Source organism: Medicago truncatula, chromosome 4 (genome assembly GCF_003473485.1).
Source record: "Medicago truncatula cultivar Jemalong A17 chromosome 4, MtrunA17r5.0-ANR, whole genome shotgun sequence".
NCBI lineage: Eukaryota > Viridiplantae > Streptophyta > Magnoliopsida > Fabales > Fabaceae > Medicago > Medicago truncatula.
This window is the reverse complement of record NC_053045.1, coordinates 26521345-26593433: the sequence shown is the minus strand read 5'-3', so window position 1 is coordinate 26593433 and position 72089 is coordinate 26521345. Positions and strand designations below refer to the sequence as shown.

General features: G+C 35.0%; 3 protein-coding genes across 3 annotated transcripts; 2 read left to right on the top strand and 1 right to left on the bottom strand.

Moving 5' to 3' along the window:
• Positions 1-15806: 15806 nt before the first annotated feature.
• LOC25492214 (DEAD-box ATP-dependent RNA helicase 42) lies at positions 15807-21660 on the top strand. Its single transcript, XM_013600295.3, has 10 exons — positions 15807-15971; positions 16576-16701; positions 16776-16910; positions 17236-17370; positions 17511-17642; positions 17737-17829; positions 17913-18044; positions 18520-18617; positions 20241-20451; positions 21164-21660. The coding sequence occupies exons 2-10, from the start codon at positions 16590-16592 to the stop codon at positions 21247-21249; spliced, it is 1134 nt and encodes a 377-aa protein (XP_013455749.1). The 5' UTR covers positions 15807-15971; positions 16576-16589; the 3' UTR covers positions 21250-21660.
• Positions 21661-23007: 1347 nt separating this feature from the next.
• On the top strand, positions 23008-25738 carry LOC25492213 (apoptosis-inducing factor homolog A). The gene is made up of 4 exons (XM_013600294.3): positions 23008-23194; positions 23593-23849; positions 24294-24745; positions 25227-25738. Exons 1-4 carry the CDS (start codon positions 23097-23099, stop codon positions 25500-25502), a joined length of 1083 nt encoding a protein of 360 aa, XP_013455748.1. The 5' UTR covers positions 23008-23096; the 3' UTR covers positions 25503-25738.
• A 13156-nt stretch (positions 25739-38894) lies between these two features.
• Positions 38895-42762, bottom strand: LOC25492209 (receptor protein kinase TMK1). The gene is made up of 2 exons (XM_013600290.3): positions 40034-42762; positions 38895-39695 (listed from the first exon to the last, which is right to left on the bottom strand). Exons 1-2 carry the CDS (start codon positions 42456-42458, stop codon positions 39187-39189), a joined length of 2934 nt encoding a protein of 977 aa, XP_013455744.2. The 5' UTR covers positions 42459-42762; the 3' UTR covers positions 38895-39186.
• Between the last annotated feature and the right edge of the window lie 29327 nt (positions 42763-72089).

The window sequence follows — 72089 nt, the reverse complement described above, 5'->3', positions numbered from 1 at the left end:
CAATGGTTCCCTTCCCTGTAAATATGAGTGATAACAAAGGACATTGAAGATGTGAGATGCAAGCAGTTTTCCCATCTGTTTCTCAATTGCCAAGGAACAACGGTTTTGAATTTGAAGGCTAAAGTTACCAACATGGAATCCGTTTCTAGCCAATGGTGATGCCAACCTTTATGAATTCCTATTTCAATATGATCATATTATGAATTCCTATTTAAAAATAAAATTTCAATATGATCATATTACTTTGGTTCTCAAAGATATTAATTTTTCTTTTGACAAAATCTCAATGATTTAATTATTACTAATTTTTCTTATATAAATATAATACCACACTATTGATACTTTTTCATGTCCCTTTTTATAGAATCCTTTTAAATTTGTACTACATTAATTATTTTTTATCAATATATCTTTGAGTATACTTATTCTGTAACAAATGTTAAAAAGTATATGGTTGATATTGTGTTTAGATCCTATAAAATTTCAACATTTTTATTTTAGTCTCTTTAAAAAAATTCTTCAGTTTTTAGTTCCTACTAAAGTATCTTACAATTTGTTTTAATCTCTGCAAATGTTAAATTATTCTTTAAATTTTAAATTTTTGAAAAGATTTTTTACGACCATGTTTTGAACATTATAAAAAAATTCTTCCCAATCTTTTTATTTGTTTCATTATTTAATAAGTGACTTATTGACTAGTAACGGAATTTACATAGGCCAACCTTTATATCTCCTTTGTTAGAATATGTTCTACAAACTGACCTTTTTAAGGGTTATAAAATTACTAAGTTCACAACATTTGCTGATGCTAGTGAGTCCACCGTCGAACATATAACATGTTATTTAACGGAGGCTTGCAAACTATGAGAATTTGAGATTAACGTTTTTTTTCCAAATTCTCTAACAAAGAATTTGCTGGTGATACTAATGAAGATGGTCATATTGTGTTTTTAAAATCTAATTACGGTTATAAAGGTATATTTTGTCCCTTTTCTTCCCATGATTGAAACTTTGTGTCTATTTCTTTTTTTAAGATGTTGAAAGTGTTATCTAGAGTATCACAAAGGGCATAATATACATATCCCTAAAACTTTTGATATCTTAAACTTGACAAGATGTTTTAAGATCCGGTAGTTTGATGACAATACTAGTTAACTTATGACCAAGTTCTTGTAGATGAGAAGCTTCAAGAAAGAAGTTGTAGGCTTCTATATGCAATAATTGCTCCATTACTTAAAGAAAGAGGTTGAAAAATGACAAAGTCCCTACTAATAATATCAATTCTTCGTTTTCTCCTAGACATTACTCCATGGAAGAATTTTGAACTTGGATCTTCCTCTTTAATCCACAACAATCTCTCCTTTTCTCATTGCATACTACAATTAATCTTAAATAGAGAACACACTTTTAACGAAATAGAGCGCAATTCCTCCATTTCGCATTCATCTAGCCTATATTCATCACTTGTGATGAAACACCTGTCATTAAAAGAGTATTTTAGTAAAAGAGTATTTTTAGTATTTTTACAAAAAAGAAATTGGGGTTTTGAAATATGACAAGAGAAATTCTTTTCCCAGTCTTCATCATTCTTGTGCACCCTCCATGAAAGTCGTTCCATCTTTTGATTAAGTAGTAGTTTATGTTTTGAGTGATGTCATTATTTTTTGTAATAGCACCCTTTCAGTTTAGATCACATACTTCGCAGAAGTGTGTCATTAGAAAGGTTGTGAAGTTTTGAGTCAAGCTTTATGTTCGATTTCTTCAAAATCCATTTTTAGTGATTTCATTCGGTTCATATATTTCATTGCATATGTTGATTCGAATCAATCAAGCTCTCGGGTGTTTGACTCATGAAAACTTGTTAAAAATCTATCTGCTTCATATATATTTTGAATCGAAACATTCAAGCTCTCGGGTGTTTGGCTCATGAAAATTGCTTTTGAATAGATTCAAACTGGTTATGGAAAGTTTTGATTTGGACAAGAGTTTTTTTGATTCTATTCATTTGAATCGATTCAAATTATTTTAAATGGATAACAATCTGTTCGGGATTTCTTTGAACCGATTCAAGGATTCTTTGAATCTATTCAATCTTTATCTACAATTCTTTGGATTGATTCAAAGTTTCTCTGAATCTATTCAATCTTCAAGCAAGCCTGGATTTCGCATTTTACACTTTTGAATCGATTCAAGGTTTTCCTGATTCGATTCAAACTCAATTTTTTAGTGTTATTTTAGGCCAAACTTACTCCTATCTCACTTACCTATATATACTTTCATCCACTCATTTTCTCATTCATTTAATCAATTTGCAAATAGTCTATGAAATCACCAAACCTGTTATCTCTACATCTTCTTCAGATTAAACACTTTTTCTAAGAACTTTTGTAGAGTGTGAGGTCTAGATTGTTAGGGTGTTATATGATTTGTAAGATTGGTTTCTCTCAAGGGTCTTGGTGGTCGATCAATGACCTAAAGGAAAAGAAGGCTCTTTTCACCTCCAAAGGGAATTGTGGGGGTTGTTTCTCATCAATTCAAGGTTCAAGGGGATCGAAGCGAAGGCATAGCAAAGACGAATTCTCAGAGTAGAAGTTTAAGGGATTGCATGCAAGCTTGAGATTCAAAGACCTTGTGGCTGTCCAATTTCAAGAGGTCTTAAAGATTGGATTTATTCTGATTGCTTAGCATAGAAGATTAGGAATCAAAAGAATCTTTGCAATCATATATTTGTAAACATTTTCATCATAGTGAAAGCCCGTGATATAGGCATTTTCTATCACGAAGAGAACGTACCCGTAGCGAGGACGAAAAGGGGGAACCTGTATAAATCTCGATGTTTTTCTATCCTTTATCTTTTATACTTTATGAAATTCTAGCACACTTGTTTTAATATGTTCTGTGTAATGTTTTAAGCGTTATGTTCTGTTCAATGTTTCAACATTACGCGATAACCAGTAATATAAACAAGAAAAATAAACGACAAGAAAGTAAAGAACATAGTGAGTTTGTTGAGCCAAGTCGGTGACAAACATACCTACTCTGGGGGCTACCAAGCCAGGAAGGAAATCCACTAGTGTAGTCCTTATTCAATATCTCTCAACAAACTCCTCGTTTACACTATATGACCTAGGACATACCCGTCTAGACTTCAACCTAGGGACTACTAGATCTGAGATCCCATCTCACTATCCTAATGGTCAGTCACAACCCCTGTGAACTATCAGACCTAAACCAAAAAAAAAATTAAAAGTTACCTTCCAACACAAACAACTAATGTAACACCCCGTTTTCCCAATATGAAAATTTCTTAAACTATTATCAGAGTAAACAACTTAAACAACGGGATATCACATTTAACATAATCCAATAACAGTTAAATAACAATTTAACCAAATAACTTAAACGTTGCAGCGGAAAATTATTTCAAAAATCCATAAATCAGTTTGGCACGTAGGCCCCATCAAAGTACTTCAAAAGTTAATCAACATTATTCAGATAACATAACTGTTTCACGTAATAGAATGAAGCATGCATATCAAACACCCCATCCCGTTACGTATCAGAGCGACCTAGACGACACAGTGAGGCAAGGCCACTCACAAACAGCAACTGCACACTAAGCACGATCACCTGCAAGTTACTCATACGAAGAGCAACATTTTCAAGCAGAAGGGGTGAGATTTCATAATACAACAATATCAATCATTATAATTCAAAAATCATAACTAACATCATAATCAGTCTTAAATCAACATTGCATCTTTGATAAACAATTATCACTTAATCACAACTTCAATCATCATCAATGACATAAGATCCTTAAAACTCGACAATGCGACAATGCAACTTAGACACTTATATGCATGTGGTACTAAACGTCATCATAAGTATTAATATACTTTAATCGTGCGGAGGACAAAGCTCCTAAAACGTGTGGAGGACAAAGCTCTTATCATGGTAAGGACAAAGCTCAATGAATGCTAATGCATGGACTCTAACAACAAAACACCTTAATCGACTTATCACTTATACTTCCAATAATTTGGAGTTCATCGTCAACTTATTCATACTCATGAAACTTAGTTTAGTAACAATTGCAGCATAATCAAATCACATGAGGTTAAACAACAAATCATTTCTTAATCATTCAACAATAATTCAATCCATAATCACTTAACAATTCATAAAGCTTCACAGTTCTCAGTCAATATTCTTTAATAGGTCTTATTAGTACCTAAGGTTACTCTTCTAACCATTCCAAATCACTCAGGTCTCACAATCCTCAAAAACATCCAGTTATTGAAGTGCTCGCGAGGCGAGAGCACCAGCTCGCCATGGCGAGTACAAGCCAGAATTCCAACCAAGGTTGTTCTAAGTTCAATCTCGTTCTAAAACATTCTCTAATCAGTAGTAGGCACCTAAAGGTACTCAAAAGCATCTAAGGTTCAACTCAAAAGTCAAAAAAACTTGGAAAACAACTTGCTCTCTGGTCAAGCTCGCTATGGCGAGTAAGGTTGCTCGCTATGGCGAGGAAGGTTGCTCGCCGTGGCGAGTCACGACTTTTAACTCGCGAGGCGAAGGGAAATGGCTCGCGTGGCGAGCGATGAACATTCATCACTCACGAGACGAAGTTTATAGCTCGCTATGGCGAGCGATGAATTTTGGCTCGGACAGAATGCACTTTCTACACGAAAATCATCATCTAGCATAGTTCTAAGCCTAATTTCAATTCCAGAATTCATCCTAAACATATTCTAGGGTTATAGGACGGTTTCTACATCAATTTAACTCAGTTTTACCGTTTGATCATCAATTTTACGGTTTTAACCTAATTCCAAAACTTTTCTAAATCATTCATAACTTTATCAATTAATCATCAGAACTACAACAATTAACATTACTGAATTATTAGTCTCACCCTTACCTTGTATGAAGAAATCGCAGCCCTTCTCTTGGTTCACTCTTCTCTTGGCTTTTTCTCCCTTTTCTCCAAAAACGTACGTACAACAATGTTTTTCTAAAACTAAGTCTATCTCTTATATACCTTTTCCTAATATCTTATCTTATCTCACTTTCTCCCCCAAAACTATCTAAAATCTCAAAACAGCCCTCAACTAAATATTTTTATTTTCTTATCAAATCTTATTTTATTTAACAATAAAATAAGTCTCATAATCTTATCAAATCACCAAAACACATCAAATCATCCAAATCAACTTAAATCATCCTAATTCAACAAAACTCACACATATATTATATAAATATAATATAATCGCTTAAACTCGATTAAATAAATAATTAAACGAAAGTGGACGTTGCAACTCTCCCCACTTAAAAGATTTTCGTCCTCGAAAATTTACCTCAAGCAAATAACTCTGGATAAGAGTCCAACATCTTACTCTCAAGCTCCCACGTTAAGCTTTCACCAGTTGCTCCAGCCCAAACGACTCTAACAAGGGATATCTCCTTGCCCCTCAACGTCTTCACTTTACGATCATCAATCCTCACCGGTAGCGTCTCTATCGTAAGGTTGTCTCTGACTTGCACATCATCACTTTGGATCACATGAGATGGATCCGGAACATACTTCCGAAGTTGCGACACATGGAAAACATCGTGCAAATTCGAAAGATGCGGTGGTAATCCCACTCGATACGCCACCGTTCCAACTCTTTCCGATATCTGATACGGACCAATAAATCTCGGAGTCAACTTCTTTGACTTCAAGGCACGTCCAACACCAGTCACAGGAGTGACTCTCAAAAACACGTGGTCTCCTTCTTGAAACTCAAGATCTTTCCTACGCTTATCATGATAACTCTTTTGTCGACTCTGCGACGCTTTCATTTTCTCTTGAATCATCTTAACCTTCTCAGTAGTCTTCTGAACAATCTCTGGTCCTAAGACCACTCTTTCACCTGACTCAAACCAACACAACGGAGTTCTGCATCTCCGACCATACAAAGCCTCAAAAGGTGCCATTCCAATACTAGAATGATAACTGTTATTGTATGTGAACTCGATCAACGGAAGATGACTATCCCAAGTTCCTCCTTGCTCAAGAATACAAACTCTCAACAAATCCTCCAGCGACTGAATTGTCCTCTCCGACTGACCATCTGTCTGCGGATGATAAGCCGAACTCAATCTCAACTTCGAACCTAAAGCCTCTTGCAAACTTTTCGAAAACCTAGAAGTAAATCCCGGATCTCTATCTGATACAATGCTCGAAGGAACACCATGTAACCTCACAATCTCCTTGATATAAATCTCTGCCAACTAGGCAACAGGAAAACTAATATTAATCGGTAGAAAATGAGCCGACTTCGTCAATCTATCAACGATCACCCAAATTGCATCGTTCCCTCTAGGAGTATTCGGCAAACTCGTCACAAAATCCATGGATATACTATCCCATTTCCATTCTGGCACATCTAAAGATACCATCATACCATTAGGTTTCTGATGCTCAATCTTCGACTTCTGACAAACTAAACAGGAGTACACAAACTGTGCCACATCACGTTTCAAACCAGACCACCAGAAAATCTTCTTTAAATCGTGATACATCTTCGTAGCTCCCAGACTTCTGTGACTCTCTTCAAGAATCATTTTCTTCATCTCTGCATCGTCAAGAATGCAAATCCGACCTCAGAATCTCAACACACCGTGATCGTCGACTTTAAAATCACAGTCTTCAGTCTGATTACTAGCAACCAATAAATCTACAAACTTGACATCAAATTTCTGTGCCTCTTTAATACTCTTCAGAAATTCACTATCAATCTTCAGCATTCCCAGTTTCACTTTCTGAGGTGACCATTCACAAATTAAACTCAAATCTCTGAATTGTTCAAGTAACTCAAACTCTCTAACCATCAAAGCGGACATATGCAATGTCTTCATGCTCAAGGCATCAGCAACAACATTAGCTTTACCTGGATGATAATTCAAACCAAAGTCATAATCCTTCAACAGTTCTATCCATCTTCGCTGTCTCATATTCAATTCCTTCTGATCGAACAAATACTTCAAACTCTTATGATCGCTAAACACCTCAAACCTCGAACCATACAAGTAATGTCTCCATATCTTCAATACAAAGACCACAGCCGCCAACTCTAAATCATGCGTCGGGTAATTCTTCTCATGAATTCTCAACTGTCTTGAAGCATAAGCTACCACTTTACCATCTTGCATAAGCACACCGCCTAAACCCAACTTGGACGCATCACAATACACCACGAAAAGCTCATCGGACTTCGGCAAAATCAAAACTGGGGCAGTCGTCAAGCGTTTCTTCAATTCACTAAAACTGTTCTCACAATGAACATCCCACACAAAAGCTTTACCTTTACAAGTCAACTGTGTTAACGGGAGTGCTAACTTGGAAAATCCTTCGATAAATCTTCTATAGTATACAACCAATCCCAAGAAGCTTCTAATCTCTGTAACTGACTTAGGAGTCTCCCATTGCGATACCGCTTCAACTTTAGACGGATCCACTGCAATACCATCACCAGAAATAACATGGCCAAGAAAACTCACGTTTTTCAACCAGAATTCACACTTAGACAATTTAGCATAAAGTTTCTTCTCTTTCAACACTTGCAAGACAATCTTCAGATGCTCAGCATGTTCTTCTTCAGTCTTGGAGTAAATCAAAATGTCGTCAATAAACACAACTACGAACTGATCCAAAAATGCATGGAAGATGCGATTCATATACTCCATAAACACTCTAGGTGCATTGGTCACACCGAAAGGCATAACTTTATATTCATAGTGACCATAACGCGTTCTGAAAGCTATCTTCTACATATCTTCATCTTTCACTTTAATCTGGTGATACCCTGATCTCAAATTAATCTTGCTGAAAACTTTTGCACCCACTAACTGATCCATCAAATCATCAATTCTCGGTAGTGGATACCTATTCTTGATAGTTACCTTGTTCAACTGACGATAGTCAATACACAATCTCATGCAACCATCTTTCTTCTTTACTAGCAAAACTGGCTCTCCCCAAGGCGAAACACTTGGTCTAACAAATTTCTTTTCAAGCAAATCTTCTAACTGTTTCTTCAACTCAGCTAACTCGGAAGAAGACATACGATATGGTGCCATCGACACCGGCTTCGTTCCAGGAACAAGATCAATAGAAAACTCGACTTCCCTCTCTGGAGGCACATCAGGAATTTCATCTGGAAAAACTTCAGGAAAGTCGCAAACCACTTGAAGCTTATCAATCACTGCTTGATTCTCAATAGATAAAGAAGCCATCAACGAAAACATCAAAATACCATCGTGTTCCCTTTGCTTCAGCTGCTTAGTAGATAAGAATTATGCACCACTTTCCTCTTCAGCGGAAGAGAAATACACAGACTTGCTAAAACAATTGATATGAACATGGTTGTACTCTAACCAATTCATACCCAGAATCACATCCATACCACTCAAAGGTAGACAAACTAAATCCATTTCGAAATCACGACCAAACATAGACAAAGGACATCGCAAACATACGAGAGAAGTAGTCACCGAACCCTTAGCTGGAGTTTCGACAACCATCTCTCCATTCATATCAGACAAATCAAGACCCAAAGCAGAAACACAATGGAAAGCAATAAAGCAATGCGTAGCACCAGTATCAATAATAGCAACTAAAGGAGTATTATTAATATAGCAAGTACCTCTAATCAAATGATCCTCATTCTCTCTCTGAGTACCAGCCAGAGCAAAAACTCGACTTGTAGTAGGCTCCCTCTTCGGCCGCTTGCATTGGGAACCAATATGACCCTCCTCGTTACAATTGAAGCACACAATATCATTTCGCTTGCAATCAGCTACAATAAGACCCTTTTTGCCACACCGGACACATTTCTTGATCTCTTCAGGACAAACATTACTCTTGTGGCCTTTCTCGCCACAGTTAAAACAAATAATCTCCGAAGGAGCATCCTTCTTCTTAGGCCGCCTATCATCGACCATTCTCTGCTTGCCCTTATCAGCAGGGGCATTATAAGGCTTAGGGCGACTCTGCTGGCCCTTAGTCTTCCTCTCATTAACAACCTTGTAATGAGCTATGGTATCCTCTTCATAGATCCTACAGCTGTTCACCAAATCAGGGAAAACTCGGAGTTGTTGGTATCCGATCGCCCTCTTGATGTCGGGCCTCAAACCATTCTCGAACTTGATGCATTTCGAGAGCTCAACATTCTCAGCAGTATAGTGTGGGTAGAACTTTGCCAACTCCACGAACTTGGCAGCATACTCTGTCACAGACATGTTTCCTTGCTTCAGCTCAAGGAATTCGATCTCCTTCTTCCCGCGAACATCTTCCGGAAAGTATCTTCTCATGAACTCTCTCCTGAACACAGCCCAAGTCACCACAGCTCCTTCTTGCTCAAGGGTAGGTTGAAGACTAACCCACCAATCATCAGCTTCCTCAGCTAGCTGATGAGTACCAAATCGTACCTTCTGGACCTCAGTGCACTGCATCACACGGAATATCCTCTCAATCTCCTTAAGCCACGTCTGGGCTCCATCAGGGTCATATCTTCCTTTGAAAGTTGGAGGATGATTTCTCATGAAGGTCTCCAACATCCTAGTCTCAGCAGTCACTCCAGCATTAGGCTGATGTCCAATAACTTGTGCTATAGTCTCTAGTGCAGCAGCAATCGCAGCATCGTTTCTTCCAGCCATTCTGATATTCTACAACAAGTAGCAACAACAACATAAGATAGTAATACAAATATTACTAAGACTCGACAAGACTCTTCTAATTGACCGGACGGACCGACCTGCTCTGATACCAATTGTAACACCCCGTTTTCCCAATATGAAAATTTCTTAAACTATTATCAGAGTAAACAACTTAAACAACGGGATATCACATTTAACATAATCCAATAACAGTTAAATAACAATTTAACCAAATAACTTAAACGTTGCAGCGGAAAATTATTTCAAAAATCCATAAATCAGTTTGGCACGTAGGCCCCATCAAAGTACTTCAAAAGTTAATCAACATTATTCAGATAACATAAATGTTTCACGTAATAGAATGAAGCATGCATATCAAACACCCCATCCCGTTACGTATCAGAGCGACCTAGACGACACAGTGAGGCAAGGTCACTCACAAACAGCAACTGCACACTAAGCACGATCACCTGCAAGTTACTCATACGAAGAGCAACATTTTCAAGCAGAAGGGGGTGATATTTCATAATACAACAATATCAATCATTATAATTCAAAAATCATAACTAACATCATAATCAGTCTTAAATCAACATTGCATCTTTGATAAACAATTATCACTTAATCACAACTTCAATCATCATCAATGACATAACATCCTTAAAACTCGACAATGCGACAATGCAACTTAGACACTTATATGCATGTGGTACCAAACGTCATCATAAGTATTAATATACTTTAATCGTGCGGAGGACAAAGCTCCTAAAACGTGTGGAGGACAAATCTCCTATCATGGTGAGGACAAAGCTCAATGAATGCTAATGCATGGACTCTAACAACAAAACACCTTAATCGACTTATCACTTATACTTCCAATAATTTGGAGTTCATCGTCAACTTATTCATACTCATGAAACTTAGTTTAGTAACAATTGCAGCATAATCAAATCACATCAGGTTAAACAACAAATCATTCTCAATCATTTCTCAATCATTCAACAATAATTCAATCCATAATTCACTTCATAATCACTTAACAATTCATAAAGCTTCACAGTTCTCAGTCAATATTCTTTAATAGGTCTTATTAGTACCTAAGGTTACTCTCCTAACCATTCCAAATCACTCAGGTCTCACAATCCTCAAAAACATTCAGTTTTGGAAGTGCTCGCGAGGCGAGAGCATCAGCTCGCCATGGCGAGTACAAGCTAGAATTCCAACCAAGGTTGTTCTATGTTCAATCTCGTTCTAAAACATTCTCTAATCAGTAGTAGGCACCTAAAGGTACTCAAAAGCATCTAAGGTTCAACTCAAAAGTCAAAAAAACTCGGAAAATAACTTGCTCTCCGGTCAAGCTCGCTATGGCGAGTAAGGTTGCTCGCCGTGGCGAGTCACGACTTGTAACTCGCGAGGCGAAGGGAAATGGCTCGCGTGGCGAGCGATGAACATTCATCACTCGCTAGGCGAAGTTCATAGCTCGCTATGGCGAGCAATGAATTTTGGCTCGGACAGAATGCACTTTCTACACGAAAATCATCATCTAGCATAGTTCTAAGCCTAATTTCAATTCCAGAATTCATCCTAAACATATTCTAAGGTTATAGGACGGTTTCTACATCAATCTAACTCAGTTTTACCGTTTGATCATCAATTTTAGGGTTTTAACCTAATTCCAAAACTTTTCTAAATCATTCCTAACTTTGTCAATTAATCATCAGAACTACAACAATTAACATTACTGAATTATTAATCTCACCCTTACCTTGTATGAAGAAATCGCAGCCCTTCTCTTGGTTCACTCTTCTCTTGGCTTTTTCTCCCTTTTCTCCAAAAACGTACGTACAACAATGTTTTTCTAAAACTAAGTCTATCTCTTATATACCTCTTCCTAAGATCTTATCTTATCTCACTTTCTCCCCCAAAACTATCTAAAATCTCAAAACAGCCCTCAACTAAATATTTTTATTTTCTTATCAAATCTTATTTTATTTAACAATAAAATAAGTCTCATAATCTTATTAAATCACCAAAACACATCAAATCAGCCAAATCAACTTAAATCATCCTAATTCAACAAAACTCACACATATATTATATAAATATAATATAATCGCTTAAACTCGATTAAATAAATAATTAAACGAAAGTGGGCGTTACAACTAACACCTTGTTTTACAACTTCGGTGTAGTAAAAAGAGTAATCAATACTCACACACAGTCCTAACTAGTATCACAGACGATACAAGAAGAACACACAATAGATTCTAAACTTGCATCACAAACGATACAAGAGCAGAATACATGAAGACTCAAACCCTAAAAATCTAACTTTTAGAATGACGGCTTGAATGAATAATTAGTTCTTGAAGTCTTTCTTATATACTGAAGCAGCTTGGGCTACATAATTCGTTGGGCTTCAGCACAATGCAGATCGATTCAGCTTAATCTGCAAAACAAGAATCATAAACAAATATGGAAAGTCCTAAAATGTCGGAACATTTATAGGATCGTTTCAAACTATAATAAATATTTCCTAAAGTATAAAATACACTTTAGAAATATTTCACAGCTGATTCTTAGAAGATATGCGCGTTGCTTGATCAATAAGTTAAGTAAATATTGTTTCCTTAAACAATAAAGGGCGCACATACAACCAGGCGAGAACTCAGGCACACTGAACCGTGCCAGGATGTTGGAGCATCGTATCCAACATCTTCCACAGACGCCTAAACACATGTTGAAACATTGGTTCCAACTTACAGAACAAGGATATTTGTTTTAGCAACAATACAGCCAATACAAATACCCAACACTTTAAGCATATATTGTGATATATGAATTTATCCATTGAAGCAATAGCCATTTGATTATGATGTTTTGATTTCATATTAATCTAATCTCTATTTCCTTAATTGAGATCATCAAACTCTTAACTTGTTCACAATCAAACTTATAAATTAGCTTCAACTTAATTCATTCATATATCATTTGTTCAAGTTCATATTTAGTGTGATTTGTTATAAATTGTTTTGGTCTGAGATAGTTTAGTTCTATGATTTGGATTGTGTATTGATTTTTGAATTGTCAAGTAAGATTCGTTAGTGAATTTCTTATTCGTAGCGGAAGTCTTATTTCTTTACATTATTTTAATCTTATCATCTTATTCAAGATAATTCCAATAGTCATCATTGCAATTCAAAAGTTTTCAAACTAACGCTTTCGCAGCCGTTTTTAATCTTAAAAAGCTATTCACCCTACCTATAGCTTACTCTTGTAATCGTCATATAGACTAATACTCCATATTTCCAATTTCGCCCCCATTTGGATTTTACAATCTGAAAACATAGAAAAACAGTTCGCAAAATATAATATGAATCGTACAATTATATACGCATAGGTCAACAACTTAACCTCACCCATTTACAAAACTTAACCTAAAAACTTCCAGAAGCCCCTCAAAATCCGAATATTTTCTCATTGTGTCAACTTTCAACTAAATATCGTTGAATCCTTCAAATTAGAGACGTTTCGCACAACTACATTAGAGGTAAGATACATTTTCTCAAGTCTTTGTCGTTTAGCGGAATTTATTTTCTAGTTTAGTGATGTGTTTTGGAAAATATAATCTAAAACGTATTCATCATATTCAGTTTATATCATCCGTAATAGGATCAGAGTTACTAATTTTTGTAGGCTTTTCATTGTTTTAGTATGTCTTCCTTCAAGTTATATGATAAAACCAAGAATCACTCCCGTTTTTTCATCACCTAGTCCACATGAAGATGGTGATGCAGTGTTGTCGGAAGATATACCTTTGAGTGGGTTTAAGAATTAGGCATTTATTCCTCTTTTTACTTTAATTGAATTGGCTAGATAGCCGGTCTTGTGGATATCGTTTTTCTAAATCCTGACACGTTTGAATATTTTTGAACGCTACTGTATTACAATTTTATTACATTATACGTTAATGTTAATGTATTACGTTTTGGACGATACAAGACTTTTTATAGACAAATACAAGATTTTTTGTGGTCCACAATGCACTGATTGTTTTTGTGGTGCATAACGCATAAAAATATCTATAAATTGATGTGATACATTTGGACTCCACACATAAAACAATTAACACGTATCCAATAGAAATGAACACTAACCTATATGCAATTTACTAAAACAATGGAAACCGAATCTATTTAGTATTCGTGTTAATGTTACACTATGTCACTTGAAGGATTAACTAGATCAAATTAGTGGTTGTCTCAATCACTAAGACACAAGAAAGGTGAATAATGTTGACTTATATAAAATTGTTCGATTCATAAAGGTGAAACTCCATAATAACAACTGTGACGTGAGAGCCACATTCTTTATATTTAGTTAATATAGTTCAAAGAGATTACCTTGGTGAGATGTGTTCATGACTATTGGGAAAATTTGATTATGCCCAGGACAGACAAAGGAAATAGAATGTGCATGGCTAGACCCAAAGAAAAATTTAGTTTGGTTGATCCATCCTCTGTTTTTGGATGGAAAATGAGTTTTTCAGCTTTTCGGATTATACAAACACAATAAGTAGTTTGGATGTTAAAATCGAAAAACCCAATGTAACATGACACTTTTTTTTTTTTTTTTTCTTTCTCGGATTATAAAATTCCAATTCTCTATATACCCCATCTTTTGCCAAGAATTCAGCGAAAACTAGTTTAGGTTTTATATGACAAAGACTGAGTTAGTTTTTAGCAGGATAGCCAATTTAAGAACCATTTTAACCAGCCTAACCCGATCTTTATTTTTTTTTTATAAAATTTTTAGGCAAATTTCAGAGCGGCCCGATCAAATAGCCTAAAAACTGGATTTTTTTACTAGGTTGATAAGGATGAGGTTAGGATGGTTAAAGTGTTCTTAAACTGACTATCCGTTAAAAACATACTCATTTGTATTATAAAATCCGAACCAATTTTTCTAAATTCTTAACACAAGAAAAATGCACATGAGTATTTGAATTTTTAAGATCTATAAAATAAATAAATACAAAAGAACAAGAAACATGTCCTATTGAGTTTTTGTATTTAAAAAGGCCAAATACCTCCCCGGGTCCTTTAAGTTTCAAGTTTGTTTTAGATAGGTCCTCTAAGTTTCTAAGGTTTCAGATAGGTCCTTTAAGTTTCGAGTTTGTTTCGGATAGGTCCTTTAAGTTTCAAAGGTTTCAGATAAGTCCTTTAAGTTTTGATTTTGTTTCAGGTAGGTCCTTTCTATCAACCTTCGTTAAGCCAAAGTTGATATGTCAGTTAAGCCAAAGTTGATATTGTTGGGGAAAAAATTGATGCTAAGTGTCAGAGAGAACCACCTCACCCACTTAACGGACATATCAACTTTGGCTTAACGGACAAAACAATTTTGGCTTAACGAAGATTGACAGAAAGGACCTATCCGAAACAAACTCGAAATTTAAATGATCTATCTGAAACCTTAGAAACTTAAAGGACCTATCTGAAACAAACTTGAAACTCAAAGGACTCAGGGAGGCATTTGGCCAATTAAAAATCTAAACTATTTTTTTCTTTTCTTCAAGTAACATAGCGGCTTGGGAAATTCATTTTAAGATGCATAAGTGGGTTGTTCAAAGTTTGAAACCTGACTCAGGTATATTACCAAACAATAATATACGTTTCTTAAAAAAAAACACAATAATATTCATTATCTCTTACCAAACGAGTTAAGCTCACACGCGCGGATAAAATATGAATTATTTATTGTGTTCGGATTGTACTATTATCGGAATAAGCGTGAAAAACAAATTTTACAAAGGCTTAAATATGTAAATCGTCCCTGTAATTTGGCGTGTTTTTGGTTTTCGTCCCTGTATTTTTTTTTTATGAATGAGTTTGCCACGTCAGCATCGTCTGCCACGTCAGGCACTACCACGTCATCCTCCGTTTGCCACATGTGCGTTTTTGTAACGGAAGTTGACGGGAGGGACGAAAATCAAAAAGTTATTAACTTACGGAGGTTGTTTTAGAATAAAAAAAGATACAGGGACGAAAACCAAAAACACGGCAAATTACATGGACGATTTAAATATTTAAGCCTTTTACAAAACAAGGGAAAACTGGATTGTATATAATCCAAACAAACCAAAGCCACCATCTCTTTTTCCCTTGTCTCAAAAACAAGTTGCAGTTCCACTCAAACTCGCAATCTGATCGCTAATAGCACCTCCCTTCGAGATTCCGCGATTGACACCATTCAACTACACTCTGAGGGTATTTTTTTTCTTTTTCTTTTTAATTTTTAAGTTTTTTTTATATTTTTTTTATTTTGCTTTCTGTATTTCTTTACTCTTTGTTTGTTTTAATTAATTTTCATTATAATGTGATGCTTTGTAACATGAATTTATTTCATTCTGTGTAGTTGGTTCATAATTTATGGATTAAAAACAATAATTTGCGTGTATTACATAGCTTTGGCCGTTTAAGCTGGCTTATTTGAGCTTATTCGTGGATAGTTTGAGTGTGTGTTTGGTTCTGCAGTGACAAAAATTGATTCTTAATAACCGTGAGTTGAATTTAAAGTGGTTTATATTTGGATAAGTTCGAGTAAAAGTGAATTTAACAATAACTTTGAATGTTAAAATCAATTATAGAATCAAAAGGTTCAAATTATAGCTTCAAGTTAGAATCAATTCTGGAGGTAAAATCAATTTTACTTGAGAGAAATCAAACTTGTCTAAATTGATTCGACATCTCTAGAAATACCTTATGCATAAGTACTTATATGATAAATGTTCGTGCTGTAAGCGCTTAACTAAACTTTTTATCCAAACAAAGCTTATTTATATGTGTGTATTGTGTTTATGTTGATTCACAGGTTGAATTTTTGTCATGGCGAAAGTAAGTAAGGGAAAAAAAGTTATACGAATTGGGGAAAAGAAGAAAAAGAGTAACATGGAACAAAATGCTGATGTTGAGACACATGTTACAGTGAACAATGATGGTATATAAATATGTTATGCTTTTGTATGGCTCACACTTTGTTGAATTTTCATTGAAATAAATTTGTTGTATCAGTGGATAATGGAATGCAGCTTATAAAGGGGAAAAAGGCGAAAGTTATTACTATCCGAGAAAGGAAGAACAAGGACAAAAATCTAGTTGGAAGAGAAAAACCAGAAGTTGTTGACGTAGTTGTAGAAGAGAAAAATGGTGAGTTAATGATTGTGGTGTGCCTTCTATCAGTTTTTGCTATTTGTCATGAAATTATTATTCACAATATCACGAAGTCGGAAACTGCCAAGTAGTCGGCCCGCATAACCATTCACACGATGCGTGAGTTGAAACGCCAAACCAATTGCATTAAGGCATCCGACTTTTGTGAGTTCTGTGGTAACAATGTTTCGTGACATTTAGTATTTTTCGGCTTGTATATTGTGAACAAGATATTTTACTAACTATAAGTATATAAATGTGTTATGTTTCTGTACTGCTTGCACTATGTTTGAATTATCCTAAAATAAATTGGTTGTTTCAGTGGATCATGGAATGCAGGTTACAGAGGGAAAAAAGGTGAAAGTTTCAACTGGCCGAAAAAGGAAAAACAAGGACAAAAATCTAGTTGGAAGAGAAAAACCAGAAACGGTTGAAGTTGATTTAGAAGAGCAAAATGGTGAGTTGATGACAGTGGCGTGGATTCTCTACTGTGATTGTGAACAAGATATTTTACTGTCTATAAGTGTATAAATGTGTTATGTTTTTGTACTGGTCGCACTTTGTTGAACTTTCTCTGAAATAAATCGGTTGTTTCAGTGGATCCTGAAATGGAGATTATAAAGGGAAGAAAGGTGAAAGCTACTACTAGTCGAAAAAGGAAGAACAAGGACAAAAATCTAGTTGGAAGACAAACACCAGAAGATGAAGTTGATTTCGAAGAGAAAAATGGTGAGTTGATGGTTATGGCGTGACTTCTATTCTGTGAACAAAATATTTTGAACTACTCTTTGTTGATCTTACCTTTTTTCCTCAATGATTTCAGATGGAGTAGTGGAACATAGTGATTCTAAAGAAGAGGAAGTCAAAGACTCCAAGAAGCATAGAGATTCTAATGTTGAAGCAGCTATCAAACCCTGTAATAAACTGCACTTTCTGGTTGATTCCATTGTCGTATTGTGAAACATCATTTTCCTCATAGAGTTTTTCTTTGTTTTGTAGGTAAGTCAAAGCAAGCCAAGAAGAAAAGAAGAAAGGAAGTTATAAAATCACCAGAAAAGAGAGAACAAAATCATCAGGATGACATTCATATTATTTCCTCTGGAGATGATGACTGCTCACATGGAATTAAAAGTATGAATTCCTCTTTTTCTTCGCAGAATTACTTTATATTTGCTTAAAATTACAATTAACGTGCACAAATTTAATGATATGAACATATATTTTTGTAATGTCAGCATAGTTACATATTGTGAGGTTATTTTTACATGAACGATGGAACAAATTACAATAGTAGTTGCCATACATATACATAAAGTAATGGATAAACATTTTAACATTCTTTATGTTAACTATCATGTGCATATGTCTTTCATCCTTTGCCAACATTCCACCCTACCACCTAAGAGTGAGCATGTTGTTTACCATTATTCTTTCCACCTGTTGACTATTGGATTGTGGTGCACCCATGTACTTTGTGCATACTTGTATGCTATTGTATATTTAATATTTATTGTTATACATGGTATAGTTTCTGCAAATTTGTATGCTATTGTCTATTTATTATCATAATTATATAGTTTTTGACTTGGGAATACTCAAACTACAGAGTGGATCATGGAATACCATCAAAATAGACCAGGGTTGGAGGTGTTGCAAAATCAAATTGAAGACTTTTTAACTACTTACGAAGAAAAATTGGAAGAGGTAAACATTTTGAACAACTTTCTTAAAGCAAAACAGAAGCTGGATGTTCTTGTCAGATATTGTCTCAAAATTTTGCTACTTTATGCAGATTTCTTCCTAATTATAGTCAGATAACCCTCTTATCAGTGGGGATAATAATCATGCCATGAATTTTATTATACAGCGAAATTAAATTGATGTTGAAAATATTTTATTTAGAGTTATTTTTTGTAGACTGACTTGTTCTATGGCCTTGGAAAATAACTTGTAAAAGTCATTTTCATTCATCTGGGCTTTAACATATGAATACAAGTTATAGTTGTATAAGGTTTATTGCTGCTTTGTCTTGTGTGCTTAGCACTTGATGCTGTCTGCTTTTGACAGAGCTTTTCTGTTTATGGGGTATGGTAGTTGGTGCTAAATAAGGTGTTAGGATGTGGAGGATAGTTCAATTTGTATTCATAGAGTATCTTGATGAATTGATATATATATATATATATATATATATATATATATATATATATATATATATATATATATATATATATTATATCTCACAGCTGTAAAGCCATAGACACAGTATCCAGCGTGCATATCATTTGAATATTGTTTTTCCTTATGTGCTTTTTGAGTTGAGGTTGATTTCTTTGGCCTAGGCAGCATAGAAAGTGTATTTCTCTAGACATATCATGTATACTTGTCATGACTAGAATATAACTCATCAAGAAAGAGAGTAATTGATAGAAATACGGTTTTTATGAGTAAGAATAAGGAATCTATCCCTTGATTACAGAACAGTAATGCAGAATCATTGAGGGTCTGCAGCCTCCTTACCCAACATGCCTTGTTTCTTCTAACTTTCTGAGCTCAACTAATCTAGCTAAGAAATCCCGAGTCCTGACCAATAGTTCTGATGGATACCAATCAATAGTCCCCCGAAACGTTCTTCTATTTGCTGAAAACATTCCACAACGATAGATATGGTTCCAATCTTGATACATGATTACCAAGATACAGATGAGAGCCAATAATGGCCTCTGGTGGGTTCCACAGACCTTCAATGCTCACGAGTCAAAACGATAGATAGCTGAATAGTTTTAGAAGTGACATCTATTTTGCCATTATTGTCTCTAAAGAAATCTATATATTTGTCTGTATTTTTCTTTTGGTCATTGCTACAGCAACTATGGCACATGTTTCAGCAAGTGGAAGAGTGAATTCATAAGTAACTTGGAATGCAAATGTAAATTACTTCCCACGAGAACCTTGACCATGACAACTGAAATGACATATCCAAAATGGTTACCTAATGAGACACGGAACAAACATAAAGCTTAACCACCCAATAGAGACCTATTCCTCCTTCAAGCTTCACTTCTCATATTCCCTCAAAGTTCTAACACCTTTCTCTTCCTTAAGTTGGGTTTGTCCTTTCAAAATTAATTTTCTTCAGCATCCTAGCAGGACGAAAGGCCTAGTACTCTTCCACGGCAACGCCCATTATAATCTCTCATCTCACACCCCAAACTAACTCACTTTGCCATACTCAAGTGTGTAATGTTCAATATTCAATTTACAGCTATGAATGATCTCGTATTTGTTACTTATTTTGGTTTCCATGCAATTATTTTTTGGTCAATGCAGGAAAGAAAAGCAAAAGAAGCCCTTGCTGCAGAAGGGGGATGGACGGTGGTTCAACACCACAAGGGTAGGAAGAAAACTACTGACTCTGAAAGTGGGATTGCTGTGGGCTCGGTTGCTCAAGCTGCTCTAGAGAATAAATTGGCCAAAAAGAAAAATAAAGAAGTTGGTCAAGATTTCTACCGCTTTCAAAAAAGAGAAGCTCAGAGAAATGGTATGACTTGTTTTTCATAATATTCTGCCATATTTTATATCCTACATATAGTGAATGGTTAAATTTAAACCAACTGGTTTAAATAAAGGAAAATCATAAAGATGTTAATTGGGGGGGGGGGGGGGGGGCGTTCCATCTAAATTTGCACCAACATGGAGCAGATCTTATAGCTGATGTTATTTGTGTTTCTTTTAGTTTATGAAAATAGTAGGGTTATTAGTGTTGTTTTAGTCATATACTACAAGTGGTAGACCTAATAGTATAAAAGGTTCATTAGCCCTATTTGTGATATATCTCGCTTCCCTAATATATCTTTGTTTCTATGATTCAAAACGCTTCTGCCATTAAATTAAGATTCTATGCACAAAAAAACTAGCAGTAATGTTTATGGATGTTCATGAAATGATCGCTGTCTTGTTCGGTGGATCACCTTAAAAATTATATGATTTTATGCGAGGTTCATTCATACTTTTATGTGCTCTCTTAAACTAGTACTCCCTCCGTTTCTAAATCTAAGCAAAATTCACTTTTTAGGTTCATTCATTTAATGATGTATGTGGTTCATAATATGGATCACATACATCATTAAATGAATGAACCTAAAAAGTCAATTTTGCTTATATTTAAAAACGGAGGGAGTACATGGTAACATTCAAAGTTGTTTTTTCGATGATCAAACTGAGATAAACCACCATTAATGTTTTGCTTGCAGAGCTAATGGAATTGCAGAGCAAATTTGAGGAGGATAAAAAACGTCTGCAGCAGTTGAGAGCTGCTAGGAAATTCAGACCTTATTAAATGATCTTGATGTTATAGCAGCCAAGATTCATGGTTCTTGTCTTAGGGGAGCAGATTTTATTTATGGAAGTACTGAAGTTGAACTATCCCTTAGTCCTGACTCCTGACAAATTTTGTTCATTTACCATTCCAATTTTGTCAAAAATATTTGTAAATGTAAGGAAGTAGTTATTTTAGTTCGAGTTATATGATTTTTTCTAGGTTGGCGACAATGCGTGTTCCTTATGCCTGTCAAAATTATTTGTATGCTTCAAGAAATAGTATCATGAAAGGGTGGTTTCTATCATGGACCACCAATTTAGGTGTTCCATGAAACACCATGAATTTTGGTCCTTAAATTTATCTCATTTTCACTATCAAGGCATTCTTCTATGATCACATGACGAAATGAACAATGTTTTTCTTTATCAATTTCTTTTTTATCATTAGAAATAATCTCGTGTGTCCAAACACTATTCATTTCATCTTTACCTCTCTCAACTCTCTCAATATCATTTGCTTCTTTCTTTTCATGCCTTTTCTATGGAGTACTATTCAATCCCTTGGAACAGTCTTTTCCCAATGAAAAATCCCAAGCCATAAAACACACAAGCAATAAGAATTTCCAAGCCCCACATCTAGATTCAATCCCCTAAAAAAAATCTAGATTGAAGATAAAGGTAATTTTCCAACAAAATTAGTCAAAATCTGATAAGTAACGGATAAGGATCTTATCCTTTTTTGAACACAGGAAAATATCTTATCCTAAATCAAACAAATTTGGAATAAATCAAGCACATAGTTTATAGTTAGGTATTTGATGATTATTACAAGTAGGAAAAGTTCTATTTCTTAAGATTAAAGTGACAATGAAATTAAAACAAAAAAAAGAAAAAAAAAACTGTAATACTAAGAAGATACTAGAGACTTGACGCCAGCATGCAATCACAACTAGAAGAATCTTATTTCATGACGCCAACTTTCAGCTTATGATAGAGGAATTAATTATATAATAAAGAAACCAATAGAAAATTTCAATTATATTATTATTTTTTCCCCTGCCTTATTTGAACAATATAGTCTTGACATACAAGATTGAGCTTATGCAAGCTGGCCATTATACTTTTATTTTACAAAAGTATACATCATCATGAAGATTCATGAATATTATTATGTTTGAGTCTTTTTTTTTATATAAAAATACTATTGATGATTCACAGGACAACAATGAATTTAGCAGAAGATGTTAATCTCTAAAAAATATAGAATTTAAATTTGAATTTTTCAATTAAAGACGTGTCTCCATTAAGATAAATATCTTAAATAAGATTTTTTTTCCTCAAGTAATATAGTAGTTGGCTCACATATTTTTAAATATGAAGTAAGAAATCTGGAGTTCGAACTTTGACCCAATTTTACTTTCATATTTATTATGTACTTACTTTTACATGTATTTTTCTAAATAGAAACAACTTTATATTCAATGTATATTTAACTATAATCAATTTTGGTCAAAGCAGAACCAAACAAACCGGTATAGTAAGCCTATAAAAAACAAAAATAAAATATTATGATTCCTTATACCAAAAAAAAAGTAATACTAAAAGATTCCTTAAAAAGTTGAAAATGAGAAGTTGCATTACACCACCTCATTCAGGTTGTAAAGTTGACTATAGTTGCCATTTGGCTTTGGTCATGTTTATGTCTAAATTCAACTACTAAGTTTTCTTTTGATGATACATGCAATGACGTAACAACATCTATTTATATTGTTTCCTTATCTTATTGTGACAATAGAACAATCATTACAAACTTAATATTTCAACTTTGATCAAAGGAAGAAGCTTAATTACAAAGATAAAATAAAAATGGTGGAAAAGAAAGTTGTGATTATAGGAGGTGGTGTTGCTGGTGCTGTCCTTGCTAAAACTATACAACATCATGCTAATGTCACTCTTATTGATCTGTGAGCTTTCTCTATGTTTTTTTGTAGTTCAATTCAATCCATGCTCTCTTTTTTTTGTTTAATTCAATTGTGTATCATTGTTTTCTTATAGTGTGTCAAATTTAATTTGAATGGTAATTTCAATTAAATCGATTGGAAGTTTTCGAGTCCAAACCCTGACCAAAACAATCGAGCCGATCTTTACTTGAAGTTTTACTTATCTTCTGACCGAACTATGGATCATAGGGTTTTTCTCTAGGAATTTGAGGGTCAAAAGAAAAAAGTTAATGGTAATTTTAAAAGTCTTCAATACCGGAGACATTTATGTTTGATCGCAGTCGTAGACTTTTATTTAAAACCGTACCCGAAACTTGTAGTGTAAAGTGGTTATAGTGACTAATAAGAGTTGTTGAACACAGGAAGGAGTATTTTGAGATTCCATGGGCAAGTTTGAGGGCAATGGTGGAGCCATCCTTTGCAGAAAGGACAGTAATCAACCATAGAGAATATTTCACAAAAGGTGACCTTGTTATATCAAGTGCCATCAACATAACTGAATCTGAAGTCTTCACGGCTGATGGCCGTGAATTTGCCTATGATTATCTTGTTATCGCAACTGGTCACACAGAATCTATCCCTAAAACAAGGACTGAAAGACTTGACCAATACAAAGGAGGTAAGCAATGATACTTGATATAGTAGGAAGTCACAGTTAAATATTGTTGATGCTTCATCAATAGCAGTTACTTTGCGGTCGAAGAGATATTTACATATCAAGATCGAAGTTCCACCATACAACTAATTGATAGAATTCGGATTCCATGCAATTAACAATTCCACTCATTGACGCAGTCAGCACATTGGTGGTTGTTTGATTGTGATGAACGGTTCAGTTTTCAATGCAAGTGTTGAATTTTTATTTAAATCTAAAATACTGAACTTGAAATCTGAATCGTGCAATCTCGATCCAACGACCACTGATGTGCTTACTGTGCGATGGTGAGATTGTGGATTGCAGACTATCTGAATACAAATTGTTATTCCCTATTTGTGTCAAGTCAAAGATTTTCGATATATCAATTTCATATGAGTGATGTGAACTCTTTTCTTGCAATGACAGAAAATACGAAGATAAAATCTGCACGTTCGGTTCTGATTGTTGGTGGAGGTCCAACTGGTGTTGAGCTAGCAGCAGAGATTGCTGTTGATTTTCCTGACAAAAAAGTTACAATAGTGCATAAAGGATCAAGATTGCTAGAATATATTGGACCAAAAGCTTCAAGAAAGACATTAAAATGGCTTAAATCAAGGAAAGTTGATGTAAAACTCGAACAATCAGTTGACTTAGATTCCTTCACAAATGAAAATAGGACATATCAAACTTCAGTTGGAGAGAGTATAGAAGCAGATACACATTTTCTATGTATAGGGAAACCACTATCCACAGCATGGCTAGGTGAAACTTTATTGAAAGATGATTTGGATGGTCATGGAAGGATCCAAGTTGATGAATACTTGAGAGTGAAGGGAAGGAACAACGTTTTCGCTATTGGAGACATTACAGATATTCAAGTAAGTGCTTACCAAATCTAAGTCAATTTGTTTTATTTTTTTTATCTTTGAGATATTTTTTTCCTTTCCATCAAACAAGTCTTGTCAAATAGTGGCTATAGTAGCGGAATTTGAACAATTCTCTATTGATCCGCGATACGCTATTTAGCACAAACGGTTGCCAGATAGTGCCTTTAGCAGTGTCATAGCATCGTATCATAGGAGAATTTGAAAAACTGATATTTTCCGCTATCTGAGATTGACCAGTCAGCTATTGTCAATCCCAGATACCGGAAAATAACAGTTACTCTCGCTGCTCAAACTTAGGACTTCACATAGCCAAGTAGTTTTTTGTAATCAAGTTGTTGCATTAGACCTGGTTTATATAGTCGGAACATAACATGATCGATATCTTTCAGTATTTATTAGTTTGCTATTTTCACACAAACCATCATAGTTAATGCAACATTGTTTGATTTGAAAATTGAAATATATGTTACAGGAAATAAAACAAGGAGTGTATGCACAAGGTCATGCTCAATTAGTTGCCAAGAATCTGAAGCTATTGATAGAAGGAGGAGCGAAAGAACGTAAATTAGGTACTTACAAGGCACAACCAGCCATATCTATTGTTTCACTTGGAAGAAAACATGGTGTTGCACAATTTCCTTTCATGACAATTGTTGGAAGGCTTCCTGGTATGATCAAATCAGGAGATTTGTTTGTTGGGAAAACAAGAAAGGGATTAGGACTTGAACCTAATGTTAAAAAATCTTAATTTGATATTGTGTGCATATGATTATTCAACTCATTTTTCCTGGTTATTATTTGTGTATGTGTGTGTTCATCTTGTGTTTTCTTTCAGATTGTATTCCATTGAATTCCAATGTACCTGCAGTTGTATTTGTTTATCATTTTGAATTTTGTAAGTTTTGTGAATGGAGGCTTTTGTAAGTGATGTATATTTACCTTTACATAATAGATGATTTGAATTATTCCTTTTTTGGGCTGAAATAATATTTCTTTCTATTATATATGCTTTTTAAGCCTTAATTGTAGTTGTATTCTTCATCTAGATTGATGAAGATGGGCGTGTTGGTGTTGATATGATGGTGGATAATCAATATAATTGAATGTTTCTTCGTAGGTTTTATTTTAAATATTTTGTTAGGCATCTAGTCTAATTTTGCCTTGAAACTTTTCTATATGATCTTCGAAATTGTTTCTTCATAGGCCAAGCAAGTGGATGTGTATGTATTTCATGTAATCGAATAAGCTCGAATTTACCTTCTTCTATCAGTTTGAAAACAACTTTTGCATTGCATCATTCTCTTGTAAGAGTCCTTATTCTAGTCTTGACGGTTGATTCCCTTTGATCCACTTCTTTTGTCTTGGTTGGTAAATAACCTTTGTTGTGAATTCGTTGAGAAAACCACACCAATAAAAACTTGATGCGTGGAGCAAATTAATACCAAGTAATCAAATCAAGCGGGTAGCAAATAATTCAAACAAAAATAAACAGCAAGAGATAAAAGGAAGAGAGAGAAAGAACACAAGAATTTGTTTACCCAGTTCGGTCTAATGATGACCTAGTCTGGGGGAGAGAGCAGCTCTCCGATCCACTATAATGATATGAGTTTCTTTACAAAGAGATATTGAGTAACAAGAACCAGTCTTCAAACCTAATTCTACCCAAGTCCCAGCCTCTTCCCGTGACCAAGAGACTCAATCCTAATAGTGCTTTGTTCAAGGTGAATCAAAACAATCCCAACCCTAGTGTTGTTGCCAAGAGAAATTCTCTATAAACCCTAGTTTGTATGTTGGTTTCTAAACCCTATTTTTCTACACACTTTATCATCTGATACAAGGCTTATATTTATAGTGGAAAGTAAACCCTTAAAAAACTGAAACAAATCTAACTGAAAAATACGTTTTATTTTTATCTTCAGCGCGACCATCATGGCACGATGCGGCTTCATCGTGGCACAATTTTTCCAGTAGCTTCCTCAGAATCTTGCTTCAACAATCGTGGTGCGATGCTTCTCCATCGTGGCACGATTCTCCAGATTTCTGATTTTAAGTTAACTCTCACAACCTTATTTCAAGCATACAAAATATTTTCAACGCTCCACACCATTTTTATCTTTTGTTAATGTTGAAGAACGTACACTAAATCCAACAGTATGTGCATAATTTTCGTGAAATAGTTCATCTTCTTCTAAAGTATCAAATACTTGTCCAAACTTAGGCTTTAATTCATCTTTATACGAAGAATAAGATTCATGAACAAGCCCAAAAATTCATCTGATATTAATACATATGAACCCAGAAATTCATCTAACATTCATACATATGAACCTAGGAACATTTTGAAGTTCATAATTGATGAACATTTGAACATTCTGAAGTATTCTAATGAACCCATAAACATTCTGAAGTTCAAAATGTTGATCAAGACTTTCAAGCAAAAGTTGTTAAGTACTAGGACATGTGACACAAGACTATTGCACACGTCCTAACAACTACAAGAGGTCAAGAAACTTTATAAAAGGGACTGAAGGCTCACTTTGTAGATACATGACTTACAAGCATACTTAAACAACTTAATAAAAGTGTTTAAAGCTTCTTAGCAAAACTGATTACAAATATCAACTCTAAAGACTCCTAAAATCTCAAAGAGTGTGTAACAGTTATCTCTTTATCTTTTCAAAGATAATCTTCTCCTTCCTTTTCTTCTTGTCTGATTCATTCAAACTTACAATTCATTTGTAAGAGAAAAATCTCATCTAGCTTTAAGGGTATGTGTAGGTTAAGTAGAAAGTTGTAAAGTCTTGTGTGACTTAGCAAAAGAGATCGTGACTTTGTCGAAGCTTAGAAAATACAGGTTGTAATTGTTCCAAAGGAACAAAGTTGTACGGTGCAGGAGTTGAGAAGGTTGTTTCAAGCATTATAGTGGAAAATTCTCACAGTTATAAGGAGTGGACTAGCCCATATTGGGTGAACCACTATAAGTCATGTGTGTCCTAATCTTCTATCCATATACTCTTTATTTACAGTATACATATCACACACACAACTATACATATTTAATATTTTGTTTTATAGTAACACTTCAGAACATTATGAAGTTTGTTTTACCTTTGTCCTTCCGAGTTTCAACTTGAGAAGTTTTTTTAAGTACATGATTTAATTTTAAAAAGGGTTACAATTCAAACCCTCCATTTCTTGTGACAATTATATCTACTTCAATAGAGGCCCCAACGGTTCTCCCTATTGCACTCCAACGGCTGACATAATATGCCCATCTCCAATGCATAGCTTCATTGCCTGACCATAAAGGAACTCAACACATAAAGAAATAGATGGAAATCTAACCTTCTCCTAACGTTGTAGTGCCGACTTGTCTACCAATTTAAAAACATTCGAGAATGTTCTATTTGCTATGATAAGGTCCTCGTATCCTCCTTGACTCAGGGTTAAATCTTTGACTCGGCAATTTTTTATTTTTTTATTTTTTTTTATAAACCTTGAGTTAAGTTTATATTTTAAAAGACTTCATCGGAAAACTTGTTTAAGACCTCTAAAAGATATTTCTCTGGCCTTGCTCAAAGTTGTATGTACGGGACAAATTTATGTATTCCCTTTGTCTCTTATGTTAAGAAAAGTTGGTAGCGTAGTTAATATGTTTATTTTATGCGTAAATATTATTAGCTAAATCATTATTTGTTGTATGTGTATTTAATTTGACTTTTTTATATTCTTAAATAAGTTAATAGAATTAATTAAAGGTATGTTTAAGAATAAAAATAATAAATGTATCTACTAATTTATATAAGGACTTATATTTATAGACAATATATATTTTTCAAAGAAAACTTATACAAGTTATGCTAACAAATACACTTATGACATTTGTTAAAGAAATCAAAAGTAATAGGTTTGCATTCGATCCAACAATATTATGACTTTCAAAAAAATTAAGCTCATCACTATTTACCATTTTCTAATATAACATTTTTATTTATCTTTTTAACTAATGTCTTAAGGGTATTCTTTAGCGTTTCCCTACTTATAATTAGAGACAGAGAAAGTATTTATTACTTATTTACTTATATAGTACTTTTATATCAATGCAGAATCTTGACTCTCAACAAACAAATAATTGTTGCAGAGAATTAGATTTGGGAAGACCACATATACATTTTTGTAATTTTTCTAGGTTAATTATTTTGTTTGTGACATCATCTATCATCAGATACTGCAAACCTAATTCAGGTGGCTCGACAACTACATTAGACGGCGATATCAGATACTCGAATATTTTGCCATAATTAACTCTGCTACATTCTGTCATATTATAATAAAAAAAAAACTTAAATATTTTCTTTATAAAAAATGGCTGTACTACTAGCCATCATTCAAATCCTTAAACCTCTTCTCTATAAAATGTGACTTTCTCTTTACCATTGTAACACTTTCAGAACTTTTAAACCTTCTTTGTATACATTAATATTGATGGCATCAAAGACAATTTTCGCCTTTGTCATTGTATTGATTCTGTTGTTTTTGTTTATGATGGCAGAGCCTTCTGGTACCAAGGAGGTTATAAACAGGAAGGTTTGTTTCCTAAAAGCACACATAATTTTGTTCAATACAAACTTTATTTTTTCTAGGGCAAAATATTCTGTTTTTTTTTTTTTTAAATCAAAAATAAAATTATTTTGATCTGTGTTTTTGTGCAGGTTTTGAAAAACAATGGTTATATGTATGATGAAAAATCAGTGAGTTGGGATCAGTTGAGGAAGATTCCTTCAGGGCCAGATCCTTTGCATCACAATGGTGGCACCCCCAAGCCTGAAACACCTTAATGCTATTGGAATTATCCTGTTGTTGTGCCTTACTTTCTTGCTAGTTTTTGGTAGTAATTTGACTACTTCATTATGTAGCTAGTTTAATCAATATGAACTTTTTAAGTTCAGTATTTTGTGTAATCCTTCAAAAAAAAGTTTAGTGTGTTGTGTAGTCTTGTGGGATATTTTCAGCTTGTTTCCAACTTTCTCTTTGTTGATTATGGCTCTGTTTGGTAAAAATAGCGGATAGCTGATAAGTTAACTGATAGCTTTTAGCTTATAAGCTAACTGAAGTGTTTGGTAAAAATAGCGGTTCAACTAGCTGATAAATGTAAAATGACATAAAGGGTATTCTTAATTCATAATAAAAATTATATCATTAATTTAAGTATTTGTAATTTTGTAAACTAATTTTTCTTTAAAAAAATACTTTAAATTTATTAATTTAATATATCCTATGTATTATAAATTAAATTAAATTTTATTCACTAAAACTTTATCTTATATTTATTATCATTTAAGTGTTTCTACTTTATAAAGAAAATAACATTTACCTCAAAAATAAAAATAAAAAAGTAGCACTAATAGAGTAATATTAATAACAGAGAATAAAGAAAATAACACTTACCTCAAAAAAATAAAATAAAAAGTAACACTAATAGAATAATAGTATTTTGTTCCGTAAAAAAAAAAAAAACTAAGGTATATATTTTTTCAAAAAAAAAAAAAAAAGGCCAGCTGATATATATACAAAAATTGGAATAAATGGATAGTAGTCTTTATTACGTAGCTTATTATAAAAATTATAATGGATAAAAATACAATTTAAATGAAATAATAAGGGTAAAATTGGAAGAAAAAGTGAGAAGCTATAAGCTATAAGCTCAAACGCTACTTGGAATAGCTTCTGAAAAATAGCTTATAAGCTCGTGAAATAAGTTATAAGCTCATGGTGAAAAAGTGTTACCAAACAGAGCTTTTTTTGTCAAACGAGCTTATAAGCTATAAGCTAAAAGCTAAAAGCTCTTTTTTTGGTTTCCCAAACAGACCCTATATATGTTACTATGTTAGTACCTTTTATTTAGGAGTTAGTTTTTTAATTTAGTCTTAATTGCATTTTTGACACATGTTTCACAATTTTGTGATTTTGACCCATCTATAAAATGTGCAATTTTGATCCTCAAGTTTGCAAAGGAGGTAAAATTTAAGGGATCAAAAGTGCTATTTTTAAATTTGGGGATCAAAATCGCAAGTTTGTGAAACTTGAGAAACCAAAAATGCATTTTAGCCTTTTTTTATTTACCACCCCTACTCATATTTTGATTAAATTGAGGTGACATGAATTTTCTCTTACATGTGGCATGCTCTAATTGGACCATTGTTAGATGACTTTGGAAATTAATTTATGATTACTAATTGGAAAAAATTCATGTTACGCCATTTCTTCCGACTCCTGAAAACTTGATACAACTCTTGAAAATTCACATTAATTAACATGAGAAAATTCACTTTTGTCGTATCTCTTTTGACCCCTCAAAAAAGAAATTCGACATTCATTCATATTCGCAAGAGAATCCTAATCTCATAGATTGGATATAAATAGAAAGTAGTGAGATAATGTGTTTTGTGTCTTCTTATTCGCAAATTATAAGACAAACCACTATAGTGTATGTTAACTTCTATCCTTTCTTTAAAATCATTTAAAAGACCAAACTTTTATCAATTAAAATTTTGTCTTTTTACTATTTTTTTAGAGTTGAAAATGAGTCGAGTTCAACACGTCAAAGCTCGACTGGATAAAAATATATTCATCTTAGAATTTGATTCGAGTTCGAAATAAAAAAAATTTAGCTTGAGTTTGACTTGTTTAAACATCACAAATAACTCGGTTTGACATGTTTGCTTGAATAATATAATTAAAAAAAAAGGTCAAATTTATAGATGTTTAGCCTTTTAACTAAAAAAAATGCCAAGAATGAATTATAATTAAACCTATCCTAAAGGTGTTTAACGGATAGAAATATACAAAGTTCATACCTAGGTAAATATGCAAATAAATATCATTAAAAAAGATTTTAAAAATAATAAATTCAATATTTTGAAACTTTTAAAAGGAATTCATTTTTACGTAAAACTTATAAATTATTTTTCTATTTGAATCCTTATCATATGCTCTTTTTTAACCTTTGACGGTAGAACTGATATTTTGATTAGAAATGTGTACCTGGAAAGATCCTTGTTTGTGATAAGTGATAGCTAACCTGGAGTCTCAGTTATCATATCTAACTATAGAGTCCAAATTGCATAATGAGCTAAGTACGATATGATAGAAAATGTCGTTGATATGCCGGCTTGCTTGGGTGACATAAAGTGGATAGGATATTCCTCTATTCAAATTTCAAATACTATTGTGTTAATGTACAAGAAAATTGTTGTTGACACATTTCATAAGGTTGAGGCACACAAGTTAAATATAATTTTGCTTAACTATCGAGGAATTCAAAAACCAGCTGCAGTTAACTGCCGAGAATTATGTTTCATCAGATGAAACAACCACCTGCTCCCCCTACACACTATTTCATCATCAACTTCCATACCACTTCCATCCAAACCCCAAATCCAATATTTTTTTTCATCAAATCTTGCTCCAAAATCATTCAAGCATCAAGCATAGGAGGTATCAACAGACTTTTGACGTAAAAAAATAGGTATTTGAGCATTTTAAGTCGTTCATTTTTAGGCTTTGTTATGGGTTTTTACGTCAGTTTACGTAGAACTCTGTCATGAGAATCCCCGGTAGCTTACTACCGAAGTAAATTTCGGTAGTTTACTGCCAAGGAAAACCTCGGTAGTAAGGTACCGAGGAATACCTGTGAAAAAAATTTCACACAGGAAAAATGGCAGCTACTGCCATTTTTCAAATTTTTTGTTTTTGTTTTTTGTTTTTGTTTTAATTCATTATGGCATTGATGTTTATGCATTAGTTAGTTGTTAATTCATATTTTTGTGTTGTTTAATTATAGTAATGGTAGATAACGCGGAAGATGTTTCGGGAGAGACAAAACCAAATTTTGTCGAAATTTCTAGAGATGTCAAACCGCCTTAGGTTGAAGCGAAACCAAACATTGATGGAGCTTCCGTCCATGTTGAAGCTTCAAAATATGTTGACTCTGGTGTCCTCCCACTTCAAGCCCACGAAGTTGACATAGCTAGGTTTTATTCAGACGACGTTAAGTCGAAAGATAAAGAAGAATTGCTTGAGTGGGCACGTCGTCAAGCAAATAAGACGGAATTTACAATTGTTACACAAAGATCAAGCTTGATCAATCCAATGTTCCGCCTAGTGTGTGAAAGGAGTGGAGCTCACAAAGTGCCGGAAAAAAAAAATCGAAGCATGCAACAACGGGATCAAGAAAATGTGGGTGCTTGTTCATGATTAGTGGATATCAAAGTAAGCAAACAAAGGAATGAGGATTAAACATTCTTAATGGAGTTCACAACCATGCAATGAAGCCGGCTTTAGAATGACACATTCTTGCCGATAGATTAAAGGAGGACGACAAGAAGATTGTAGGTGACTTGACCAAGAGCAAGATGCTTCCAAGAAATATTTTGATACATTTGAAGAACAAAAGACCGCATTGCATGACAAATGTGAAGCAAGTGTACAATGAACGTCAACAAATATGGACAAATAGAGGTGACAAGAAGCCGTTGCAATATTTAATCTCGAAGTTTGAGGTGTACATCTTGTAGATAAGTGGTTGACTTTTCCGGACATGAGACACATTGTTGCTAATTATTACAAAAAGTGTGTGGTCGTGTTGACAAATCTTGAAGTTGGAAAATCAGAATCTTTTTTCCACTAAGAGGGCCACCACTACCGGGTAAGCAAAAAAGTCCCATCATGTGCCTTGGGGTAATTCCAAATCATTTCGTGCTTATTTACTTGAAGAACAGTTGTCGACTACCTCCATCATCTACAGAGTGGCACAATGACAAGAAAGAAGATGTGGTGACTTGGGAAGATGAGTATTTGGATAAACAGAGTTGTTCCGAAAGCTCATGGCTATTGAAAGTGGAAACAAACCACTGAAACCACAAAAGGAGTCAAACAAAGCGGCGCCTATTTTGTTAGACACTCTCGAAAAACCACAGCAACAATTTGAAGTTATTGCGGAAGATGAGGAAGATTCTATTTCACTTTATCTTCCCCAATCATTTGGTCTTTAATGAGTGATTTTTTTGTCGGTGTTAGTCCTTTTTTTTTTGTAGAAATTACACCGACATATATTTTGGGGTCAAAATTGTAACGTCGTCAATTTTTTGTGGGCAATATATAATTAACATTATGTAATTTATATTGATATATATGATAATATGACTTTTATGTGGTGAAACTAGAGCAATACTTATTTATTCGTTATTAATGTTTACACATTTGATTTATTCGTTATTACATTTCATTTAATTTTGTTCTAATCTATGATTCTTTTCTTAAAGCTTTTGTCAAGTGAAACATGTCTGAGGTTGCAAAAATTGAAGGCCGTGTTAGGTACTCCGCTTTTTAAAAAGACAATTAAGGTTATGATAACGCCGACAGACTCTCTTGATGATTTGAAGGCACAACTTAACACTTATTTTTAGCATCTTGATGAAAATCAATATACACGTCACTTGTTTTGTCAAATGTCATGCATAGACCTATGAGAAGATAGAGATGAATACGCATGGAAAACGGCAAGCTATATGCCTTGGCTAATTGAAGACGATAGCGACGTCGAATTTATGTTTCGGAATATGGTAGAAGATAATATATTATATATGTATGTTAGTTCTATATGCAATTGCGTTGAATGTAAGAAGTGATTTAATTTAATGATGTGTAATGAGTTGTAATGTGTTGTTTAATTATGGACACTATGTAACATTTTGATGAATTTCAAACTTTTGTGTATTTTGAATCAAATGTCGGTTTGATTTAATTATGGACAATTGTAAAAGATATTGTATTTTACTTGTTTATGAGTGAGTTTAAATGTTGTATAAGTTATATTGCCTTTGGAAATACTCTGGTTGAATTACAAGTAAAAACTAGCCGAAAAATGGCTTGGAAATGCTTAACAATTATGCAGAATCCACTGTCTGCATAAATGTTTTTCTCGGCAGATAACTGCAGCCGTTTTTTGAATTCCTCGACAGTTAACTGCCAAGGAGGCAAAAATGTATTTTACTTGTGTGTCTCTGCCATATGTCCAATTTTCAATGTACAACCCCCAAGAAGGTAATAATTAACAAGTAGTATAGTAACAACCTCTCAAAAAAATAAGAAAAATAAACCAGTACTAGCAACAACTCGTGCAAAGAAGGGCCTTTTTTTAAGAAAGTCGAATAGTTACATGTTATCTATATTTAGTTCATAGTAAAAAAAAAGTACATTACCCAAATAATCAACAAACACACAAACTCTTAACCTGAGATGTGATAATTTTTTTATAAAAAAAAATACAAGTACATTCTATCTCACCCTAGGGAAGGTTAAAAAAAGGACTTATATGTATATTTTTAAATAGAATATTCTTTGTGCACAATTGACTAATCCATCGAATTGACTAGAATCACAATGAACGACGGAGTTCTCACTCAACAAATGTTATGCTTCTCCATCCTCACGATTAAGTTAAAGCCTGAATTGGTGTGAACGTTTCGGTTTTTAGGGGAAGAAGATCTCGGTAATATGGAGTTTGGTCGGAAGATAAGTAAAGTTTGATCAATAATTGTTCAACTTAGGAATTAAATCCATGTTCTCTTGAACAACTATTCATCATTTGGTGGAGCCCGTTAACCACTTGAGTCAAATTACTCGGTTAAAGAATTAATTTTTTTTTTTGAGGGGTGAGGGGTAGAATTAATTAATTTTTTTCCATTTTTTAGAAAAAGATACTTATAGATTTCATTAGAAATAAGAGTAGCAATACAATCAAGTGTATGTAAATAAATTGTGGGACTACCTATTAAAGTGGCTTCACGTGCAAGGGCATGTGCCACCATATTTGCTTGTCGTTCAGTAAACTCCAACTTAAAATTTACAAAGTAAGAGGAGAACAAAGACCGACATACCGTAATAACTTGATCAAATTTTGTAACATTGGTATGTACTGAGTTGAAAGTGTCAGCAGTCGTCTTCAAATCAACTATGAAATCCACACCATCCATACTAATATCCTGTAGCCACTGGATCGCATAATATAGTAGAATCAATATTTTGCTACTTCTATAAAACGGTATATTTATTATTTTATATAAAAAAATTCTAACGTTGATGTATGATTATTGCTGTTGAATCTGAAAATTAGTTGAAATATCGACTAATAGCTCTCAAATGTGATTCTCTTTTCTTCAATTTATTACGTAGATGAGTATTAAGTACGTAATTTGGATGTTCTTTGAGCTACTATTAAACTGTGAAATACATAAAATGTAAGTAAATCAAAACTATAATGGGATAACTTAGGTAAGAAAATTATTTCATTGATTGTGTGTTTTGAAAAAATGTACAAGTCAATATTTATAGGTAAACACAAATCCCACAGGACAAAACAATGTAGCATACAAAAGTTAGCCTCGCGGCTAATTACGCCCATAGTGCAAATTCTTTCATGGGTGGGGTACGTGGCACCCCACGTTTGATTTGATCTTCTCTCTTTTGCAACATTAACATTTACTTTATCCACGGGTTCACAACTTACCCATAACGTATTTTCGTGCACATAACTACTTCAGTTAATGGCGCTATAAACATGGAACATGAGTACACCGTCAAAGTGTCAAATTCCATCGAATTTTAACTGATTCTAACACTCCCACGATGTGTGTGGATCTCAATATACTTTAGATGGTTTTGTACTCACTCAACCAATCGACCGATAGAAACTCGTCTGATCTTAAACTCACTTGTCTCGTGATCTTAGCTAACGAGTTATTTAGTTTTAGAACAAGTTATTATATACATTTTCTTTGCTTTTTAAAAAATTCTAAAGAACGAAAAATTGATATGTAACTTAAAGAGAATCAACTCACACCATGGTCCTGTATTATACTACTAGAAACAGAAATGGCTATTCCTTGTTTTAGAAGAAACAAGTGATATATGGATTTTAGATAATTATATAGATAAGAAGAAACAATACTCAAAATTTGTCAAAAAAAAAAAAAAAAAAAACTCAAAATTCTCTTAAAAATCTGGCTTCTTTCACATGGCTCATGCTTTGAATCCCACTATAATTAAGACAATTGTACGATGAGACAGGTGAAGATTAAATTCCTAAACTTTAGGTGTTATTTAAATTCAAACCTACTCTCGTACTTCTGAAGTTATATTTTGGTCCCCACATCACATGATTAACGAACTAAATTTGAGTCCAATCATTTCCATTGGGGGGCAGTACTTTAAATAAGATCATGAAAGTTTTGGTGGTACTTATGAATACCAACGCTATAATCAAGGTCATGAATATAGGTGGGTAGTATCATCCGCGATATGTGGCTTTTCCTAGTATCATCAAGTTTTTGCATTGAAATTGTTGGCTTAAATCAAGTATATGCAACAATAATTTCTCGAGTCGGGTAGGTCTACGATGGACGGCAAAGCATTTTTGTCACGAGTTGAAGTGTTGAGGAATATTCATGGCTAGATTCAAATCTATGATGTCTATGTTTGGCACTATGAAGCATGGACACGAAAACCAGATATCGATACGTCGATACTGCTGATAATTTGAGAAAATCACATAATTCGGTGTAATTATATGTGTTGGTGTCATGTCGTGTCCGAAACCGGGACACGCCTAATTCGATGAGTGTATGTGCTTCATATGTTTGGTATCACAGTTATATACCAAAACCATGACGACCCAACACGATTTTCTAAAAGCTACACTATAGATCTTCTACAAAATCAGGGTAGGTCACCATGATTTTGACCTACCCACGATACCAAACACACAACATCTAATTTGGTTGAAAGAGACATAAATCATCTCATCTAAACGTTTTTGAATTTATTTTTATGTTGGTATTTATTATCATGCTATTTTTTATTAAAATAATTTAGCTGAATTGGATATCATACACTAACCAAAGTGGAGAAAAGCTTCTCAAATAACACTTACATATGTGTTTGGTTTACATCATCATGTTAAGATGATAGCACAAACTTATCTTGATAATAACACAAACTTAAATTCAACACAAAAATTTCATACACAGAATATTGTTCACTTGAGATTAGTCTTGTAGCTGCTTAAAGGTCAGAAGAGGCAAGAAAAAAGAAAAGAAAATGGTGGTCCAACAAAAGGTAAAAGAAACCGTTAAGAGCTTTTTACTATTCACAGGCTCTCACTAAAAGCACTATACATGTGTGTACCATGTGAAATACTCACGCGTTGCACCTTTTCTTCTAAGAACATAATCATTTGTTAATGTTTTCAATCTTCAATATTACTCCACGAGATTAGTTTCTACTTGTAGAGAGACACCAACCAAATGTATATATTGTATGGCTAATATCCTAATGTGAGCAAATGCCTCAAATGCTAACATGTTACATGTAGGTGCATCCTAGTTGTCCACTTGTTCCGGTGCACCTTAAAAAGTCTTATTGTTTGAGAATTAAGGCAAATTATAGTTCATATATAACAGTCACACTTTTCAGCCTAACGAGACGTCTTTTATAAAGAATAAAATCGTGATAGACTTGCATTCAAAGTAGACAATACATCGAAACACTACATGGCGTACTTGAGAGAGTGGAATGAAACATTGGTGACTCCACAGGGGAGCGGGCCCATTAACTCTCTCTTAGCTTCCATTGGGAGACAACTTTTCCGATACACCTTAAAAAGTTTCACATTGCTTGAGAATCGAGACATATTGTATTTTATATACAACACCACACTCCTCAATCCAACGGGACGCATTTTATAAAGCACAAAACCATGAAAGAATTACATTCCAAGTAGGGAATACCTCGAAACGGACCAATGTGTCGTGTTTGATGGTGGAATGGAACAGAATCGAGACAAATGGTAGTTTATATACAACACCACACTCCTCAATCCAACGGGACGCATTTTATAAAGCACAAAACCATGAAAGAATTACATTCCAAGCAGAGAATACCTCGAAACGGACCAATGTGTCGTGTTTGATGGTGGAATGGAACACTGCCTTTTAGGGATTTAGATCTCCTACAATAGCTCTACGGTACAAAAAATTAGAGTAATTCGATCTTGTTGACAAAAAAACTCACACTCTTCAACTTCTTCAAACTGCCATTGACATTATTGGTTAATAACTTAATATTGACTTACTTTGCAGCATAGTTTCCTTATGTTGAGTGCTTGCAGAAAAAAAATGTATAAAAATAAATATCTTTTTGTTATCTACATTTTCATATCCGTATTAGTACTAGTACCTTAAAGTACTCTAAAGTGCAAAAGCAACAAATTTGAAACAAACAGATTATACCTTTTTTGGTTGCCAAAACAGACACAACAAATATGAAAGTGAATTTTACTCAAAAGGACACAATGCATTGGATTTACATCCAAATCATCTAGCATCAGCAGAAGTAAATGAATCTGCAAAACCAGAAGGTTTAGCTGGTATACTTCCTTTACTATTTTCAAGACTTGTATAGCTTGTACCTTTCCCTTCTGCTTCCTTCCAAATTTTCAACATTTGCGGAAGTGGTTGACCGAAGTCAATGCCACCGGCATAATCGAATTCTTCATCAACTGGTCGCCATTTCTCGACTAACTCTGACAGCACTTTGACTGGATGTCCCATATCTGGCCTATGGTTTGCCTCCCTAGCAGTGCAATGTCCGGCAAGTTCAGCTACAATTGAAATACTCTCGAAAGTCTCTTCGTTTACTTCAAGTGTTGGATCGACTGCAGCCATCAGTTTTTCTTTGTTCGATTTTATTTGCCAAAACCATTCGGCTAAGTAACGGTTTTCCTCTGGTCGGCTTTCGTCAAGAGCCATTAATCCGGTTAGGAGTTCCATCAATACGACGCCGTAGCTGAACACATCCACTTTAGTCGTGATTTTTCCCATTACTGAAACTCAGAAACTTTTAGTTAGTCTGTGGGAAGTTAGATGCGTCAAACTTACACAAATGATCAATAAGTGTAGTGATATAATCACATATATACCTTGTATAAATATAAAGCAAATCTAAGGGATACAATACAAGAATCATATAGCTCCTATATTCTTTAACATGCTCGTGGTTTTAAATTGCAGTTACGGTTACGTTGCAAACCTTTATATTGCGGTAAAATAATGTGGTAATATGCAGATATTAACATAAACTGTGCTATTATTCTCAATTTTGAAAACTGTTTCAAGATCGTAAATAAGGAATTTCCAGAGGTGATTTAAAGTAAAAACGTACCTGCATATTCAGGGGCAAGGTATCCAAATGTTCCAGCAAGTCTTGTTGCCATAGACTTTTCACCATCCGGTGCAAGTTTCACCAAACCAAAATCAGCAACTTTAGCTCGAGTATCATCTCCAAGTAAAATATTAGAAGACTTGAGGTCTCGATGGATGAACGTCTGTCGTGCAAGAGTGTGAAGGTATTCTATTCCTCTAGCAACATCAAGGGCTATTGCAAGCCTCTGTGACCAAGACAAAGGGACCAAATTCAAGCTTTTCCAATGGAAAAGATGTCTACTTAGAGCACCAAGAGGCATGTATTCATAAACCAAAAGCCTCTCATTTCCTTCAATAGAATAGCCTAACAAGGATACCAAATGTCGGTGCCGAACCTTCGAAAGAACGGCTATTTCCGCTTGAAACTCGTCGATTCCTTTGCTTCCAATAGCTCCACATTCCATTCTTTTCACTGCTATTTTTGTTCCATCCTCAAGTTCACCTTTGTAAACCGTTCCAAATCCACCACGGCCCAACTCATTTTCCGAAGCGAAATTGTTGGTGACCCTGCGCAGAACTTGTACTGAGATAACTAGGTTACCGGATTCAAATACATGATAGCTTTCGGTTTCACCACTATTGTTAGTCAGAGAGCTTATTCCTGTCTTTGTCGATAAGCTCCCGTTGGTGCTATCCGACACTGCTAATTTAACCATCACTTTTGGATCGGATCCATCTTGACTTTGAGCCACGATAGAGCTAGAACCATCCAATGAGTGTTTTTTATTCTTCTTCTTCGCACAACAGCATATAAAGAGATAAATAACCAATGCAGCTACAAATGCAAAAACTGCAGCTCCAGCCACGATTGCTACTGTTTTGAATTTATTCGAGTTACTCTGTTGAGTATTTGATTCGCCATTCCTAGACTGATTGGAGCTTGAACTTTGCCTAGGGGAAGGTGGAATAACGACAGATGGTGATGGCGATGGCGGTGGCGTCAGATATGGCCGCACGTTGTGTGGTGAAGGTGGTTCACTTACAGGTGATGGACTTTTAACAGGAACCGGACTTCTTCGAGTTTGGTTATCAAAAAGAGGGTTACCATCAATAATAACCTTCACACCATCACGAAAATTCGGCAATGGAGGTTCCAAATTGTTATCACTCAAATCCAACAAACTCAATGATTTCAATTCCGTAAAATTACTAGGAACTTTACCACTTATATTGTTTCCTGCAAGCCTAATTGTAAGTAATGAATCTAACATAGCAAGTGAAGGACTCAATGTACCATTAAGCTTTCGTCCGGGCAAATTGATTCTAGATACCTTCGAGTTACCGCAGCTCAACCCAAACCATGGTTCTCCACAAGGATCATTACCAACCCATTGAGTAACAAGAAATGATGGATAATTCAGATTACGAAGAAAATCCAATAGAACATTAACATTAGAAGCACAATCAAGACCAGGTTTAGTTTGACAAAAGGAATTAGAATCATAAGATACTTTTGCAGCCTTAAACTTTGGTATTGGACCCATAAACATATTATTATTTAACACAAGTAACTTAAGATCCATATTTGCCAATGAATATGGAATCAAACCTACAAGTTTATTACCATTGAGGTTAAGCTCTTGCAGTGCAGTCAAATTTCCAATATTCGATGGAATTGTTCCGCTGAACTTGTTTCCATGTAACCAAACCTGTCTCAAATATGTCATTGAAGCAATAACATCAATAGAACCTGTCATTCCAGCACCTTGTTGATCATTCAACCACAGAACCTGAATCGAAGATTGACCGAAACTAACCGGAATTTCACCCGAAAGTCTGTTACCTGAAAGCCTCAAATTTGACAAAGAAGACAATGTGCCTAGAAACTCAGGTAATGGACCAACCAAATTACAATTCACCAAAGAAAGATTTGTTAATTGAGCTGAATTTTTCAAGTCCAATGGAAATAACCAACCATTAGTAGCATTCAAAGGGTTTTCTTCCAAAGACAAAACCTGAATATTATCAAGTCCATTGAAGAAATCAACAGGGATTGCATCAAATTCATTGTAATCCAAAAAAGCATATTGCAAATTGGATAATCCACTAAAACTAGGTAACATTCCACTAAGATTATTTCTTTGAAGACCTAAATTCTGAAGCTCTGAAAGCTGGTTAAAATTTGAAGGCAATGAACCTTTAAGACCAAGATTTTTAGCTTGAATCTGAGTAACTCTACCCTTAGAACAGAACACATAATTCCATGAAGGTGAACCACATGGATCATTACCATTTTCAGGCCATTTCAGAAGCTCTGAATTCTTCAACCCTTTTTTGAAATCATTCAGAATTTTGAGATCATTTGGGTTGGTTTCACCATAAGACATTGAAATCATAAAGAAAAATAACAAAAAGATGAAAACTTCAATTTGAAAAACTACCATGGCTAACTTAACTTTTTTGTGAAAATGATGATCAAGGTTGAAACTTTTCAAGAAAACTCACAACCCCATTTGTGAAAAAGATCAATATGTGTCTAAATTCTATGATGAAAATGAGATTGAAACAAAAAGACCAAGATTGTAAAAATGAAAAACAGGAACATTGGTGAGTGAGAGTTTGTACATTTGTTGTTTGGTTGTTCCTCTCACCGACAAAGAAGAATAAACAAATTAAAAGGAAACACTATTCACAAAATGGTGAAGTGAAAGAGTAGAGAGAGAAGACAAGAAAAGAGAACAAAGTTGTTAAAAGAGTGTGTGGAACTCTTTTTGTTCAAGGAAGAAAATAAGCAATATTTTAATTTTGTCAAAACAATAAAGAAGGAATATTTTAAAAATAAAATATTAAATACGCGAGACTTTTTGATCATGATTCAAATGTTTTAAATTAATCGTCGATCACGACAAAACAACGGTCAAATTGCTTATAAATGACGATGATTTATAATTTAATCGATTAACCCGATTTATAGTTTATAAAACATTTTCGAGTAATTGTAAAAATATCTTTGAACAATATTATATCAACTCTAGTGTTGAGTTTGTGAGGAGACAAGAAACGAGACAACTTATGGATTAGCTAAGACGACCACATTCACGATTAGTTTCTAAATTTGGATAGAAATACTATATTGTATTGAACACATTTAAAATAATGAAATGTTATAAACTTATTTCCATAAAAATATAACATTTTTGGCATGGTTTTAAAAAATATTTTAGAAGTAGACTGAACGATTTTATTGATCGTCTTATTGAATTTATAGTTTTTAAAACATTTCATGCGTGATTATACAAAAACGTTTTAAAACTAAATTGAATGAAGCAATTGACCACATATTCAATTGTTGATTTTGTCGTGATTGTATTATAGTTTGATTGAATCAAATTGAACCGCGATAATCGGTTGAAATGAGTTGAACTATTGTTAGTTTAATTAGATTTCATTCTCTAACATGGTGATATTCATAACTCAACTGGTGTGAGTTAAGAGTTAAAACGTTGAAAATTCATAGTTGGAGTAAGGGAAAAGTACCATAACATATTATCATTACAAAAATATCCATTTTTCAACATTATTTTTTATTTATTATCTGATTTGTAGGTCCCATCCATTCGATTTATGATTCATTTTTAAAACATAATGCTTTTTTTGGTAGAAATTTTTAAAACATAATGCTAATAAAGAAAAAGATCGTTTCTCTCTCTCTCTCTGTTTTTTCTTTTTTTTTAAATGATCGTCTCTTGTCCAAAATTTCCTCCTCTCTTATTTTCTGCCTCTTTTGAATAATATTTCGCTTTTGTGCAAACTACTGTTTTAGTCAATTATCATTAATGACAATTAACCAATTGCCGTTAACTTATATGTAAAATTATTAATTATTACACCTCTGTCCAAAATTATGTTATTTTAGAAAAAATTGTTTGTTGCAAATTATATACCACATTTTCTGATTTTTCAATTTATGTTTTTCATACCATTAATAAAGGATAATTTTGTAACACAAATCACAATGATATACAATATTAACTACATTTTTTAATCTATGTGAAATTCATAAAGTGACATATAATTTTGAACGAAGGAGTAATATTTTCAAAACATTCACTTGTCAATACGTACAGGTTTTATATTTTTAATTTCTTAATTAATTTCCCTTTAATTTTTTACCAATCAAGATACGATATACGGTCTGTATACGTTAATAAAAAAATTATATAATTAAATGTACAATAGAATTATAACCATTTTTTTAAAATGCATATAAGCACTCTCTTCATTGTCGGTCTCACATGTCTTTATTAAAAAATAAATTGTAATTATATAAAGTTATTGATATATGGTTACTGGGTTCCACATAAAGAATTTGTGTTATGTCCTATATTTGAGGGATTGGGTACTTATTGTGCACTCTCCTAAAAAATATATAAATAAGTGGTGTGTATACGTGAGAGTTATTCAAGTATTTAAAAATAGATTTATCTATTGTGGATGCTCTTATATCTTGATAAAAGTCCTTTTTAAGATTTGAGAAATGATATTTATACAACCATTTTGTGACAACTTTTGGACAACTTTTTCTCTTATACTCACATGATATTTTTATTCCCTCTTTTACTTTTTCTCTCTTCATTGTTTTTGACCAATAAGAAGATAGAAAAGCAAGGTTGTCACCAAAGTTGTCATCAATTGGATGTACAAATATCACTACTCTTAAGATTTATCATTGTGGATGATCTTATATCTATAAAAGTCGTTGAAGAAGCTAAACTATCCCATTAAAATTGACACCGGAGAAAATTGAATCTGAAACCTTAAGATGAGCATACTTCAATATCCCAAACAAACACCACTATGGCAACCCAAGTGAGTTATCAATAGAAATCTCTTATGTAATATACTCCACTAAGAGAAATGATATTTGTAGAATTATTTTGTGACAATTTTCTCTCTTATACTCATATTATACTTTTACATTTTCTCTCTATTGTTTTGGTTTTCGTGTCAATACATACATTTCTTATATATTTATATAGTTTTGTTTGTATGGAGACAAACTAATAAGATTGTTTATCGGCAAAATTACACTTTTAGTTCCTTAACTTAATTTCAGGTAACAGCTTGGTCCTTTATCTTTTTTTTCATTTCAATTTGGTCCTTTTTGTCCATTTTCAAATACATTTTCAAGCTTCAAATCTTATATTCTTATGCAAACATAGACGATGATCATAGATTTGAAGACTGAAAGAGCATAAGAAAATAAAATCATGAATTTTAAGCTTAAAAATTCATATGAAAATGAACAAAAAAGACCAAATTGAAATAAAAAAAAAGATAAAGGACCAAACTGTTATCTGAAATTAAGTTAAGAGATTAAAAGTGTAATTTTGCCTTGTTTATAATATTGCTAGAGCATTCTTATATCATAGTCATAGCCTCACTTTTTTTTTAATGTACCAACTACGTTGAACTAATTATTTATAAATGAAATGAGTTTTTTTATTTTTTTTATTTTTTATGAATGAATGAAATAATTTAATATGTGCTCTGCTAAAAATATAGTAAAAAATAATTCTAACCACGTGATAATTGAAAATAGCGACTTAAAATATATGGCGACTCTTTGATTAAACAATCTTTTTACTCAAAGACTCTTAATTACTCGACCATTAATACACCAACGAAAGCATGGTCAGCTTGAGACTTTGGGGCCCCTTTGACGGTGATTATATTCATTATGCTCACGTTACATAGCCTCGTAATATTACATGTGTTCGTTCTTTTTCGACCAACCTTAATAATCCATCATACACACGTCAAAATATTGATTATGAAAGCCAAAGAGCCAAGAGGCAAAAATACAGTACACGTCGAGCATTTGACACTTTGCACATTTGATATTGCTAGTGGTCACTATGCTCAATATTTATTTTAGAGTTAATAAGTATTTATCCCTGTAATATATGTCATTTCTGATTTTCTCCTGTTAGTCAATATTTTTAAAGGCTATCATTAAATGCAGTCAAAGTAGGTTGACCTTGTAATCGAAGGAATTGTTCTTTTATCCTTATCAAAGTTGGGCTTGCTGGAGATACTTGAAGGTGCGTGTCTCGGTTCGACAGACAAAAAACTCTCGAAGGGCAGTTTCTTTTTGGATAAGGTCAAAACAACGGATATTTTCAAGACGCATTCGAAATTCAAATTGAATGGATAAGTTTCGTTAGTTACTGCAATTATTGTTTTAAATTCAAATCTAGGCAATTATTTCTATTTGTATAAATAGTAGTTTTCCCTAGAAAAAAAGGTCACAATTCTATCATACAAAAACTTACACTCAAATTACCCGCATGGAAGAGAGAAACGAGTCACAAGTTGCAATGAATGAATATGTGTACCAATTTACATTCAAACAATACACTTTAAGTTCATTTTCTTAAATGTCTTTGCAATTTACAATTTACTTGTTTCTTTTTAGCAATTCATTTACAGTTATTTACACAAATTTTGACTGGGTTCAACTGGGTTGAATTCGATTGCTTTCTATTTTCTTTTATTTATCACGTTCTTCAAAACAATATTAAATTTCTGGAAAATAACAAAACACAATATGTCCTTAAGATTTACTGATTGATCTTGCAAGTAAATATTTTTAAACCAGCGGTTGTTTACCAATATTCAGTGTAAACAAATTGGCACGCCCAGTGGGACCTTTTGTGCTTTTGTTTATAAACTTCTTGTTGAAATTTTATTACTAAGATTATTAGGTTGTGTTGTGTATGCAGTTGAGGAATAAGAAACAACTTCCTGAAATGACGCGTCCTCCTCCCATTCCGAACACAGCGGCATCGAATACCGCCACTGCGTCAGGAACAGCAACCAACCCACCAGTACCACCAGGGGTTACACAATCGAGTCAAACTAGCACTACGGCCACAGTAACAGAGTCTGTATTAACTCCAGTGGGAAATACTATGGCCGCACAAACTTCCCAGGCCATTCCAACGAATATTATGGCCGCATCAACTTCTAGGGCCATTCCAGCGGCTTCGATGGCCACGCAAACTTCGCAAGCCATGGGAAGTGCATCGTCTCAAGGATTTTTGAATCTTGGCATAGGTCGTAGGACGCCATATGGTATGCCAACTTCCTTGATGCAGAACCTTCAGACGAGCCCATCTGTATCCTCTGAAAGTTTGAACGTACCAATGCCTCAATTATTTAACCTTGGGGTAAATATCCCGTTCAGGACACCCCAACAATCGTTGACTAACGCCTCTTTGAACGCCCTAAGGCAACAAATGGAGGAAACCAATCACAAAATGGTTAATTTGGTTACTCAACAAGTGGGTACAGTAATTAACCCATTAATTCGAGATACCAATAACAGTTATCAAGCACTGTCTCTTGAAATGGAGCGGATGGCCAATTTCTTGGGCGCTCCCCCAGTGCCTCAAAATGTAAATGTGAGGCAAAGAGAAAATCCTGTCGAAGAACAGGTTAATCAAGTGCCTGAAAATCAAGCACATGAAGTGCAACCAGAAATACCAGAGGAACCTGTGAGGGCTCCCATAATAGTAAACATGCACCAAAATGCGGACCAAGTGGTTATGCAAGCCCGTCGAAACAATTACGGGGGCCAAAATAATATAGCCAATGTGGTCGAACCCTTGCTAGCCCAGAATGGTTTCAATATGGGACTACATAGGCCCAATTTTGTGTCGGCATTATTTGAATATGTGTTAGAGACTAATTTGTCGAGAAATACTAAAATCCCCAAATTCACTAAATTCGCTAGGGAAACTAATGAATCAACAGTCGAACACATCACTCGATATCTTATGGAGGCTGGGGATATGGCAAACAATGAGAATCTGAAAATGAAATATTTTCCAAGTTTTCTAACAAAAAATGCATTTACTTGGTTTACAACAGTGCCTCCCCATTCCATTTTTAGTTGGAATCAATTGGAAAAGGCTTTCCATGAAGAATTTTACATGGGTCAATCCAAGATTAGTTTGAAAGAACTGACTAGCGTTCGACGTAAAACGCATGAGTCAATAGATGATTATCTAAACAGATTCCGTCTTCTTAAGGCTAGATGTTTCACATCAGTGCCAGAACATGAATTGGTTGAAATGGCCGCAAGCGGCCTGGATTATTCTGTTCGAAAGAAGTTGGACACTCAATACCTTAGAGATATGGCATAGCTGGCAGACAGAGTCCGACAAGTCGAAAGGCTTAAGGCTGAAAAAGCCCGGACAAGTAAGTTCCCTAAGAGGGAGAAAGTTGCCTACGTAGACACTGGAAACAGTGACCCAGAATTCGATTGGGGGTCAGATACTGTCGAAGATAATGAAATAAATCTTGCAGAATTAAAAGATGGACCGCTCTATGCCTGCAAATTACTAAGGCCATCGAATGGAAAAAAATCCTGAAGAACCTAAAAATGACAAATATCCTCCTAAAACATATACTTTTGATGTTTCTAAATGTGAAGAGATCTTCGATTTTTGAGTCACTCATGGCATAATTTTAGTGCCAAAGAACATGAAATTGCCTCCTTTAGAACAAAGGAAAAAGAGAGGATTTTGTAAATTCTATGGGTTTTTAGGACATAACTTATCTCGTTGTACTCGTTTCAGGGATTCTGTGCAGAAGTCTCTCAATGAGGGAAGGTTGAAGTTTGGGGAAAAAACCCAACATCCAATGCAAGTTGATGCTGACCCTTTAAAGAAAGCTGACTCCATGTACGCCGAAGTGATTGGTAAAACATGGTAGATGTTGCATAAGAATTTGACAGCAAACTCCCTATCGAAGCGCAGGCACTCAAAGAAAATCCAAAAAATGATGTTGAGATAGTTACTGAGGACCATCAGTTCGAGAATGCAATGGTTAGTGAAGACCAATTTGCCGAAAATATGAAAGTGGCATACCCTAAAGCAGAGGAAGATTTAATTGATTTTCTAAACAACTGCAAGATCTCCAACACCAATGCCATGCTTTGTCCAAGGTGCAGCGCAGTCTTCGATAAAGAAGCCGCAAAGCCTGTCGAAGGATTTCAACCACAGGCGAAGCGCAAGGGAGGATGGGTTGACAACCGCCCTAAATTCGGTTTCAACAAGAGAGGTGTCCCTTACAAAATGAAATCCTTAGAGAATTGATGGGATAAAACCGCAAGTGCACGGTCTTACCGAAGTAGTATAAAAGAGTATCGTTCCGACAGGGAGTAGTTCAATTTAATTAACCTTTTAGAGATGATTAGAAGAGAGAAGAGAATTGTAAGTTGGGGGTTTTTAAGCGTTTGAAAAGATAATAATAAAAAGAGCCTTGGGATCGTTGGTTTCATCTAAAGAACAAGTCCTTCTCAAACCAAAACTATAAGCTTATAATGTTATGTTGGACCTAATTTCTCAAGACAGTTTCTCTTATGTTCCTCTAGCAACCAAGCCTATTTCGCTGACTTGATTACTATCAGATTTTGGTTCCTCTAACAACCAAGCCTATTTCGCTGACTTGATTGCTATTAGTTCCCTTGAAGGTCGAAACTATATGTCTCAAAGATTGCAAAGCCTATTTCGCTGACTTTGCAATCCTTGTCTGAATTCACTTATTCGAATATCAAAGATCCACTTTCGTTTTATGAATTGATATTTGGAATAATGGATAAACAATTATCAAACCCTCCACTTTCGTTTCCACAGTTTGATAATGGTTGATCCATGTTAAGACGGTGAATTCAGATAAGAAATTAGGGTTACATAAGATTAAGGCTTAGAGCTTGGTTTGATTAGGATTATGTCATTTAGACTTATCTAACAATCCCAAGACAAGGAGAAGTCTACTCACTCATGTTCATCGTAGACATGGGGGAGAAGAGAGAAAGCATAAATGTAAATGACGAGAAAATAAAGGAAAAAAAAGAACTTTAATTAGAAAAGCAATTGTCACTTATTGAATTCCAAGTAAAGATGAATATTTGTGATGGATGGCTACTCTATTTATAGCATTTGTTCGACTTAAAATCTAAGCTATTACATTCGGGCTAAAAATAGAGTAGCTTAAAATCTAAGCAAAAGCAGCAAAAGTGACACTGGAGGGTGGCACGGCCGTGCCAAGGTTAGCACGGGCCGTGCCAAGCTTCTGGCATGGGGGAGACATATTTTTGTCTCTCAATCTTCATATTTTTGCATCCAATCCGCTCCAAGTCCCTTTCTTTTGCTCCAAGACTCAATCCATCCAATATTCATTCCTGAAATAAAATAAAATGCAATTTAAAGTAAACTATCCTAAAAAGGAAATAATACTATCATAAAATAAAATAAAATCTAAATAAAACTAAACTAAAAATCATATAAAAGTAAGCAATAAATGACTCATCAAGAATCGCCCAAGCAGGACTCATAAGAAAACATTCAATCCGCCTGCAGGATCCCCTACAGATACTTGGGTCTTCTTAGGGGGCAAAAAATCTGGCTATTCTGCCCCACCAACCAAATGGGTGAAAAGAGTGGCCACCATATCTCATCAGAAAGTGGCATCGGATTCCAATACGTATGCCTACAACAACAATTACAAGGGTAAACACCCTATGACAAAGACCCAATGGCGTAGGTACCAACGCCAGAAAAAGGCAGGTGCCTTGCAAGATATCACCAATGTTGACAAAGGAAAGGGAAAACAGGAGATTATTTTCGAAATGGTAAAAAAATCAGCCACTGAGAGGATATTTCATCCTTTGCCAACTTTGAAGAAAGATCCTCCAAAGGAAGATGAAGAAATGACGTCAAACTTTTCTGAATCTGACCCGAGTCTCGACATAATATGCAATGTCGTGTCAGTGCTACTAGTCGAATACGATGTTCCTTCGGAGGTCAATGAAGTGGAAAGTGACTTCATTGATGAAATGGCTATTCATAAGCCATTATGCTACTATGTTATGAATAATGGTTGTGTCGAAGATCAACACGCCGTATTCGAGAGACCGGATGCCTCAATGAGACTTCAGCTCAAACCTTTGTTTATCCAAGCCAAGATAAATGGTGTGGGAGTAAATAAGGTGCTGGTGGACGGAGGCGCTATTGTCAATCTATTACCCCAGTCTTTCTTAGGAAATATTGGACTCTTCGATTCCGACTTGAAGCCCCATAACGTGATTCTCACTAATTATGAAGGGACGACTGGAAATTACCTTGGTGTCGTCGAAGTGGATTTGATTGTGGGAAGTGTAAGCAGAACAACCATGTTCTTGGTGGTTTCATCCAAGGCAAACTTCAATATGCTATTCGGTAGGGAATGGATCCATGGTGTGGGGGGTAGTGCCTTCCACTTTGCACCAAAGAATTGCTATATGGAAAGAAGATGGTCTGGTAGAGAACATCGAGGCTGACCAAAGTTACTTCTTGGCTGAAGTAAAAAACATTACTAAGAAGAACTTCGACAAACAGCTTGAAAATATTCCTCCAATTATGTCTCTAGGTCCCAAATAGACGATCTTAGAAGATGAAATGTATTCCATGAAACTTCAACCAAGATCTGGTTTTGTTTGGGAAATAGAATTTGTTGAGTATGATTACATAATTGTGGATCATGAAGATACTCCTTTAAAGGAGGAAAATGTGCTCAGGACGAGAGCCTCTGCATACAAGAAGGTGACTAACGACCTCACTCCAGGATTTCCTGGGTATGCCATCTCACCAACTAGGTGGGATATCGAAGAGTGGTCCATGACTGAGCCCAATGTTTGGGATAAAATTACGGCCTATGTGGCCGAAAATAAATTAAATTCGGCCAAAGAGGCCGAAGTCTGCAAAAAGAGGTGATCGAAACCATGATGGAAGATCCTACTGATGACCTCGTCGATGATAAAAAAATTAGATTGTATTTATGATGATGAACCTTTGGGTTTCGAAGAAGATCCCATGGGATCTACTACCAAAATGAGGGCTCAAGACCCCCTCGAAGAGGTAGACCTAGGAGATGGCACCATCAAAAGACCAACTTATGTTAGTGCCAAAATTCCCAAGGATTTCAAAGATCGAATCGTGGAGCTTTTGAAGGAATACAATGATTGCTTCGCATGGGATTATATTGAAATGCCTAGATTAAGCTGGAAAATGGTGGAGTTGAAACTGCCAATCCGACCAGACAAGAAGCCAGTGAAGCGGATTCCTAGGAGATTTGTACCACAAATTATACCAAAGATTAAAGAAGAGATCGAAAGGCTCTTGAAATGCGGTTTCATCAGAACTGCCAGGTATGTAGATTGGTTAGCAAACGTAGTCCCTGTTAAAAAGAAAAACAGAACCATAAGAGTTTGTATAGACTTTAGAGATTTAAATCTTGCCACTCCTAAAGACGAATACCCAATGCGTGTGGCAAAAACGCTGGTAGATTCAACAGCGGGATTCAAGTATTTGAGTATGCTTGATGGTTATTCAGGTTACAATCAAATCTTTATTGCTGAGGAGGATATCTCCAAAACTGCATTTCGGTGCCCGGGGGCATTAGGTTGCTATGAGTGGTTGGTAATGTCGTTTAGTCTAAAAAATGCTGGTGCTACATACCAAAGAGCGATGAATTCGATATTTCATGACTTCATAGAGGATTTCATGCAAGTTTACATCGATGATATCGTAGTATAACCATCTTCAGAAGATAAACACTTAGATCACTTACGCCGATCATTCGAAAGGATGAGGCAATATGGATTAAAAATTAATCCATTAAAATGTGCATTTGGTGTTTGTGCAGGTGATTTTTTAGGTTTTGTTGTCCACAAAAAAGGAATCAAGATTAATAAAAACAAAACCAAAGCAATAATGGAGACTCAAGCCCCTTCGACAAAGAAAGAGTTGCAGTCTTTGCTAGGAAAAATCAACTTTCTCAAAAGGTTCATATCGAACCTAAGCGGCAAAACAAAAACTTTCTCGCCATTACTTCGTCTAAAGAAGAAGATGTGTTCAAATGGGAACCAGAACACCAAAAGGCTTTTGAAGAAATCAAATCATATTTGATTAATCCTCCTATACTTTCACCACTTCTAAAAGGTAGAAGAATGAAGTGGTACATAGCAACATCTAAGTGTACTATAGGAAGCATGTTAACACAAGAGGATGAAAATGGCGTAGAAGGAGCCTTCTATTATCTTAGTAGGGTATTAAATGATTCTGAAACAAGATATCATCCTAGTGAAAAGTTATGTCTTTGTTTGTATTTCTCATGTACAAAACTTAAGCATTATATAAAGTCGTTTGATGTTTATGTTTATTCTCATTTTGATATAATTAAACACATGTTGCCAAAACCAATTTTGCATAGCAGAGTTGGTAAATGGGCCTTAGCACTTACGGAATACTCATTGACATATCAATCATTGAAATCCGTTAAAGGCCAAATTGTGGCTAACTTTATTGTTGATCATTCAGTCGAAGAACCTTTACCAAAGGGCATCGAAAATCAATCCTGGAAATTGTATTTCGATGGATCCAGCCATAAAAATGGCAATGAAATCGGAATTGTGGTTATTTCACCTAAAGATGATTTAACTAAGTATAAATTTCAAATTAGTCAGTTTTGTTCAAATAACGAGGCAGCATTGGTTTCTTCTTCCCCGCCATCTTCTTTCCTCCCCCCCTCTTTCCTCTCTACCAGTGGCTGGAGCCATTGGTATAACTTATGTAATAAGATAAGATTAGAAATAGATTTAGGATCTTATGTACTAAGCTTGAAAATTATTGTAATGTATTGTTCATATATTAATAAAATGAGTTTTTTTTATGTTTGTGTCTTTTTATTTCTGTTTTTTATTTTATTTGCATTTTATTTTACGAATTGTAAAGCTTAAAATTGCAAAAGTTCTGGTAAAATATTATTTCGGATTTTAAAATCCGGAAACATCTGTAAAATTCTAACAATGTAATCCGGAAAACAAAATCCGGATCAAGGGTAAAATTGGAAAAAAAAAATAAGGCACGCGAGGAAAGACAGGGTGGAAAAAGTAAAACTCTTTATATTTATATCCACTAGTTTTGGGCTTAGTTCTCACAAGTGTTAATGGGCTTAGTCTCTATTCATTCGTCATAAAAAAAAACGCTACACAATTACTTCACTTAAACCTCCCTTTTACTCATACACCACTATTTTTTTAATTCCTCAAAAACTCATACGTTCTAATAAATTCACAAAAATACCCTTCACTCATAAATTACCAAAATACTATTTAATCCTCATTTTCTACTAAAAGTCAACTAACCCATCAATCAACCCCATCAAACAAACAACTAAACTCTAAATAATTAAAATAATAATAAATTAAAAATTAGGATGTTACATGTGGTGGGGGTGCCCTATTCCCGACAAGTATTTTGTATATAAAAATACAATTTAAAAATTAAACATATGACCGTGTCACACATATCGTCGATCAAAAATCACTTCAAATTAGTTAAAAATATCGTAGTTGAAAATAAGTTCAAACAACGTTACATTTTCTTAATAAAATAAACTAAGTTCAAATCATGAATTCCAAAACAAAATATACTAAATGAAAATAAACCTCAATCCTAATGTTATAGAATCAGACTTTGACTCAAATTAAAATGAAAGACTCCAAGCAGCGAAATAAAATGACGAGAAAGGCTCCTTGTCGTCCTCCGACTCACGACTTCTACGGTTCTTTGTCCTGAATATTCGACACCACAAGGGCATAGGCGTCCAATCCGCAACCGGGTGTGCAAAGGTTTTGATTGAAAACTGTTTGAAAAATGCCACGAAATGCACTCAGGTTACTTAGAGAGCAGGACAAATTTTAGAGTAAAAAAGGCACTGTCTCTCGATAGGTTTGATATTGCAAGTAAAAGCAAGATAAAATAAAGGAAAAGGGTGAAAGTTTAAACACATAAACTTAAAGGAAATGTAAAATGCATTGCATTAAAAATAAAGGTGGTTTACGAATCAGTTTACATATATTCTGTATAACTTGTTTCCCTAGACACCGGTAGTTTGAGTGTTGTAGAATTTCTATAAATGATTTGCGACCCATTTTCCAGCTTGGAAACACTTATTTATACTAGAATAACTAACTGGCGAACTAGTATTAGAACTTTCTTCATCTTGGACAACCGCTTGTTGTAACACCCTATTTCCCGACGATAATTATTAAATAATTAGAATAAATTTAATAATTAGGATGTTACAAAACTTCACATGATATCACATTATAGTTTAAATTTTCCTTTTAAATAATAATTTCAATAGCAGAAAACAATTCTCTGATATCATTAATAAAAATTTCTCTTGTCATTTAACATCGAAATATAAATAACTATAGTTCTCAAGATTTAAACTCAAAGATAAATATATTCATCCTCAACGTCAACCCTGGTGTTACATATCAGAGCTCATATTCTACTACATGTCTAATCATCACTAAAATAAAATTGACGGAAGATAAGTCCCGTCGCAACCTTCTAGGCGTCCCGCGTCCTAAGTATCTGTACCCCACGGGTACAGACACCATAAATACAACAACAATAAAGGGGTGAGAAATCCAGCCATAACATATTATAAGGAAACATTCACAATATTAAAATATCATAAGAACAATATTTCACCATTACAAGATCATCAACATCTATTATTCTTTCTCAACACATCGTATATCACACCAACATATTACACTTCACATTTAAAAATATCAAGAACAAGTACGTCATTTAAATGCATATGGACTCATTCCTAAGACCTATATGAATGTGGTACCACACCTATCATCACCAAGTTGCCAGAGATATGTTACTGGACTTTTCATCAACAAATTGCCAGAGATATATTACTGGACTTTTCATCACCAGTTCATCACCATTTTTCCTAGACTTAATTCTACTATGCATGCATGGGGACTGACTCGTCAAGTAAATACGCATCAACACATCATTAACACATCATTCATTAATGCACGACTCTCCCTAATATGCAAAACACACAACATAAACAAGAACATTACCATATTTAAACATCACCATTTTCATCACCAATTATAAATATTCTCAACCATTTCCTCACCTTACTCTCTAAACATCACCATATATAACCATCACCGCTTACATCACCAAATATTGTTAAACATCACCAACGTCACCACCGTAATTATTTTGAACCTCTTTATTTTCTTCATCAACTAAAATAAACGTCACCATTATCGTCCTTATACTCTTTAAACATCTCCAAGTTCATCACTCATATAAACAAACAACACCTATTCTTATTTCTATGATCTTTAACTTCCTCACTCCCATCTTTTATTGGAAATAAACTTCACCATTCTCGTCATCATTATAATATAAACATCATCAGTTCTCATATCGTAATATAAACATCATCACTCTCTTCATCTTTATGATACAAACCTCATCAACTTTCATCGCACGTATTTATAGGTTTACATAACATTACTCATCATCACTCTTCATTATAGTCCTAAGACTCCTCACCATTTTGTTCCTATCAAGACATTTATATCACCATATTATCCCATCATTAATCTAACCATTACACGCGACTCATTTCCATGTCATTAACCATCTATTTTATTTTATTATCCATATCACAGACATACCCTATTCTCTCATCTATTCTAGGATCTATATATACTTTATTATGATATCATACCATATTTCTCATTCTTAGTCTTAATTTGTTTACTTATTCGTTATCATAACATCTCCTCCCTTTACAAATAGGTTCTACCTAACCATCGTCATTAACTCCTTATACATATTATCTCATTAATGCACCTTTACATTTTATTACTTCGTCCTCACATTGATCTTCATCTATACGTAAACCATTCTCCTAATCTGAACCTCGTTCTAATTTAAAGTTATTATCGCACTTTATCATTACTTTCGACTTCATAAACTTCCCTCACCAAGACTTCATTATAATTCAAGGTTTCATTCTCTCGATACCAGTCATTATTATTATCGTCAAACATTATAACTATTACCTCTTATCTGCTTTCTTTCCTATTCATCTTAATTGGTCTCTTCTAATCGATTCCCATCTTACTCATCAATATCATCATTCCTATTATCTTTCATTACTTAATTCACAACTCTCTATTCTTCCTTACATTTCTTCTACGATCCCCTAATTCGACTACACTATATTCTTTATTCGTTTTTACACTTCATACGTTCTTATATAACATTTGCCTGAAGTTATTTGATTACCATCTCACTCTTCAATTAACAATACTCCTAAGCTCATCGTTGGTTTACAGAGATTAAGTTTGACTTAGTCGGTTACTCGAAAAGCACCTATTTCATATCCTCGCTCATCATCGTCTTTTTCACTTCTTTATATCTTTCCTATTTTATGCTCTGGTGATAGACTTGCCACATTAGACTTTTTTAAATACCCTAAGGGATTACTCTCGTCATTGTCACTCCGCCATGAACAACCTATCTATACCTCTTCTACTTCCCCTTCTATACTTAAACTACTTCACTGTTTTAGTCATCTATCTTACTCATCAATATCATCATTCCTATTATCTTTCATTACTTACTTCACAACTCTCTATTCTTCCTTACATTTCTTCTACGATCCCCTAATTCGACTACACTATATTCTTTATTCGTTTTTACACTTCATACGTTCTTATATAACATTTGCCTGAAGTTATTTGATTACCATCTCACTCTTCAATTAACAATACTCCTAAGCTCATCGTTGGTTTACAGAGATTAAGTTTGACTTAGTCGGTTACTCGAAAAGCACCTATTTCATATCCTCGCTCATCATCGTCTTTTTCACTTCTTTATATCTTTCCTATTTTATGCTCTGGTGATAGACTTGCCACATTAGACTTTTTTAAATACCCTAAGGGATTACTCTCGTCATTGTCACTCCGCCATGAACAACCTATCTATACCTCTTCTACTTCCCCTTCTATACTTAAACTACTTCACTGTTTTAGTCATCTATCTTAAACGTCACCCCTGTCCCCCCCCCCCCCCCCCCCCAATCATTGTATTTCGCTCCCTATTGCTAGGCCGTCTTTAGCATCATTAGGTTCTCATAGGTTACTATCTTTGGTTCATATTTAGACTTGCTTTCATCTCGAAACAACCGCTTTCTTTTATGCTCGAACACATTCCCTCGTATAGATATGTAGCCTAGGGGTCCTAACTTTTACTTTAAACACTAATGGATTTCTTAAAGTTACTATTGCTTTTATAGGAGTTAAGAGTCCACTAGAAGAATTGTGCTGAAATTTCATTAACAACGCAGCATGACCCAGACGTGGTGTTTAAATCATAACTCAAGTTATAGAGCGACTAATGGATTCAAACTAATGGGGAATTAAAGGTAACACACACATATACAACTTCCATGAAGACTCCCAAACCTAATTTAGAACATAAAGTGGCAGAAAAATTGACTTTTCCTATGTTTGGGGAAAGAAGACGACCCTGCTGACCCCTGTGCACTATTTTCATCATATCTTGAGTTATAGATACTTAAATAGAGTCCCTCCAAAGGCTAGTGAAAGCTAACATCGATATCTACCACTTTCATGAAGACATAAAAACCTAATTATGAACCAAAAAGTGCCAGCTTTTATTTTTCTTTTTCGGTTACAGAAATTGAAAAGATCACGACCCAGCTGACCTATGTGTAGTATTTTGATCATATCTTGAGTTCTACATGTTGGAATGAGGTCAAACAAACACCAAATTAAAGCTAACAGTCATATCTACAACTTTCAAGAAGACATCGAAACCTAATTCGGAACAGAAAAGTCCCAGCTTTTGATTTTATTTCGGGTACAGAAATTGCAGATTCTCTGCGATTTAGCATTAAGGGACCTTTCCTAACTCCGTTTTCGACCCTAAACTCGCCAAACCCGACCCTAATCTTCACTCCATCATCACCCTATCATTCAAACACTAATTCTTCGTTAACCTACCAGATTATCCACTCTTTTTAAGACTAAAACTCAATTCAAAAACCTAAACTAGTTTTTCCTCAATTCTCATCTTTCAATTCTTTCATCATCATTTTCTCATCAAAATTCACATCATAACAGCAACAACATATTAAAAGACAACCCTCATATCATAGATTAAGATACCCTAAAGTGCAAAGATTCTCCCCCTTACCTCGATCCCTTCGAAAATTCCAGCTTTGGCTTGATTCCGTCGCAGCTAGGGTTTCTCCTTTTCTCCTCCCCTCTTCTCTATTTTCAACAATCAACAAGAGTGACCCTTCTAACTCCTAATGTTTCTATTTATAATTGGGTCAATCACTTGTTATAATTTTCTCCTCCTCTATTCACTATTATTTTACTCATCCCCTCCCCCAGTTATTTGAAACTTATATTCTACACCTCCAACACTATTTTATTTTGTTTTGATGCCTCTCTTTATTTAAAATAAATTCTCGTACTACTTATCAATCCTCATCAATATTCTATCTTCTTAAAAACAAAATAACATTCAAGCTAAAGCAGCATCAATAATAATATTAACCAACACTTCACCTATTAAAATTCATGGAATTAATTAAAATAAATAAAATTGGGGTGTTACACTTGTCTCCACGTTTCCACTAATGGAATCGCTCTTGAGCTTGAAATCGTGTTTCCCCCCCTTGAATGCTTTCGTCGACTCGATTGCCCTCTCAGCCTTGATTTGTCAAACTTTTGACTATGCGCGCTAGGCATGCCATCCTGTCGAAATCTTCACATTGAAATGAGAAAGCCTTTGATTCCTGCAAAGTTAAGGTCAACCAAGTGTTGACCTTACTAAATGAGTCTATCGAAATTACAGGGTAACACCGGGATGAGAATATATCCAAAATAAGAATCGCATAATGATAATAAATAGAAAGAAAGAATAAAACACATAAGCATCATCAATCATATATTCATTTATAAATCATTCACATCGTTAGATAATCATATTTTCACATCGTTAAATAATCAACTTCACATTGTTAGATAATCCACATTCACATCATTTAATAAATCACAATGAACAAGAATCACTAAAACAAAATCAATCATCAATTAAGGAATGAACAACTCATCAACAAAACACAATAATGTATGCAATGCTCCTAGACTCAACTGTATATGTGTTAGCCTGTATTTTATTTTATACATTTTCAACATGTATGTTCAAAGGTTGAAGGTGCAAGATTTTTTCAAGTCTCTGTAGCTGTTTGTTTCGACGAGAACTTTAGTCTTTGACTAGATTGCTTGGTTCGACAGGATGTTTGGTTCGACATAATGCTTGGTTTTTCAAACAAATTTAAGTTCTTTCTAAAAAGAGAGGTTTTGGAGGTTAAAATACGTGGAAAGCATACTAGAGTTGTCAAAGGAAATGTGGTTTCTAGCAGTTGATCTTTGTAGTTATTTTTCTCTATGTATATATAGTAGTTTTTCATATGAAAAATTGTTCACAGATCTCATTTACATAATTCATACACTGAAAGTACCAACGTAGAGATAAGAGTCAGAATATATGTAATGATTTTCTGAACCATCCTTTAAATTAATGCAATGCAATTTACTTTTCTTTAAGTTTCTTTATTATCTGCATTTTTAAGTTTTACTTGCATTTCTTCACTGATTTTTGTCGAAAGACAATTATCTTCATACAAAAACAGTTTTATTCATCTTGTTCATAAAGCGAACTATGAATATGGTTAACCTTCAATTTTTTCTGGAAAAGGATTGCACAACATTCTATAGGATTTCTAGTTTGATCCCACAAGTAACATTTTAAAACTAGTCTTATTGTTTACAAAAAACACAGGTAACCAATATGCATGTGGAACCAAACCTATAACCATTACGTTTCTTTTTTCCAATCTAAATTATTAACATTAATTCATATTAATTACTCGTCCTCTCTCACCAACGCCTCAAAACAGTAGAAAATCAGCGTCAAATGCGCAAAACACTCCCTCTTCTCCCGGAACGGATATAAAGCTCGTGTTTTTCGGTCATTGGGCGCTAGGCGCTAGGAATTGACCACCTGAGGTGCCAACTCTCTCTAAGCAGAGCGCTAGGCGCCCCAGTTGCAGCGCAGCGCTGTGATGCCTACGCAATCTATGATTTTAGGCTTCGGGTTCACTCCTAAATTGTCCGAAAATTCCATTTTTCTATCCCCTTTGGGCCCAAAGTGGTAGCAAACATTACCTATGTTGTTTATGCAATCATTAGGCACTTATTTCACCCTAAACCATCAATTAACCATCAATTTATAAGACTCTTTCACACTTTATCACTCAAGGATCAAAACATAACATAATCATGAATAAACTATGAATTTAGCACATGAAATGAATACAGAGACAAAAATATACCCAAAATCACATCAGCAAATTAGAGCACGAATTAAACATGAATTCGTTAAAAGAACATGCAAAACAATATAAAACAACACTCTTCACTACCCGTATGCTCATACAACCCTTATGCTGAAAAGAGACTCCCCATTACTTCTAGTTTACTAAATTTGATGAATTACTATGATGAAATATCTCTCCAGGTTCTTCTCACTATGCCTCCTTGCCTCTTCAGATAGAATTTGAATTCCCTTTCAGTTGAATTCGAACTACTTAACTTGCCTTTGAAGAACATATTCTATGACTACTACATTACTTGTAAAAAAAGAACACTTAAAATACAAGCTAACAAATTCCCCGCAAAAATGTCATTTTTTAATGAAGAAATGAAAGAGAAGATTGACATTTTTGAAAACTTATCATGCTTCCAAGAAAAAACAAATGACATCATCATCATTGCTATTTTCAAACTTGTCCTTTCAACTCACATCCTACAAAATTGCCCTTCATAGGTGCACTTTTTCATAAAGTTAGTGGGACACGTCACTATATTCAAAAGCATAACTGTCATTTAAACCTTCATCATGCGTCCACTACTCTGAATTTTTGACCACGTGGCACCTCCTTACTGGAGTAGAACTCAAAAGCCTCACAACTTTCTCTTTCTACAGAAAGTATAAAACATACCTTTCTATTTTCTTTTCACTTTTCTGCAAATTTATCTCTCTTGCTCTCTCTGAAAAGCTCAAGAAAAACCCATTGTTATAGTTTGAAAAAAAAAACTTCAAAAACCTCCTCATTTTTGCAGAAATTTTCAATCTTTGACATTTTTCTTTAAGAACCTTTTAATCCACTTCAATGGCATCATCATCTACCTCAATGTTTCGATTCCTGAGGCTGCGAATTTGAATGCCCTTCATACGAAGAACAATCAAGCTTATGCACCAAACCCTTAGCTGAAAGCGAAAGAAGCAAAAATATGGCGATCCTAAGTACTGATTCCATACTCTGTCTCTAACACTATTTATGCTTTCCTAGGGCCTTTACCAGATTCTACTATGGCTTTTGATAACATTAAGAAAATCTTCCTTGGGTGTGAGGGTGCAACCCCCAAGATATTCTCTGAAGGTCCTTATAATATGAGTTTCATGAATACAACACATAAAGTGTTTTGATCAGCCCATTCCACTAGTAACCTTACTTATGTCAAGTGGTCAGACAAAATAGAACTTAAAAAATCCCAACTTTGGTAAAACTTTTGGTATTTTTGACCTTATCCAATTTTCCAGGGCTGGCCCTAAGTATGATGTCAACCTGCTCTTTCCTGCCATTCATTTCTGTAACATCATCGCCTTTATGCAGCACCATAATTTCATCATAAATCACATCACAATAACACCTCATGCTAAATAAACTATCATAGATTAAACACCCTAAAGTGGTAGTAATCTCCCCCTTACCTCGAATCCTTCGAAAAATCTGGTTTTGGCTTGACCTTGTTGCACTAGGGTTCTTTCTGCCTCCGCTCTTCTCTTCTATTCTTTTTCATGTTCAGTAGATACTGAGACTTTAGATTGTTAATTCTCTATTTATACTTGGGCTAGCCTCCTACTAGTATTCTTTCTATTCTATTTCCTATTATTTTTACTCCTCCCTCCCCTACTTAGTTATTTTCTTCTATTCGACACCTCCCCCTTTACTATCTTATTTTATTTATTTGTTTTCCTCCTCATCTTGTCAATTCTCCTAGTACGTCGTTAGCCATCGTAATCTATTACCCCATAGTTAACATATATATATATATATATTAAGCATCATAACATCAATTTAATCTTAGACTCAAGAATTTTTCTAACTAGCATAATTCACGAAATTAAATATAAATTTCGGGGTGTTACAACTCTCCCCCACTTAAACAATTTTTCGTCCTCGAAAATTTACCTGAAGGAAATAACTCTGGATAAGAGTCTTTCATCCGACTCTCCAACTCCCATGTTATGCTCCCACCGGCTGGCCCTCCCCATGCCACCTTTACCAATGCTATTTCCTTGCCCCTCAAAACATTCACTTCCGATCTTCTATTTTTAAAGGTAATGCTTCAACAATCAGATTGTCTCTCACGTGCAACTCATCCATTTGGACTATGTGGACGGATCATGAACAGACTTCCTAAGTTGAGACACATGAAACACTTCATGAAGATTTGAAAGTGACGGCGGTAGAGCAACTTGGTAGGCCACCTCACCAACCTTCTTTGTAATCTGATAAGGGCCAATGAAACGTGGAGTAAGTTTCTTAGACTTCAAAGCACGCCCAACGCCCGTCACCGGAGTGACTCTTAAAAACAAATGATACCTTTCCTGAAACTCCAATGATTTCCTTCGCTTATCATGATAGCTCTTTTGTCTATTTTGTGATGCTTTCATTCTCTCTCTCGAATCATTTTGACTTTTTCTGTCGTCTGCTGAACAATCTCTGGTCCCAACACTGCAATTTCGCCAGACTCGTACCAACACAAAGGTGTTCGACATCTCCTACCATACAATACCTCAAATGGTGCCATCCCAATACTAGAATGGAAATTGTTGTTATAAGTAAACTCAATTAATGGCAAGTAAGCATCCCAACTCCCTCCTTGTTCCAGCACACATGCTCTTAACAAGTCTTCCAATGATTGGATGGTTCTTTCGGTCTGACCATCAGTTTGTGGGTGATATGCAGAACTCAGTTTTAACTTAGTTCCCAAAGCACATTGCAAACTTCCCCAAAACCTTGATGTGAACCTTGGATCTCTATCCGAAACAATACTCGAAGGAACACCATGCAACTTCACTATCTGCTCAATATAAATTTCAGCTAACCTTTGTAGTGGGTAATTTATTCGGATGGGTAGGAAATGAGCTGATTTGGTCAACCTATCCACGATAACCCAAATGGAATCACTCCCCTTCGCGGTCTTTGGCAAACCCACCACAAAATCCATCGAAATGTTGTCCTACTTCCACTCCGAAATACTCAAGAGTTGCATCAATCCAGACAGTTTCTGATGTTTCTACTTTTGACTTTTGACAAATTAGGCAAGCATACAAAAATTCGGCTATATCCTTCTTCATACCTGCCCACCAAAATATCTTCTTAAGATCTTGATACATCTTAGTGGCTCCCGGGTGTATACTTAAGCTACTCTTGTGACCTTCCTCTAAAATACTCTGCTTCAGTTCTAGCACATTTGGCACACAGACCCTATCTCGAAACCTCAAAATTCCATCCTCACCTAATTTAAAATCCACCTCCTTCCCTTGGTTGATTAGTGTTAAGCGGTCAACTAACTCCAAATCTATTTTCTGTCCCTCTTTTATTTCCTCTAACACTTGGCTTGTTAGCTTCAACATTCCTAACTTCACACTACCAGGTGTTACTTCACAAACCAAGCTAATGTCTCTGAACTGTTCAATTAATTCCATCTCCTTAACCATAAGTGCTGACATGTGCAAGGACTTCCTACTCAAGGCATCAGCTACTACATTGGCCTTCCCTAGATGATAACTTATTCCAAAATCATAGTCCTTTAAGAACTCCAACCATCTCCGCTGTCTCATATTCAACTCTTTTTGATCAAACAAATATTTCAAGCTCTTATGGTCGCTAAACACCTCAAACCTCGACCCATACAAATAATGTCTCCATACCTTAAGTACAAACACTACAGTTGCTAACTCCAAATCATGTGTCGGGTAATTCCTCTCATGAATCTTCAGTTGTCTCGAAGCATAAGCTACCGCATGCCCATCTTGCATAAGCACACCCCCCAATCCTCTATTAGATGCATCACAATAGACTGCAAAAGATTTACTTGGGTCTGGTAGAACCAACACCGGCGCCGTTGTCAATTTTTTCTTAAGTCCTTGAAAGCTTTCTTTGCATTGCCTATTCCACACATATGCTTGTTCTTTCCGAGTCAATTGTGTCAAAGGTAACGCCATTTGCGAAAACCCTTCGATGAACCTCGTATAATATCCTGCCAAACCTAAGAAACTCCTGATTTCTGAAATCGTCTTCGGGGCCTCCCATTGCAAAACTACATCTACTTTTGAAGGGTCAACCGATATGCCACCTGTTATCATGGTTTTCGGGTGCCAAGCCATTAATTGGACTTGAACCTTTTGACCGTTGATATCTCTCTTTTTTCTTGGGAAGGGTAAAAGGAGAAAAACCCTTAAAAAGTTCTAGATTCGGGGGTCGTTTTCACTACGGGAAGGTGTTAGGCACCCGGAGCGATTATGGTATTCCATAAGAACCGTTCTCCTAAGTTTATTTCTACGCTTTAGTTTTATTGCTTATTTGTAAAAAAGAAGGTATGATTAGTGAAGAATGGGGGTGAGAAGAAGTAGAATTTTGATTTTTATTTCGGCTTGGAGGGGTTAAAGTCCCTTGCCTACGTACCGTTTTACGGGATCAAAACCGGCGTAGTTCTTGCTCAAAAAATAGTTTTTGTTTTTGTTGGTTGATTTTAAGTTTGAAAAGAGATTTTGAAGAATAGAGATGAGAGGCCTCAAGGGCATGAGATTTGGAAAAAAGTGAGGTGGAGTTAGCTTTTTCAAAATGAAGTCCAAGTATAGTTAAAATTTATTAGAAATTTTACTTAAGAAAATAAAAGAGAAATAAGGAGTTTTGACTCCTATCTTATTTTCAAAAAAAGGTTTTCAAGTGAAGTCATTTGCATGTTTTGGAAAAAGTTGGATTTTCTCTAAGTGTTTAAATCTAAGCGTTTATCTAACCATGCAATCCTAGCCATACATCTACACATACAACCCTAGGCATACATCTAGGGTGAGTGTGTGCGTGCCGGTGCGTCATAGTGTCCATAGTCCATATTACAAAAATTGCCTAAATACATTCTATGGCCCCTTTGCCAAGCTACAAAGCAATGATAACAAATTACATCACCAAGTGAATTAAAACTTGCGAAAATAAATGCTAGGCTAAAAAAAGTGGAGGGAATGCTAAATGAGATGCATGAAACATGGAAATAAACTTGTTAGTGAAATAAAGCATAAAGAGTAGCAAGAGGCAACAACGCATAAAATGCCACAAAGATAGTAATAAAATGATAATAAACCCTAAAATTTTGATATGAAACCTAAGGCATTTGTAGCTTCTAATTCTCATGCTATAACAAGTTTGAAATAGTTTTTTTTTTATCTCAAGCTATAATCATAGGATCATTAGAAACAAGCAAGCTTAGTTTCATACCAATTTTGGGATAGAATTAGCATTTTATTATTTTCTAGAATATGCATACATTGCTCATAAAATCAAGGTTTCATGAATCAATCTAAAACAGCAAAATCAACATAGGATTGTAGGCATGAGCACCTCACATTAATATATCAAAAGGCCTTTATCACATATTCACAAATCAATGATAAAATTGGCAAAAAAATCATAAGAAATAATCCAAGAAAGAATTAAAATGCCATGGATTAATCATACAAGAATTTTGCCAATCCCAATATGCAAAAGTACCATAAAAACATCAAGAAAAAATCAAGAAGTAAGCATGGATTTTCTAGGAAATTTATCAAGATTTTTAATCAAAACATTGGTTCAAATAGCAAAGAAAAACAGTGCAAATAGCAAGACAAGAGGCAGAAACGCACAAGAGACCTAGGCCCAAACCAAAGCCCAAAGCCAAAACACAGGAAAGTACAGGGACCACACGATTGATCCAGGATTCTGAAACCCTAGATCAAACGGCCAGGAATCAAAGGAGAATGGACCGGTCCTGGACCGGTCCGGTTCACTGGCTATATAAGGGGAGGATCTCCGGTTTTTTCCATTTTTCACTTCCCTTTCTCTCTCTACGTTCTTCTCTCTTCTCTCATCTCTCACCTCCCTCTAACCTCGCCGCCGGCGAGGATGAAGCTACGGCGGAGACCTTGAAGGTCCGCCGGAAACTTCATCTTCTCCGGCGAGTTCCTGCAGTTTCCGGTGACCTAAATTTCCAGATCTCAAAGATTTTTGCATCTTTTGATTCGTCCTTTAACCCTAAACACGAATCCAGCAATTATTTTTTCAAATACAGCTTGAAACGACGTAGATCTTGAAAAACTTTATACGGTTTGGAAACTGATTTTTTTTTGATTTTTTTGAAAGAAAACGTTTAGATCGTTTGAAGATCTACATCGTTTCGTCGTTCACTGCTTTCCTGGTACTTGTTCTTGTTTTCAAGACTTAGATCCTTATGGATCTAGGTTTTGTGTTTACGGTTACGGCTTTCTTTGAATTCTGGAAATTTTGATTATGCTTGCTCGCGTGATTTTATAGGTTTAACTGTGATATTATTTCTGAAAAGAGATTCTGTTTTGAGTTTTACCTGAAGTTTTTGATTGGAGATTCTGTTGAATTTCTTCGGAAACACTTGATTCTTCGTTTTCTGTGTTGTTGATTTGGTTGCTGGACCGGAAATAAACCGGTGATTTCACTGATTCTGCTTCTTCATCTTCTTCGCCAGTGTAAACCTTGCTTCTTTCCCTCTTCTTCTTTCTCTGTGATCAACGCTTGAGCTTGCTTCAATGCGAGCTCGCGTTTGGAATTGCAGAGAAACGATCAGTTCAATGATGAAGATTCCACAGAATCTCTGAGAATTGATCCAAAAATTGTTGATTCTGATGAATTTTTGAGTTTCTGGAAAACGGTTAGGGTTTTTGTTCTTGGTGTTCTTGAGAAATTCTGAGAAATTTTCTGTTTCTGATCCAACTGAATGGAGAGAGAGAATCTGATTGTGTTTATGAGTTGGCGTGTGATTAATGGCTCTGAAATCTGACTCAATGTATTTATAGCTGACATGTGTGCATTGGAACCAATGGAATTGTGACATCTGGACTTGTATCAAAGTGGCACGGCCCTGGACTTAGAATGAATTTGGGACCTTTCTGCAAAAACAAAAACTTAAGGACTAAACTGCAATTAACCCTAAAAGGACTGAAATGTAAAAAATAATAATAAAAAAGGACTGAAATGAAATAGAAAACTGTTTGGACAAAAATGTAATTTTGGGACTTCAAATGAGGGACCAAAATGTAATTGAAATAAAATTGAATAAAAAACGCAATTTGACCAAACGTAAAGCGAAACAAAAAAATAAAACTGACAAAATGGACTAAAACGAACCAATGGCCTAAATGAGGTACTTCAAAGTAACCTCTCTATGCCAAAATTTTGTGTGAAATGACCAAAATGCCCCTAGGGCTAAAAATGACCTAAACAGATTCAAACTGACTCGACACTGACTCAGATGCAAGTTTGAAATGAATCTAACAAGGTTTACTGATGAAATGTTAAAAAACAATCTGAAAAGATTCAGAGACAGTCACAAGGATGAGAATGGGTCCCACTGCAGGAAAAGACCAAAATACCCTTCTGTACGACTTTTTGCAAATTTTGAAATAAACTGTAGAAAAAGCAATGCAATGATTCAGAGACACTTTTGAATGACTTACAAGACAAGTAAAGACATTTTGAAAGGTTTTATGCAAGAAAAACATAGGTAAAATTGCGATTGAAAATACTGCGAGGCAGAGACAATTCGAACTGTACAGTTGAAATTTGATAATTGACAAAGTTTGAAATGAAATTGGGCCCAGTATTTTTAGGTCCAAAAACAGGGTATAACAGCTGCCCCTATTTAAGTTTCTTTGTCTGGAAAGTCAAGAGACGGAGTCTTTGGCTTGACAGGACGAAGATACTTAAATATTAGCATTTGCACTGTGTTTGGACGTAGAAATACGCCTACCCATTTTCAAATAATATGCATGCCATGCATCATTTGGATTATGAATGCAAGACCTCATGGGGATTGGAATTAACAAAATATGTCGTATCCATTGCGGGATTGGTAGACATTGACAAAGATAGTGAATAGCAGAGTAACGGGAAACTAGAAACAAGTTGGACAGGTACAAGCTGTTCTTGGATTCGAACTAGCCACTTGACCGGGGATGAAACAAACAGACAACTGCGAGTTGTTCTTACGGATTTGAACTAGTCACTTCACAGGGGATAGAGGTTACTGGACAAACATGAGTTGTTCTTATGGATTCGAACTGGTAACTCACTTGGGGATATTGGAAAGTGCGAGTTGTTCTTATGGATTCGAACTGGTGACCCGACTGGAAAAAAGAGAAAATTGGCAAGTACGAGTCGTTCTTACGGATTTGAACTGGTGACTCGACTGAAAACATGTACAATTGGCAGGTACGAGTTGTTCTTAAGGATTCGAACTGGTTACTCGACTGAAAACAAGGCAAATAGACAGGTGCGAGCTTGTTCTTGGATGCGAACTGGTTACTCCACCGGACAGAAACAGATAGACAGGTACAAACTGCTCTTGGATTGAGCTAGCCACTTGACCAAACAGAAACATACTGACAGGTACGAGCTGCTTTTGGATTGAGCTGGGCACTCGACCGATAACATAAGCAAATTGATAGGTACAAGCTGTTCTTGGACTTGAACTAGCCACTTGACCAAACAGAAACATATTCACTGGGGATTGGTTTTTTTTTGACAAAATATAGATTGAGATTGACTTGACGTCGATTTGAATTGAAAGGCAGAAATTGACCGATACTATTGGCTCACAAGGTTTTGACAGAGAACCTGACATGAGTATTGAATTGAGACTGATGTTGACATTGGAAAAGCGATATGCATGGATGATATAACAGTTTCATTAAATGCATGGGCACGTAATATGCATGATTATGCATGTATGAATGCTTGTAATGCATGACTGTTGGCAGTTTGTAGGCACGACTTCACGGGGAAGACAAGACACCAGAGTATTGGGCACGTAGTGGCTCGTGCTATATTACACATTCTTGGAAATCCTCTTTGGAGATGACGTCGTTGGGAGACGTATCGGAACCATGGCTGAGGGCAGGTAGGTATGCAACTTGCTGGGGATAGAATCTCGGAAGACTCTACTGGGAATAATGCCGGATGTCTCGTGGACGTCGCATCTGTGGTCAATGCTTTTTGCATGTTATTTTTTTCAATTTTCATTCATTTCCATTTTTATTTTTTTTTTATCCCATTTTTGCCTGGATCGCCCTTTCGGGTTTTCGATCCACCGGGGAAATAAATTCTTTTCAATGCCCCATTTTTGCCTGAACTGCCCTTTCGGGTTGTCAATCCAGCGGGGTGCTCATTTTTGCCTAAGCCGCCCTTTCGGGTTTTCAACTTAGCGAGCTCATTCATTTTCATGCATTTTCATTCTGTTTTTTCATTCTTGCCATTGACCACAGACTATCCTGGAGGAGAACCTGCTTGTAACATATATTGAAATAGACATCAACATACTCTCGCTCATGCATGTTTCATTTGAATGTACCCTGTTGCTCAGGTTTGCTTTTCAAAATAGACAAAAAGTTTTCAATTTTCAAAAAAAATGTTTGTTTCAAGCATTGTCATTATCAAAATAGAAAGAAAATGTTTTTGTACATAGCTTTGAAAGTAAAAAGAAAACAGAGTTTCAAACAAAAGCACAGGCTCAAATTGATGTATAAGAGTGGTGGTCAGCCGAAGGCGTGACTCCACGGATTTACAAAGCTTGGAAAATGGTAATTTTATTGGTTGGTGGTACATTGAACACAGTGATCATGACATTTCCTAGAAACTTTGAATTCGCAAGCATTCGCTTTTGATGAAGGTGGTCATTAACAGCTGCAGATGCCCCAAGGGGACGGTGGTTGGCTAGATATAGTTACTTGCCTTTTGTTTCAATCTCATTTTTGCATGAACCGCCCTTCCGGGTTTTCGGCTCATCGAGACGCTCATTCTTGCCTGAGTTGCATGCAATCTCAGCGAGCTTTTTTCATATTTTTTGTCCCTTATTTTTGCCTGGACCGCCCTTTCGGGTTTTCGATCCACCGGGAAGCGCATTTTTGCCTAGGCCGCCCTTTCGGGTTTTCGACCTACCACGCTGTTCTTTTCATATTTCTAGGCAAAGTATTTCTTGACTATATCGGCATTCACTGGATTTGGAAGTTCTACACCATCCATGTGTGTAAGGATTAAAGCACCACCGGAGAAGGCCTTCTTGACAACATAAGGACCTTCATAGTTAGGCGTCCACTTGCCCCTTGGGTCGGGTTGCTGGCTTATCCTCCTTTTCAATACAAGTTCCCCTACCTTGAATTCTCGAGGATGGACTTTCTTGTCAAAGGCAGTCTTCATTCTTGCTTGATATGACTGTCCACGAGCCATGGCATCCATACGTTTTTCCTCAATCAAATTCAACTGATCATACCGGCTTTGGCACCATTCAGCCTCGGATAACTTTGCTTCCATGATCACACGGAGAGATGGGATCTCCACTTCCAAAGGAAGAACTGCTTCCATACCATATACAAGAGAGAAAGGGGTTGCCCCGGTTGAACTGCGCACAGTAGTGCGGTAGCCATGCAGAGCATAGGGTAACATCTCATGCCAGTCCTTGTAAGTGGTTACCATCTTCTGGACAATTCTCTTGATATTCTTGTTGGCGGCCTCAACTGCACCATTCATCTGAGGTCTATAGGGAGAAGAGTTATGATGCTCAATTTTGAATTCTTCACAAAGAGCTTGCACCACATTGTTGTTCAGGTTGGTACCATTGTCGGTAATAATCTTGCTGGGAACACCATATCGACAGATGATGTTGTTCTTGA

Coding starts and splice junctions, on each gene's coding strand:
- LOC25492209 (XM_013600290.3), bottom strand. CDS start 42,458: ATGGTAGTTTTTCAAATTGAAGTTTTCATCTTTTTGTTATTTTTCTTT. Junction 39,696..40,033: donor CCTTGCCCCTGAATATGCAG/GTACGTTTTTAC, acceptor TCTGAGTTTCAG/TAATGGGAAAAATCACGACT.
- LOC25492214 (XM_013600295.3), top strand. CDS start 16,590: ATGGCGAAAGTAAGTAAGGGAAAAAAAGTTATACGAATTGGGGAAAAG. Junction 17,830..17,912: donor TGAAGCAGCTATCAAACCCT/GTAATAAACTGC, acceptor TTTGTTTTGTAG/GTAAGTCAAAGCAAGCCAAG. Junction 18,045..18,519: donor CTGCTCACATGGAATTAAAA/GTATGAATTCCT, acceptor CTCAAACTACAG/AGTGGATCATGGAATACCAT.
- LOC25492213 (XM_013600294.3), top strand. CDS start 23,097: ATGGTGGAAAAGAAAGTTGTGATTATAGGAGGTGGTGTTGCTGGTGCT. Junction 23,195..23,592: donor AATGTCACTCTTATTGATCT/GTGAGCTTTCTC, acceptor TGTTGAACACAG/GAAGGAGTATTTTGAGATTC. Junction 24,746..25,226: donor GAGACATTACAGATATTCAA/GTAAGTGCTTAC, acceptor TATATGTTACAG/GAAATAAAACAAGGAGTGTA.